Source organism: Cricetulus griseus, chromosome 6, assembly GCF_003668045.3.
Source record: "Cricetulus griseus strain 17A/GY chromosome 6, alternate assembly CriGri-PICRH-1.0, whole genome shotgun sequence".
Taxonomy (NCBI): domain Eukaryota; kingdom Metazoa; phylum Chordata; class Mammalia; order Rodentia; family Cricetidae; genus Cricetulus; species Cricetulus griseus.
Window position 1 is genome coordinate 34,923,214 of NC_048599.1, and position 72,089 is coordinate 34,995,302.

The 72,089-nt window shown below is 45.2% G+C and overlaps 1 protein-coding gene across 2 annotated transcripts; it reads right to left on the reverse strand.

Annotated features, from left to right (window-relative positions):
* Window positions 1–28,231: 28,231 nt before the first annotated feature.
* Banf2 (BANF family member 2) lies at window positions 28,232–43,935 on the reverse strand. Of its 2 annotated transcripts, XM_027420973.2 has the most exons (3): window positions 43,918–43,935; window positions 37,579–37,707; window positions 28,232–28,416 (listed from the first exon to the last, which is right to left on the reverse strand). In XM_027420973.2, exons 1-3 carry the CDS (start codon window positions 43,933–43,935, stop codon window positions 28,270–28,272), a joined length of 294 nt encoding a protein of 97 aa, XP_027276774.1. In that variant the 3' UTR covers window positions 28,232–28,269. The 2 variants fall into 2 exon arrangements, 1 of the variants encoding a protein (XP_027276774.1); XR_003486423.2 differs by lacking the exons at window positions 37,579–37,707; window positions 43,918–43,935 and adding an exon at window positions 31,142–31,448 and having other exon boundaries at window positions 28,286–28,416.
* Between the last annotated feature and the right edge of the window lie 28,154 nt (window positions 43,936–72,089).

The window sequence follows — 72,089 nt, forward strand, 5'->3', positions numbered from 1 at the left end:
CTTCTATAACAGGGTAGGGAGAAGGGAAAAGCAGAGGCAGGGCTGTGTGGCTTTCAATGGTACACCAGGCGGGGCTTTATGTGGAGTCACTCATCCACGAACATGGTGGCACCCCTCGAGTACAGGCATTTGGGCAGCCTAGGGTTATGAGTTTGCCATGATATATTTAGAAGGAGCCCTTGAGTGGTGCCCGGAGCCAGAGCGTAAATAGCTGCTTACACGGTCATTTAAATTGAACACAGAAAGCGGCTGTAATTGCAGAGCTCAGGAAATGCTGTACTTGAGAGCCATTCTGAAATGACATGCTATGTGACCCAATATTTTTCCAGAATGCAGAGGCTTCTTTGATCTCTGAGGCAAACCGCTCTTGCACAATGACTGGTTCACAGCAGCTCTCCAGACAGACGTGCCAATCGTGGAGTGGTGGGGGCAGGACAACCTGAGCTGAGCACCCCAAGCTTGGAGTCCTGCCTGAGTTCTTCCAGAGACAGACATGAATAGAGTTCATGTAGATCTCTTGGAAGGTGATTTCTGTAGGTACTGGGGGTGGGGAGGGAAGACAAGGAAGCCTATGTTGATAGGTAGTGTCGTAAACAGAATCCTTCAGAACTGCCCACCAAGGAACATTGACTCCACCAATATCCACCCATCAGGAGGCTCCTTGGGAGGGAGCTATGGTGGAGCCTGCAGCCTGCCTTTCTTGGCATTTTAAAGGGAAGATGCTGATTTGGCTCTGTGGGAATTTGATGGAACCTCTTGACTTAGTCAGTGCTATGTTGCTGTGAAGAGACACCACGGTCACGGCAACTCTTACAAAGGAAAGCATTTAATTGGGGCTGATGTACAGTTTCAGAGGTTTAGTCTATTATCACCATGGTGGGGAGCATGGTGGCACACAGGCAGACATGGTGCTAGAGAGGTAGCTGGGAGTTCTACATCTGGATCCCCAGGCAGAAGGAAGAGAAAGCCACTGGACCTGGCTTGGGCTTCTGGAACCTCAAAGCCCATCCGGAGTGCCACACTTTCTCCAACAAGGCCACAGCTCCTAATCCTTCTCAAGTGGTGACTAAGTAACAAATATATGAGCTTATGGGGGCCATTCTTATTCAGACCACCACACCTCCTGACTGGTACACTCTGGCAAATGATCCCTAAATCTCTACATGCTGCAAGAGCCAAACAAGATAAGATGAACAACTGGACGCAGCTATGGACTTACAGCTTGCCTATGTTGGGAGGCATACAAACCCCACTGTCCTGCCATCAAGGGCTGCCTCTTATGTATTCAGGTTGGGAGACCCTTGGACCCAAGGTGGAATGAAGAACTAGAAATCTCCAAGTGCCTGCAGGTTTGCATATGGTTCCTAAGACATCCTGTAGTTTGAACCCTTCCCCTAATAAATGAACTTGAGCTGCAGCTGATGGCCCCTGACTTAACAGTGGTTCTCCTTGATGATTTTCAGCTTAATGATGGCAGTAAAAACTATACTTTGGGTCTGTATATTTTCTAGGTGAGTGATGTGGTATGATTCTCTCTGGCAATGCTGTCAGAGACAGAGAGACTCACAGTCACAAGGGAACACCACCAATAACTCCAGTGTGTTGGTGGCAGATCCAGGATGTTCAGTAGGTTAGGCCAAATGCTGCATTTGCTTCTTACAGCTTGTAATGGGTTTGTTGGGGATATGACTTTACTGTAGAGTGAAGCATTTGGAACTTGAGTGATAGAAGCAAAATCAGAGCATTCTTTGAATGGGACTCAAATATTTTCGTTCTTGCTGAGGACAATAACAGGATTGGTTGGTAGAAGAAATAACGGGATGGTGGTTGCTAACAGGCTGTGACAGAGGTTGTATTAGCCAACTTTGACACTCTTACCTCTATCCCCAAGATGCCAATGTCCATCTCCAAGAAACCTTACCTCCACCTCACCTCAAGCAAGATGCCTCCCTTCCACCCACCACCTGCCTCCCTCCACCCCCAAGATGTCTCGCTTCCCTGCTTTCCTCGGGAGAAGTGGTCCCCCAAATGTTGTTGCCATTGCACTGTCTCAGCTTCTGCCTTAATTAAGATTCCACTGGGCTAGAGAGAGCTGACAACTGAGACATCTTCAGTTGCTTATACCTTGGTTTAAATGAATTTTATAGATGAAAAGAATATCACTTAAAAAAAAACAAGACATTTACAGGTGAAATGATTGATGATTGGGATCGTTAGAGTGCAGAGGTAATAAGATTGGCCATGGATTGCTAATAATAGAATTTGGTCAGGGTGATCATATCCTATTTGTACAGATGCTTGACTTTCTGAGTAATGAAAACTTTGGGAAAACCTTAAAAGTTACAGATTTTGTTAATGAATGGATTTAAAAGAAATGGGAACGCTGAAAGAAACAGTACCAACAACCATGGACTAAATCTTCCAAAGTTGCCCTCCCCCAGTGCTGAGAATCAGTCTAGGCTTCATATCAGCCATAGGCAAGCACTCTGCTGCTGGCTGAGCTGAATCGTCCACCCAACTTTTCCCTTTTTAAGTTGATTTATTTCAGGTATTTGTTACAATAGCAGAAAATGGAGCCATGCAAATATTGTCACGTGACTTAGCTACTCTAGTGGAGGAAGTGAGACGCTTTGAGGGCTACCCCTCCCTGAGAGGCACTGAGGACCTGCTGGACCTGCCACAGCTTCCCAATCATTGGGTAAGTTGGCTGCATTTTGCCTAGTAGATATGGAAAGATATGTGCTTTCTATTATTGCAGAGTATGACAATTTCTCAAGAGCAGGATGTGTAGGGTGATAGGCACCTGAGTCAAGAATCAGTAGGATGCCAGAGGCCACTTCAGACTCTAGCCTGTGCCTGTTATGGCAGCCACCATCACCACAAAGCAGATATGTGCTGTGGGATAATCCTTCTGCATGCTGTGAATATGTTTTACTTTCATTGGTTAATAAAGAAGCTGCTTTGGCCTATTGAAAGGCAGAAGAAGGCTAGGCAGGAAAGCCAAACTGAAATTACAGAAAGGAAGAAGGGCAGAGTCAGAGGGACAGAGATTTGAACAGCTGCCAGGGAAGCAAAGCCCTCAATACAATTATTGTTTGCTCTGTTTTTTGCTGTTACTGACAGTGGGTTTTGTAAGAAATAATTATTATGGTCCATTTTCAATATGAAGTACATTCAGAGTTCATCAGAGTTATAAAGGCACCAGGCCCTCTCTCTCCCCTAACTGGCGGCTCCTGCATGTCTTAGGACTTCCAGAGTTCAAAAGCTATTCTTGGTCTGCTGAATGACTGAGTCTAGGACTGGGGAGGGGACTGAAGTCTCAAGCCCCAAATTGCTCATTGGATGAGGTTTTATGTCCTAAGTCAATGGGATAGAGAGTTTGAGAAGGATGTGAGCCCTGGCCTTTATAGAGGAGAGGCCAGGAATTTCTCTTTTTGTGATTTTTAAGTCACTGTCTTGTGCCACACCACAGTCAGCCACTTTTGCTTTGGTTCTGTTCTGTGCGGGGCTGGGGTGGGGGTTAGGGGAGGTTTTTCTGCAGAGTTGTATATTAAAAGCTGCTTCATTTTTACCAGACTCTTGGATTTGTTATTATTTTATTTCTAGTGATCATGAGTAGCAACCCTGAGAACCTTCCTGAATGTGTCTTCTGGACCATAACGGTTCCTTTCTCTGAAGCTAAGCCCAGGAGGCAGCTTCAGGGTTTGGGGTGAAGGCTGTTGCTTGCTGCTCTGAGAACTCGCAAGTAGCTTGTTTTCTTTAGGGGAGAGATTTTGCTATCCTAAGGTTTTCTGCTCCTTCTCTTTTGAGGTGCAATGTAAACAGCTGTTCCAGGAAACACATTTTTATTTCAAAGGAAACCATTCCCTCCCATGACCTCCAACAAAAAGCCTGGATCCTGTGGGACCACATTCCTTCTTCCCTGTTCTGAGAGCCATCTGATGCTCTCAGAGTCACCAACACCTACCCTGGTGCTGGAGGGCAGACAGATTCCATGACCCCGGGGCCGAGTGCAGGGTGGAGTCTCAGGTCCTGCTGGGCTCTTGTTTATGTCCCAGTGTCTGTTTATCAGGAGCATTGAGAATGTCAGGGCAGCCACCCAGACCTGCTGCACACACATGGGTGACAGAGACAGAGGGATGGGGGTCACATCCCTCTGGGGATGGTATAATGGGGAGGGCAGGAGAGGAACAAGGACAAGAAACAATGGCTGACAGAAGCACAAACCAGACAGAGGCAAGGCAAGGTGGGGAGACTGGAGAGGGACCTACAATGAGCAAGGTGGAAGGAATGGAGCCTTGGGGCACCAAAGTGAGACCACACAGTTCTGAGGAAAAACCTCTGTCTTCAAATAGATTACAGTTGTGTTTCTGTTTCTATTAAATTGTTGTGAGAGGTGACTTCAATTTGAAAGTCTCACAGGACTCAATTCAAATGGCTCCAGAGAAATTAGATAAGGAGGCCATACCACCCAGAGAGAGCAGAGGCCTTTTCTCAAGGTGTCAAGGTCTCACCCAGGGATGAATGGGAGCAGTGGTTCTCAACCTTCCTGATGCTGCGACCCTTTAATACAGCTCCTCACACTGTGGTGACCCCCAACCATAAAATTATTTTTGTTGCTACTTCATAACTGTGATTTTGCCACTATTATGAATTGTAATGCAAATCTCTTTTCTTCCTGATGGTCTCAGGCAACCCCTGTGGAAAAGTTGTTTGACCCCAAAGGGATTGATACCCACAGGTTAAGAACACTGAACTAAAACCTCTCTACTTGCTCTGTGGTCTCTAAGTCCCAGCCAGGGGCAGAGGGAAATATTTGGATGGCTCTTCCCCAGGACAAAGACAAAGGTGACAGGTTTCCTTGCAGCCCCCAGCCCAGCCCCTGCTACAGGCACCTGCCCTGGATCTGCAGCAGCACCCAGTCCCCTGCTGCTAATAGGGTCTCGTTCAAAACAGTGCACATCCCCAAACATCAGGCTTCCAGAGAGCAACTGAGGCTGGCCACTGGTGAGGAGGGGTCTGGAGAAGCCAGGCAAGGCAAGACAGGCCAATAGCATATTTGCTATAGGTGCCAAGAACCTAAAATCAAGGATATCACACTTGGACCTCACTTCTGAGGACCCAGAAATTGAACCCAGGTCTGTGTATGCATAGAAATCGGGTGTTCTACCACTGAGCTAATATTTTACAAATAAACATGAATATAGAAGTTTCATAATAGACAAAATTCTAAGGCTTAAATGTAGATGGGATCCAATATTATGCTGGCCCAACCTTGCCTCCCTTTGTACACTTCTATCCTTGACCTGGTTCCAACTAATCCTATAAGAGAGTAGCTTGCAGGCTATGACTTGTAAACTTAGTTTCTACAAAACTTGGGTAAGGCTGACCATTGTCTTTCATGAACTTATGGGCTTTCTGGGTCTTGCTTAGATGTAACCAGAGGCAGGGACTCTGAGTGTCTTAGACATTATATCAACAGTCAGGAAAACAGAAGACAATGAGGCACGTGTCTAAGGGTGGCTGATTGCAGGGGCAAGAGAAAGGCAATATAACAGACAGCCTACCGAAGCATATATTCCTTCTTGCACTGTCGTGATTGTAATGTGTTTCCCCAAACTTGAAAACTTAATCCCCCAAATCATGTTATACGTTAAAGGTATCTGGATGTAGGACCTTTGAGAGTCAATTAGGAACTTTTAGATCTTTTGGGGGCGGGGTTTCAAGACAGGGTTTTTCTGTGGCTTTGGAGGCTGTCCTGGAACTAGCTCTTGTAGAGGAGGCTGGTCTCGAACTCACAGAGATCCATCTGCCTCTGCCTCTAGAGTGCTGGGGTTAAAGGCACACACCACCACCACCCCAGGGAGTCAATTAGGGTTAGAGGTCATGAGGGTGGGGGCTCCATGGTAGCATTAGTGACTTTATAAGAGGATAGGAGAGACCAGAGTTCTTATACTGTGATATTAGCCATAGTATGGTGCAGTAGAAAGACAACCCCTCTCTGGCTCCCAAGTGGATGTGGGTGTCTTGTTCTTTGATTTTCCAGCCTTCAAATAGATTACTCTTTATAATATGCCTACTTTCAAGTATACTTTTGTATAGAAAAGTAAACAGACTAAGATGTGATCAAATGTTGTGCCTAGGAATTAACTGTCCATTGGAAACTACATATCCCAGTACTCTTTGCATACTGGCAAGGAATATGACTCTGACAATGGAATATGAATAGAAATGAAGTGGTTAAGAAAGACTATGTCTTCTTCATTTTCTTCTCCATCTTTTTGACTTAATGCAAAGGACTCAGGCAGGGACAGATGAGGCTATGGGACTAAAAGAGATTTTTAGATTTCTGAATTAACATAGAAGGCATGTGTATTCATGTGTAATGTGAGCTTGCCTGTATGTGTGTGGGCATGTGTGTACACTAGTAGTAAGCCTGAGCTATTGGCCAAGCATTTTCAATTAATATTAAGACTGAGTTGTTAATTGGGACCTGAAGATCAGGACAAGAAACATCTGCCAACAAAATAAGTTTTATGTGTCCATGATGTCCTCATGGAAACCCTCAAGGTCACCACTGAACTTAAGAAGAGAGGCCATCATCGGCTAGGTCTTCATAGCTTGTTCCTTTCCACTACCTTGATGTTGATGAACTGCCTAAAATGGTGCCTTGGAACTAGGCCACAATTCAGCAAATCATTGCCTTGTCTCAAGACTTGATATACCAAGTGCCAGACCCACTCTTTCTGTGTGACTCTGGATCTTTTGACCACATCTGCTACATTGTGGACATTGCGCAGAGACAGAGTTGAGAGTCATAAAGGGAGTAGTGACAGTGCTGGTCACAGAGGCCAGCTGCTTGAGACCCAGGCTTGCTCCTCTCCTCCTCACACTAATTTGTGGTATCTCATAAATGTTCTCTTTCAACTACTTGCTTGCCTTTCTGGTCCAGGCAAGTGCTAACTGGATTTTTGTCCTATGCACACCTAGAATTCCAGTTACTACTAAGTATTTATGTGCATCACAGTGGAGTCAGCATTTTGTGACTTTGAGAGGGCCTGTGGGAAAGGATGTCCTGGGAAGATCTTGAAGAGATGGGGTTCTATAAGCTGTGTTAAGAGCCTCTGCTCACCCATTGGAAAGGGGAGATAGTGACAGTTTTGACTGTCAACTTGACTGGATTATGAAGTTCACAGGGCAGTGTAGCACACACATGGGTATGTCTGTGATGGTGTTTCCCATCTGGAAGATGTGGAGGGCTCTGACTTAATTGATGCTTGAATCCCTTGATGGATTTATAATGCCATGGCAATATTGAGGGTGGTGAGAGACAGGAGGCAGGAGAGAGTTGAGTAGGTCTCTGGAGCAGTGTCTTCTTTGGGCTATATCTCTCCCCTCCTGTGTTCTTTTTCTGATTTCTTGTCACCATCTCTGCCTCCATGCCCCGCTCGCTAGCATGAACTGGCACCTCTAAAATCATGAACCCAAATTAATCTTTCTCTTCCCTTAAATTGTTTGTGTCAGGTGTTTTCATCACAACAAACAAGCAAACACAAAGATTATGACAGGAATTAAGAGACAAAACAAATGAATCCCATCTCCAGCCACCTTTAAAGACACCACAGAATCTGCCTGTCCTCTGCTGTCTTTCTGGCCATCCTCACTGATGGACCACAATCATCTCCTGAACCCTGCAGCAGTGATACTTGACCTGGCACCTTGTTGGTAGACGTGGCTCCTGCGAATGTGAAGGCTTGCAGGGAAACAGCGAAGGAATTACCCGGATAGTTTCGTTTTCCAAAAGAAGAAGCCCAGAAATGAACAGACTTAACCAAAGAGGGTCTACAGATGGCAAAGAAGCACATGAGAAGATGCTCACTGGCTCCAACCACTGGGGAAATGCAAATAAAAGCTATGATGAGAGATCATCACATACCTATCAGGGTTGCTGAAATGGAATGCCAGGGATGCTGGAAAGAAGCTGGATCGCTCACTGTGGCTATTGGGACATATGGTGGCACAGCTACTCAAAAACGGCATGGAAGTTTCTTTTAAAAACTGAACTATCATGAACTGGAGATTGCATTCCTACACACTTACCCTAGAGCAGTGGTTCTCAGCCTTCCGAATGCTGTGGCCCTTTAATACAACTCCTCGCTGTGGTGACCACCAGCCATAAAATTATTTTGTTGCTACTTTGTAACTGTAATTTTACTACTATTATAAATTATAATGTAAATATTTGATGTGCAGGATATCGGATATGCTTCCTCTGAAAAAGGGTCAGTCAACCCCTCAAGGAGTCTCAACCCACAGGTTGAAAACTGCTTCCCTTAAAGAAATGGTAACAGATTCAGGCAGAAGCTGTAGTCAAATATTTACCGTAGCTTTGGTGTCATGGCTGTAAGTCTCCATAAGTGCAGGTGGTCTTCAATGTGTGACCTCCATGCTGAGGGGTGGAGGGATGAACGATAGTTACAGGCAACTTGAATGAGTCCCTAGGAAACTAAGCCATAAGAACATCAAGCTCCCAAATGTTGAGTACTGTATGATCACGATTAATGTCTCTCCTCCTTTTCATCATCTTCTTCAAAACGTATTTTTTATTGTTTCTTAATAAACTTGAATTTTATTTATTATTATGTATAAATATGACATGTATTTTTGGTGATGTGGATGCGTGTGTCTGCATGTGGACATGTGCATATGAGTACAGATGCCCACAGAATCCAGAGGTGCTGGATGCCCTGGAGCTAAAGGCTGGAGCTGAACTCACAGGTGGTTGTGAGCCACCTGACCTAGGTGCTGGGAACTGAACTCTGGTCCTTTGGAAGGACAGTAGATGACTTAACCACTGAGCCATGGAATTAGAGGTGATTGTGAGCTGCCCCACTTGGATGCTGGAAGAGCAGCACGTGCCCTTACTCACCAGACCGTCTCGAACAGAGTTTTGAGATGAGTAGGTAGCCGGAGTCAAGGAAAGAGTGGGCTTGGGAGGGAGGGAGGTATAGTTATCCAATTTCAACTAAGGCCCCTGTTGTTTGTAAATGCTGAATGTGCACTGTGCTAGTAGTGAGAGAGATACTTTCATGAAGTTAGCAAGATGTTGTCATTAGGGGAAACTGAGAAAAAGGGTTAGGGATATCTTGCATGAATTCTTTTTTAAGTGCACATGATTCTACAGTTATACCAAAATGATAACTTTGACCAAAACCAAAGAAAAATCAACTTTCCCCAAAGCATTAGTGAGGCAGAGCAGGCAAAAGCAGGAGTGGGATCTGTCCACGGCAGTGGTTGCATTGTTGTCACTGTTCCTTTCTGTGGCTTTTAGCCTGGAAGCAGCTCCAAGGCAGTGCTGGGGAGGCTGGCTAGAACTGCAACAGCAGGCCACCCTCAGCTGCTTTTCTGGCTTGAAGAACCAGAAAATGGAGTTAGGTTTATTGTCACCAATGCAGAGTGAGGAGAATATAATAAAGGCAAGGCCCAGAGAGATGTGTGAGAGATATTCAGCTCAGCTCTGACCCTGAACAATGCATATTGAGGGGAACTAACTCCCTACAACCCATCCTGGGGCACTATTTAAAATTATCAGCACAAGGAAAACCTAGGTGTTCTTTTCAACTCTCACCCCTGCTTTGTACACCTAGTGAGTTCACAACAACTGTCAACCCCACCTCCCAGCAGCTTGCCCTTTCCACAAAACCCTGCTAGGCCCCTGTCGTGGACCCAAGTTACCATCAAAGGCTCCTCACTGGTAACCTTGCTTCTACCCCGACTTGTTCCTTACACGGTAACTGGAGAGACATTACTTTCCTTGTCACTCACCTCCTTGGCATAGCCTGCCTGACCTGCCTGCCTGCCTCTTGCCCGTCACCACTCCATTCTGCATGTAGAATGCCCTCTCCATCCAGCTGCCCTCTGCTCCTTCAGCACCCTTACCTCTTTTGTACAGACCCATCCACCTGTTGCTTACAGTTCAGCTTTCAGCTCAAATATCACCTTCTCGGATAGCTTTTCGAAAGCATTGAGTAATTCCTTGAGTAGGAAAGACACAGTGTCATCCACCCCCCCCCCCCCCCCCGCCACACACACACCTTACTTGTTTCTCTTGATAGTGCTGGGAAGAGCACTGAATTCACAGTTGGTTCTTATCCCATCTACCTATTACACACAGGGGCCTTTCTCCACCCAGAGATAGACAACACCCATTGTATTTAGCCCACAGATACCAATGGTATAGAAGGGCTATGTTGCTGTCTTACTTAGGAATCTGTGATATATCAGAAGACTGGACTGGCTGGGGGCGGCTCAAAGGGCTGGAGCTGAATCAGATGTTGCTGAGGGATCCACTTCTAAGAGCATTCCTCATTCCAAGGTCTGGGGCCTGAGCTGGCAAAGTTGGAAGGCTAGGCTTAGCCGGGGATGTTACCTGAGCCTACTATCTCCTAGCCTGGCCACCTCTGGGTCACCAGAATATCTCCGAGATTCTGGCCTTGTGTGTCCACGAAGCCTTTGTCACAAAGGTTGGTAGCCATGGTTGTGGAAGAATGGGAAAGAATTTATCTATCACTGAGGTTGGAAATGCAGCACTGACAAAGCTTTGGGTTCCATTCCTGTCCTAAAAGAAAAGAAGTCAGCAACAATTCTCAACGAAAGTTTGTTGCAAAAATGAATGACTCTATATATCTGTGTTAGGGCATCTGGAGGCATTTTGTCTCAAATAGCAGCTCCTAAGGGAATCCCTGGATATATAAGACCTCAAAGTATTTTCTCTTCATATAGTAGGGGGCCTTCCCATTGTCTTCCCTGCTTCTTGAACTTTGGCCTGTAGGAACAAGCAAATGGATGAGGACATGAGTCACTCACTGTGTTGAACTTTCTACCCCATCCCCACCCCAGTCTCTGTCCTAGGCCTCCGTGACAGCTGGACAAGAAAAGCTATGAAGAATATGGCAGCTTCTAAGTTACCCATGTTGGTATGGCACAGGCCAGGGTCAGGGCACAGCATTGGTCTATGGCTCCTAGCAATTGGGTCACAGTGGTTATCAGTGGACACATGTATGTCACCTGGAGCTCTGTGCATGAAGTGGGAAGCTGAAAGATAATGATCCTGCCTACGCCCTCACCTCCCAGGTGAGTTTAAAACCCTCCTATGACCGTAAAGGAGCTTGCAATCAGGTGAAGTGTGAACACACCCTGTGAATACCTGTAAGCCTGAGTGGATGTTAAAAGAAAGAGAGACTATGCTCTCAGACTGGAGGAAGGTGTGGACACACAATCCCACACACTGTTAAATACTCGTGATAGGTGCCTAGAGAGATGGCTCAGTGGATAAGACATTTAACCTTGCAATCGTGAGGACCAGGGGTGAGAGAACTGAAACCTATCTAAAAGCTGGACATGTGTGCTGGTGGCAGACTGTGATCTCAAAACTTGGACAGGGACAGAGGACCCCTGGAGCAAGCTGGCTACTAGCTAGGCTAGTCCCAGTTGGCAGACTCTTGGTTCAGAGGAAGATCATGCCTGATCTGAGATAAAGTGGAGTTGGACTGAAGAAGACACCTGACATCAACTTTGGGTTTTCATGCGCGCGCGCGCACACACACACACACACACACAAACACACACACACACAAATACACACACACAAGCAATGCATTAATACCATACACACACAAATACTCATGACATATGTGGCACTGTACCAAAGGTCAAGAGGACCTTGAGTTAAGAACCTATCAAGATTCTTGTGTGAGATTGCCATGGCCATGGAAATCCCTGGCTGTGGTTCCTGCCTTTTACAATCTTTTTTAAAATTAATTTATTTTTATCTTATGTGCATAGGTGTTTTCCCTGCATGTTTATCTGTGTGAGGTCTCATATCTTGGGTGCTGGGAATTGAACCCAGGTCCTCTGGAAGAGCAGCTAGTGCTCTTAACTGCTGAGCCATCTCTCTCCAGCCCCAACCTTTTTTAATCTTTAGGATTTTTTTGACCACAGTGTTGTGACTGGTAGAGTGTCACTGAAGCCTTCTCCAGGACCACTAAGTCATATTGTTCTGTGTACTGACCTCCACTTGCCCACAGCTAATCTGCCCACACCCTTACTGGTTTTTTTTTTCTCCTCTTCTTTCAGTCATCCCCTTTCTGGATTCCTAGATTCATCTCTAAAAAAATAATAACAATAAACAAATATAAAACAAAAACAAAAAACCCACTGGAACCCACAAGCCAGATAAGGGTCTGGTTTGAGAGGAGATCACACTGTAGCAACGAGAAGCAGCTCGTGTCATGTAACACAGAGTGAGAGGACTGTGGTCAGCTGGGCACAGGCATGCCTGAAAAGGTAGCAGCTGGCACTCAGCTTCCAGCTGCTGGTTGCCATGGTGCCCTCTCCTTCATTTTTTTTTCAAGAATTGCTAGAGAGCTAGGTTTTCACAAGATGTCTCCAAACTTTTGAGTGCTGTAACAAATGAAGAAGAAGGAGGGAGATGAGGGGAGGGAGGGGGAGAAGGAGGAGGCTGTACAGGTCACAGAAGTATGTCAGAGGCTGTAATCTGACAGACTGCAAATTAGAGGCTCACAGTGAGCTAAAGCCAGTGGAGGGCAGAGGGAACCATCTGCAGGTGTGACCTCTGAGTGGCACTTTGTGAAGGTGATTGCCAGGAGAGGGAGAAGGGTATAACAGAAAGGATCAACCACAGGGGACAAGAAACGGTGGTCAGGCTGTGGAGAGTAAAGACAGAGCCTTGAGCTTTGGGGTTGGGGTGTAGCAAGGTGGATGGTGACATCAGATCTCTTGTCCCTGGCAAGCAGACCCCTCCAACCCTTACTCCAAACCTTATAGCATGGCTTCCCTGATTTCTGGGTTCTGGGGAACCCCTTCCTGTCTTCAGATTCCCATTACAACCCTAATATTAGTGTCTGTTTCATGCCTTATACACCAAGAGTTTTAAAATGAAGACATTTTAAATGAAATGTCTGAGTGTAAGTGAAAACTGGGGTATGTGTCACTATGCTTCTCCCAGAATGTGTGAATCTAAAAGGACTAGCCCACCAAGAATCATTGAAGACACAGACATCCAAGAGTTTAGACATAGCTGTTGAGAGGCCAGCCGTGTTCTGAGTCTGTCTGGTTATCTAGTAAAGCTGACCACATATGTGTCTTATCAACCAGTAATCCTGTTCCAAGTACACCCATGGGAAACAGGTGTACCAAGATACACAAAAGAATGTTTTGACTAGAGAGCCCTAGTAATGGCCAATAAGTAAGTTAGTCTGTTCCTAAAGTGGAATACTGCACAGCCACAACAAAGAAAGAACTGTTGCTACTGCAGTAACATCTTGTCTCACAGATAAACCATGGAAAGAAGCCAGACACAGGAGAGCATAGCATATGAAATTCAAGAGTAGCCTAGCCAGTCTCAGCTGCCAGAAGTTAGCAGAGCAGAGGTGTAGGGTGTAGATTGTTTGAGAGGGGTCTATGGAGAATCTGGGTGGCCAGGGATATTCTGTTGATCTGAGCAGTGCTTACCTGGTGTGCCACCCCTGAGTGGCTACACAGGGAGGGTTTGTTTCCAGAAACTCAAAACTGTTAGCTGATGATTCCAGTGCTTTCTGTGTGAACATTATGAGTGAATGGAGTTTTAGAAAGACCACACTGCATAGCTCAGCCACTACAAATGCATCTTCAGGAAAGAATCAAGGAACAATTTGGGATTCTTGCAGCCATTCCCCCCCAAAGAATATTCCAGAATGTTCCAGTCGGAAGTCAGGGATCTGGGTCTCTGAGGCCAGTCTCTGTGGGCACTAGGTTTATAGGTCTTATGGGAAGTCTGGCTGTGCAGTGGCCTGCTCACTTCTAGGAAGAGTGTGGAGCGAGTTTGTGATTCAGATGAGCGCTAAGTTTGTCTCCTTTGGTGCAGGTTTGACCCTGAGACCATTAATTGTGGGACTTTGTTCACTGACTTGTAATTTTAAAAACAAGACTATATTGGGTTTGGGAATTTCATTCCTTAGCTGCAGTAGAAAGCCCAGGAGCTTGGCAGGAAGTGTGGTACAATGGGGAGGCCACACAGGGACTCCCTGCATGGCCCTGGAAGGGTCAGGGAAGGGATTTCCCTGCTTCTGGTGGGACCTGCCTTTCCGGTCCCCAGGCCTGTATTTGCCACACACACTGTCTCAAAGCTACTGCTTTCCAAGGACTGTGGGTGGCAGCCCTTGTCTGGCAAGAGGAGCCAGAACCTGGGAGGTCCTGGGGAGGCGGGGGCAGGGGGGGGTGCCCTGGTGGGCTTTGCTCCCTGGGATCCCCGGAAGCATTTGCACTCTTTCCAGAAACAGACTTTTGTTCTCCTGGGTCACAAGCTGCCTTATCTGACAGGGTCAGCCTATTCCAGCAGGACAAACAACTCCAAAGGAAGCTGTCTCCCAGTGGACTTCGGAGCTGAGTCAAGAAAAAAAGAGCTAATGGGGGTGGGGATGGGGGAGTTGGTAGAAGACAGAGCCTCTCACTATGGGCGTGGGTGGCAGGGTGGGCCCCGATTTTGTAAGAGTAGCATTTAGCGCCCGCAGTGGATCCAATTTCACTTATTTCCTGTGTGCCTACTCATGCCAGGCATAGGGCCAGGCTCTAACGATTAATTGTGGTGGGCCAGAATAACAAAATAAGTTAAGTAAATGGTGTGGTTGATTAGAAGGTGATAAATGCTAAGGAGAAAAAAGTAACTGCAGCTGCCGAGGGTGGAGATAATAAGGCTGGAGGTGCAGTTTTTTTCTAATGGCCATGGCAGAGGTGAGTGAGTAGGGCAGAGACTGGAAAGGGGTGTTCAGGGCACAGGGAACAGCCTGTGAGGATGACCAATAGAGGGTCTGGTGTGTTGGGGATAAGGAGGGCCGTTCTGGGTTGGAGCAGGAATGGTCAACCAACCAGAAGAGGTGAGGAGAAAGGACCCATCACAGGCAGTGCCAGGCCTTCTCTCCATCTAATAAATTAGGCTTTACTGTGGCTTGAGGACATCAGGTCTGAACTTTGTGAAAAGCTTTAAATTTCAGTCTCAAGTCTGTTTCTGGGCATCTTCCTAAAGGAAGAACAGGGCAGGCTACTGAAATAAATGTGAGTAGCTGCTTATCCAATGTTTTGCTTATAATACTCCCCACCCCCCAAAAGCTATCAGAAAGCACTGAGTGTGTGAGTCAAACATGGAGGCTTCGAGTCAACATGGTGCACACACAGTTGGCTGTCCGTGTCCACGGGTTCTTCGTGTGTAGGTTCACAGACTGCAGATCAGAAGCACTGTCTTCCAGACTGCATCCTGATAGGACATGGGCACTGCTCCTCTGCTCACATTCTCCTTTACAGGGCCGACTGGGGACACAGTGCCGCCTTGATGGCTCTGTGTCCATTCTGTGTTGTCTGGGGAGGATCTGGCATGCAGAGGAAGGGTGTATGGGTATGTGCAAATACTAAAACATTTCACACAGGGCCACGAGTGCTTGGGCTGCATCCGTAGAGAGATCCTAGAACTGATTCTCCTTGGAAACCAAGACACAAATGTTTACAACTGTTAAAATGTTTTCATTTCTTCTGTTGTGCCCAAATTCTGAAGCCCAAAAATCACCAAGAGGGCCATTTCGATGCAAAAGCAATGAGTCTTTTATTGCAGTTGTTTAACGACCTAACCCCATTAGCTCGGGCCTTTCATCCTTCTACCAGAGTGGATGGGTGGAGAAAGACCCCGAGACAACAGGGACCTTATAGGGTAGCATAAGGGGAGAGTCTAGGGGTACGCACAGTCTCAGGATCAGTGCGCCTCCAGGCTTGGACGACCTGCCCTGTGTTGATTGGTCAACTGGTTGTTATGGCTCATAGGCCCTCCCAGGGTTGTTGCTATGCTCTGCATGTCACTGCTGTGCACTTGTCCGCAAAGCACACCCAAAGCCATAAAGCATAGCCCCACTAGCTAACTTCTGATTGGTTCCTTGCCATGAGGCGGGCATCTGACCTCCTAGTGACGAGGACAGGAGGGGCAAAGTGAGGCAAGCACGTGTTAGCCTGTCATGGCTGCCAAAACGGTGGGGCTGGTCCCTTCACTTCTACCTGGTGCATGCCAGGCAAGGTCTCTACTACTGAGCTGTATAATTAACCCCTTTTTCATTTTTTAAAAAAATTTCTTTTACATTTGTTTATTTATTTGTATGCTGGTGTACCATGGTGTGCTTGGGAAGTTGGGGACAGCTTGTGGGCAGTTAGTTGGTTCTCTATTTTCATCACGTGGGTTTTGAGGATCAAACTCGGGTTGTTAGGTTTGGTGGCAAGTGACCTTACCAGTAATCTGTCTGCTTTTTATTTTTGAGACAGGGTCTCTCTCCATTTACCAGGATGGCCTTGAATGACCTCTATATCCCAAACTGGCCTTGACCTCGTGATTCTCCTGCCTCAGCCTCCCTAGAAGCTGGGATCACAGGCCTGTACCAGGCTTCATTTGCTACCTTTCAAAGACGTAATGATGAAAGGAAATTGCTTAAAATATGTAAATATTTAAGACAAGATGATGCTTGCTTACTATAATCTCAACTTGTTTTGTAAAATGTGCATACTCACATGCTCCAACATAGATATTCTTGGAAACATGATGCTTAGCAGAAGGGGCCAGAAGGCAAAGGCCACATAGCACATGGTTCCATGCATATGAAGTATCTAGAACAGACAAATCTACAGAGATGGAAAGCAGATGAATGGTTTGGTGGTGGTGTGGGGGACAGGCTGTGGGGAGGGAGTGACTGTCAACAGCCTTGTTCCTGGGTGATTAGAACATTCTGAAATCAGTTTTCAGTGAAGCCTGTGTGACTCTGATATGCTAAAGCACAAAGCTGGGCACCTTCATGTGTTGAGTTTAATGTTGTATGAATTTTATTCTAATAAAACTGTCCTTGAGGGGCTAGAGAGATGGCTCAGCAGTTAAGAGCACTGACCAATCTTCCAGAAGACCTGGGTTCAATTCCCAGCACCCACATGGTGGCTCACAACTGTCTGTAACTCTAGTTCTAGGGGACCCGACACCCTCACATAGATGTACATGCAGGCAAAACACCAGTGAACATAAAGTAAAAATAAATAAATATTAAAACTGTCCTTGAAAGTGCATGTTAAAGCTGGCAAGTTGGCTCAGCACATAAGGGCACTTGTTGCCAAGCCTGGCAATTAGAGTTCAATACCAACCCTCACATGGTAGAAGGAGACAACCAATTCCTACAAGTTGTCTTCTGACCTCCACACACGTGCTATGGCATGCTTGTGTGATGCCCTCCAATAAATAAATAAAATTTAATTTTTTAAAAATACATTTGGAAAATGTGTGGAAAGGAACTATTTGATGACAGGAACATTTTAAGTTATTGATTTCTAGAGTGCTCTACTTTCCATTTTCTACAATGAGAATGCTGTTTTTTGTTTTTTTTTCCTTATGCCCACATGCATGCTTCCAGAATGTCATAAATTATGGTGAATACATAAAAGACCAAAGGGGCAATTATTACATGAAACAAAACCTTCTGGTGGATGTTCTGTAGAGGCTGTCAGTCCATTATTATAGGGCAGATAAATTTTGTCCTGGCCTGGAGTACACTGGCACATCATGGCAAGTGCATGGTGGAGCTAAACTGTCACTTTGAAACCAGGAACCAAAAAAGTGGAAGGGACCAGGATCTTACAATCCCCTTTGTAATCACACTCCCAGTAACCTGAGGTTCTTCTCTTGGGGCTCTACCACCTCCAAACAGTGCTGCTTTGGGGTCAAGGCTTTGACACATGGAACTGTGCAGGACACTCAAGATCCAGAGAACAGCAGGATACTTGCTGCAGTTGTTCACACTCCCTTTCCCCTTGGGGATGGGTGGGGCCCCGTCATTAGTCCCGCAAATGATTTGTGGTGGGACACTTCTGAGCCAGGGCATTTAATCACCATTGCAAACCTCCAGAGCTTTCTTCCAGCTGTACCATCTGTGAATACTCAGTTGGGGGCTGCTATGTCAGCTCCATCCTAGCCTGAGAACAAAGTAACAGGCAGTATGGCCATGCAGTAGGACTAAGGTACAAAGTTTTGCTGCTTTAAGACACTGGGTTTTTGGGGTTGTTGTGCAAACTTTTCCTAGAAGACATACACACTGTCCCCCACAGAAGGCATCAACAACAGACCAAAGTAACGGGGGGGGGGGTACAGGAGAGAATGGCTGGACTCTCCCCACCTCAGACAAGGCCTTGTTGCAGGTCTCTGCTGGTAATCCAGAATCCCTGATTAAGACAGCTGTTACTGGGGAATGAAGCGTTTTTCAATGGAAGTCTGTGGTGGTGGTTGTTATCACAACAAACCTAGCCTATACTGACTAACTCAGGCAAACAGATCCGAGGAGATGCACTATATTAGTTGGCACCTGTCATACCTCCTTCTCTTCAGGGAACAAAAAAAAAAAAATCAAGAAATAAGCACACATCTCGTTGCTGTAGGGCACAGCATCTCCTTTGGTATTTAAAATGCCTTTATGTCTATTTTTGGAGCTGTCTTCAAAACAGAGCCAGGAGACAGCCCAGAAAACAAATGCAGACATCTGAAATGACTTGTCCATGGTCCTGGCCCTGCTTAGTGGCATTATGTGCCACTTCCCTGATTGGTGGTAGAGGCCTTCAATCTGGTCAACGCCGATCCAGGCACTAGGCCAGGCCCCGAAGCACAGCAGCCTAGCTCCTTCAGTGAGAGCTGTCCTTAAAATAAGACAAACCTGGCAGACAGGGAAACAGATGTGGAGCCACAAAGAGTGATGGAAATGGGAGAGAAGGAAATGACTCTGAAGAGGCCACCACCCTCTTCTGTTCTCCAAAATGGCATTGGCCTTGGGAAAGGAGAAGAACTAGAGGCTGGGGAGTGAAAAAGAGCTCTGCAGCCCAGAGAAGGCAAGAGGAACCTCATTTCCACTCAGAAAGTCAGAAATGATGGGTGGCAGCAGTCACTCAAGGCTCCTCAGGGCAGCTGGTCTAAGGGCCCTGTTCATCACAGTCCAGGAACTCAAAGGCTTTGTGTCCCCAAGCTGGGTATGCCTTGTTTTCTTTTTTCTGAGTTACACAGTAATGCTGCAAAAGTACCCAGATGTTGTAGAGTTTGATATAGTACAGAAAGGAAATGTACCTTTTAATCCCCTGAAATAACAATTGACAGTTGTCTCTTTCCCCATTTTCTGTGCATGTATCTGCCATAAGCTAGCCAGAGTACACTAGACCCATCTATAATCTGTCTGTCCACCCATCTGTTCGTCTGTCCATCCATCCATCCATCCATCCATCCATCCATCCATCATCTGTCATCTATCATCTGTCTGTCATCCATCTATCATCTGTCTGTCTGTCTGTCTATCTTCTTTATTATTTGCGCTAATGAATTTCTCTAGCGCCTGTCCACCCGTTGTCCTCCACAGTCAGCTGGCACTGCCTTCACTTCTCTGTCTCATTTCCATAGGACTGAGAAAGCAGGAATGATCACATGAGAAGTCCTCCAGTCCCAGAACAACAACCTGCGCTGTCTTCTCTCCCCTGGTCTGCTATGGCTGTCCTCCAGTTTCCAGGCCAGTGTCTCCTGCTGGTGCCTGGAATCACACTAGCTGCCTTCTCAAGGATGTGGTCCCAGAGTCACACACACTTCTCTCACGTCACCAGAGTTTTCTTGGATTCGTAGAGTGTTGCCCACACAGCTGCTTCCCTGGGCTCTTAGAGCTCACCCTTGGAGTCCATCTACTCTTCTGGCTGCTCTGCCTTCTCAGTAGACCCTGGCCCTCTTGCCCTTTAGTCCACCTAGGAGCTCAACCCTAAGCATGGATCCAAAATCATCTATTTCATTGGTCTGCTTCTCCATCCTGCTCCCCAACCTATAACCTTTCCCAGGGTCACTAACATCTCCTGCTAACTGATCTTTCTCACCTTGTCCTACAGACTGCCAACACCACAGAGTGGTTCTTCTAAGACACATCAAATCATGTGACACTTAGTAGATTTCTGTCCCAACCTGAGTGAAAGCCAAGTCCCATCAATGAACAACCAGGTCCTTTACAGTCTATTTCTAGTTTTCCTCCCTGCCTTGCTCAACCCTTCCCTTGGGCTCATCAGCTACACTCTTACCCCAGGGGCTTTGCACAGGTTCTTCCTTCTGTTATAGTGTTTCCCCCAGTTAAATGGTACTTTCAGCCTTGTTAGCACACCATAGACATCTTCATCCATTCAAATTTCTGTCTGTTCCCATGAGTGCCACCCTAGTGTCCCTGAAAGCATCTCTAGGTCACCAAATAAGTCCCTACACAAAGAGGGTTTTGCTGGCAGCAGGCATAGCTTTGGCATTAGGAAGACCTGGAGTGAATTGGCTGGATTGTGTTTTTGCCCCTGTCATGGCACACTCTGACCCTACCATTTTCCTCTCCCTTTCCTTTTCCTTCCACATCCTCAGCTTATTCAATTGGGAACCCCCTTTTAATGCCAAGCTCAAATATCAATTTCTTTGAGTGACAAGACACAGTACATCATAATATTTTGGCCGTCAGGGCCACTGTGAAAAGAGCTTTGACCAGGTCTCAGGAGTCTCCCTCTTCCTAGCACATGAATAGACACATTCATAGCATTTTGCACCCACCGAGCTAGGCCAAAGGGAGGTCTCACAAAGATAATGTAATTTGTGGCAAGGGATGGATTCTGTTTCAACATTAAGCCCCATTGTGTTCATAACACACCTGAGTCAGAAGCTTCAGGTGCCACCATGTCCCCACTCCTTGGCAGTGGCTAGCCACTGGGTTTCTTTGCCTTTCCAGTGAGGTACATTTCCCCAGTGAGCAGCTAAGGTTCTGGGGTCAGCCACCACCAGTGACTGGTGATTGTGTGTAGATAGACATCCTAGGGTGGGGTCATGTTACCTGCTGGCTGCCGGAATTGCCCCTCAGGGAAGCTTTCCCTGCCTACTCTGATAAGTAGTGGCAAGATCACTTTATTGGCCTCTTTCTCTTCTGGTTATGTTCTTGCTCTAATCTTCATTTCTGGGGTAGCCCCATATTTATGCCTCCCATAGGACTCTTGCCTTAGGATTACTTCTGGGGTGAGGGCTCAAATGAAGCCCTTGTTGCTTATCCCCTTGTTGCTATACAGCTCCAGGAAGTCAGAAACCCTGACCTTAGTTAGCACTTAGCCATGCTTTGAACCTTAGATACTTGATAAATTATGATCAAAATCACTAAGTCCTGGCCAAACCCACCTTCCAGGTCCAGAGGAGGGTTAGAGCTCTCCATCTTGAAGATTTCTTACCACAGCTTCAGATGTTGGTCAAAGCTCTCAGACAACACCCTTCCCAAACCATGGACTAACCACTCCATTGGCTGGGTAAGGACCACTTCTGATGTGTCCTTTGAAACACCTTTGGGGACAGGGAGCTAATGTGACTCCACAAAGTCACAGTTAAAATCTGAATATATTTGATGCTCAACTGCTGTCATTTCTTCCCACACATTAAAGAGTGCAGGACCTAAGGGTCATGTGCTGTCCAGGGCTCAGAAGCTGAAGGAGACGTGGCCTGGATCAAATAAACTGCTCCTGGGCTCTCTACTAGCACACAGCTGTTCATTCTTTCCTGAGGGCCACAAGAAGAGCAAGCCCACAGGAAACCAGAGCTCCAAGGAGAACAGAGACAGTAGTGCTTTTTATTTCATTCTTACTGCACCATGTTATTTACATATGCTATTTGCATTGGTCCGATGTGTGAGACAGCAATATTAACATTACTGTCTTGCCCTTGATTTATGGAGAAGAAACCTGAGGCTCAGTGGAGTTGAGCAGCTTTCCTAGATGAGGTGGTGGTCAGCAGAGGCAGAACTCACAGCCATATCCTACTAACTCTGAAAACAATATTCTTTCACCTGCCCTGGGCTCTTCAGGTAAAGGTGTGCTTGGACTTTGGCAGGGTAGAGTCAGTCACTCTGGACTAGAAGGAAGGTATCAGTTGAGTGTTGCTGCAGAGTGAGAGAACTGCCCCAAACACCAGCCACTGTAAATTGCAAGCCTTGATTCTTGTAACTACATCTGTGAGTCAGTGGAGGGTTTACTGGTCCACACAGGGCTACATGGGCAGCTGATGAAGCCTGGCTGGACTATGGTCCTTGCTTAGGTAAGTTAGGGTAAGCTCAAACCCACCTGAGATTCATTCTGGAGCCCAGGACAAAGAAGCCGTGCATATTTAAGGTAGTAGCAGTCCTTTGGGTGTTTGTAGGGGCACAAAAGAGTAGATAGCAATGTGAGAGAATCCTCAGGATGGATGTGTTGTCATGGCAGCTGCATATCATTGGCCAAGGCAAGTTACATAGTCAAGTGACTAAGTCAACAAGACAGGAATCACTTTCTGCTTCTAGAGGGAGGGATTACAAGATTACCTGACAGGCAGGCTTCTAATGGAGATGAAGACTGGACAATTTTACTGAAGAATGAAGTCCATTAATTTCGTCTACAAAGATAAGAAAATCAGTACAAGATAATGAGTGATGAAGGAAACTTCTTGCCTTGAGTAAGGTTTGAGGAACAGTGTTCACTCTGATATCTTACAAATCATGTTACATAGGGAAGAGCTGCTCTTGCCTTCACTGTATGGAATCCTTCTGTTGAGGCCCTCTAGTTTTGATGATCTCATAACTTGTAGGTTTCTCATCTCCCCTACCACCCCTGGATGATTCTAGACATTGTTGGTCCAAGGGATGAATTTCAAAAGTGTTGGGGGAAGCTGAAATAGATTGAGACAAAACTATCCTTTCTTTTCCTTTGAAGCCAATCAGCTCCTGGGTTCCAAAATGAGTTACTTCCAAATACATGACTGTCATTGGAGAATTACTCCAAGGATGGGTTGTGAAGAGGGAGCATGGGCAGACTGGGTGGTCAGGACCTAAGCTCTCAGAAGGCAGAGCTGTTTAACTCCTGATTTCTCCATGAGGAAAAAAAAAAAAAGGAAGAGGAGTTGGAGTGGGCAGGTTCTTGTTGAGATATCCCAACATGTTATAATGTCAGAAAGTACCTCAGTGAGGCATTCTGGGAAAAATGTAAAGAGCTTAATTGATGATAATGGTCTTGATGAGTGTGGTCTTTAAGCTTTCCCATTTCTTATGGATTCAGAAAAGACCTACCCCCTTTAGAGGTGGGGGGGCATCTGGCTTGCTTTCAACTATAAGAGAAGAGTACATGTAGGACGTACAACTTTCGGGGAGAGACTTTACCCTGGCTCCTTCCTGTTGTGATTATCATAGACGTGTGTGTAGAGACGGGCTCTCTCCATCCATCTAAGTCACAGAGTGATGACAGGGGCAGCTCTCCTGATGTCATGTAACAGACATGTAACATGAGAGAGAAGGCAACCTTAGTTGGCCAAGTCACTTTTGAGGGGGTTAAAGCAGTACAGCCCTGCCTATGTTACTGATAGGGGACAACTCAGAGGAACATCGAAAAATCTGGGATAGCAAAGCCATGACCTTGAAAATTCTGGCACTAACAAAAATTGTTTAAGTGCTGAAATATACATCAGAGATTATACTTATGGGAAGAATGTAAACATTATAAAACTTAAAGAAATTAGAAGTATCAATAAAATGTGAATTGAGGAAGAAATTAAATATAGTTTTTTATGTTTATAGTGGGAATTCGCATCATCTATCATTAAAAACTGTCATTTGAACCCAATGATAGGGTTTCTTTTTCATGTTACACTTTGAAATTTTTAACCTTTATGTTTATGTGTATGAGTGTTTTGTTTGCATGTAAATATGTGCACCACATACACACCTGGTGCCTAAAGTGGCCGAGAGCACACTGGATCCCCTGGAACTGGGATTGTTGATGGTTGTGGGTCCTAGGAATCGAACATGGTCCTCTGGAAGAGAAGTCAGTGCTCTTAACTGCTGAGTCATCTCTCTGGCCCTACACTTTGAATTTTTAACCAAGAAAATAAATTTTCTTTTCTTCTTTCTTTCTTTCTTTCTTTCTTTCTTTCTTTCTCTTTCTTTCTTCCTTCCTTCCTTCCTTCCTTTTTTTTTTTTTTATTAGAATTTTCTTGCTGGGCCTCAAACCAAGGTCTTATGCATGCTAGACAAAGTACTTCACCATTGAACTCCATCCTCATGCCTGTAAATCCTTGATTTAGAAATGTATCACTATGTCTAATGATGAAAGAAATTCAGCAAAATTCAGTAGTTTTTTAGTTCTACTTTTCTTGTTAAAATAAAACTAGATGCCAACACTCTTGTCGTAGGGTGGCTTCTAGAAGCCAACTTAGGCATTAGATTTGAGTATTTCGGGTGGCACAGGGAGGAAGGCAGTATGATGGCTAGTTTTGTCAATTTGACAGAAGCTGGAATCACAGCAAGAGGGGCTGCTGGGAACACCTGTAGGGGATTTTCTTGTGTTCATTGAGATTCGAAGACCTGTCCACTGCTCGTGGCTCCCTTCCCTGACTGGGATCCTAGACTATTTAAGTAGAGAAAGGAAGCTGCATGCATCCATTGCTCTCCTTGACTGTGGATGCAATGGAACCAGCTCAAGTTGCTGCGGCAAACCTTCCAGACAGACTGTAGCCTGGACCTGTGAGCCAAACAAACCCTTTCTCTCTAAGTTGCATTTGCCAAGATACTGTATCACAACAACAGAGGAAAGAACACTGAGATGGGAGGGGTCCCAGGAGTCACTCTCTGGCAGGAGTATAAAGTAGTGAAAGACCCGCTCGGAATGCCCCTGAGCCCCCTGCCCCGAAGCTGCCGGGGCCTCCCAAGCCTTCACCCCGGCAGGGCTCGCGCCCCCGGCCCGCCCCGCCTGGCACCTCGCCTCGGGGCTGGGGCCGAGCAACGAGCACCAGGTGGGCCGGCACGAGAGCGAACACCAAGTGAGCCGGCCTAGCCCCCGCCCGATGAGAAACACTCCGTCCCAAGGTCTCCGCCCCCAAGGTCGTCCATCAGGACGCGGAGGGGGGGAATTGAGTCTGTTGTACCAGACACCAGACCTTGAGAATATGCTGATCTGGAATGGCTCTGTGTCTCATTTGAACCATCCAATAGAAATGATTCTGTATTTCGCCTCATTTGAAAGACTCTGTGTTTCACCTCATTTGAATAACTCTGTACTTCGCCTCATTTGAATAACCCTGCATAGCGCCTCATTTACATTGACCAATGGGAATAGCTCTGTATGATGCCTCATTAGAATTATCCAATAGAATCCCTGCTTCTAGCTTGCGCCTTTTTCCCTATATAAGGACCCCTCTCCCTTGGCTCAGGGCGCTTAGCCACACAGAAGCTAAGTCGCCCGGGTACCCGTATCTCCAATAAAGCCTCTTGCGGTTTTGCATCCAAGTTCGTGGTCTCACTGATTCCTGGGTGCGGGTCTCCCTCTACGAAAGTACCTCTTCGGGGGTCTTTCAGTAGGAGAAGGGTATAGATACAGGACATTAAGGAGAAAATGATCACTTTGGATAAGTGGGCTTTAAACCTACTGGGGTGCCTGTTTTAGGACTGCCCTTGTCCAGATGGCAAGGATACTGTTTTTCCACCGACTTCACCCATCCATGCCCCCGTCCCGCCCCAGTTATTGACTGCATGGTTCCTTCTCCTTCCTCTGTAGGCTACTCCTGGTCCTGTAGCCAGAGAGACATCATACGTCCTAAGAGAAACTGTTGAACTTTAGTGGGAGGGTGAATGCCTTCAAGGAAAGGCATCAACAACACCAAGTAAAACCTTTTGGAGTTTAAAAAGCTTGCATAGTATATTAGCATCAGCTGAATTATGCTAAATTTAAAAAGTCAACCTCAAAAGGCTACATACCGTGTTATTCTATTCATATGAATTTCTAGAAAAGCAAAAAAATTGACAGAAAGTCATCTTGTAGTTGCCAGGAGCTGGGAGTGGGGGATGGGATGGCTATGGTGAGTGAGGCAGTACTGTACTAAAAGACAAGTTTCACTGTGTGGAGCTGTACCTAAAAATCCCAACATCAATAGCCTTAAAAACATGTCTGCATTATTTGCTGTTTCAAGGAAGAGGGATTGTTCCAGGGAAATTTAATAACTTCCTTCTAAAAACCAGACTATGAAATCAAGCAGAAGAGATGTGGCCTGAGTCAGAGATTAGGTCACAGGAAGCAGTGTGGTATTCTCTGTCTCTGTGTTCGCTCTCTCTCTTCACATGCTCTACCATGAGCAGCCCCGAGGAAGTCCCAGAGCCATGCGAAGGAGCCTCCTTAGAAATGGATCCTCCACCTTTGTCCTAGAGGAAGAGACAAAACCAGCCAGCTGAGTTACCTTCAGAGTCCTATCCCTTAGGACCTTGTACATAGGTGAAGAAGTCCTAATCCAAAATACTTAAAGCAGAGGTCTTTCCAATTTTAGTGTTTGGATTTAAGACTATTTGCATATTCCTAATTCAAAACCCCTAAATCTGAAACGTTCTAGAATGCTTCCAAGTTTGAAGCATTTCAGAGTTTTAAAATTGGTATTGTTATATTGCTGTGTGTAAAGCATGTGTACCACAGTGAACATGCCAGGTCAACCTTTGGGAATTGTTTGCCTCCTTCTACCTTTATGAGGGCTCTGGGAACTAAAAGGTTTCTAGACTTACAGCACGGTTGTCATCCTCCCCACCCCACTCAAGATTCTGAATTCCAGGTTACTCCATCTGTAGTAGAATTTTGTTTGTTTGTTTTAAGCTTTTGTGTATTGGGGTAATTTGCTATATATAGCAATAGGTAACTAAGACACTGACTAGAACTTTAATGCTCATTTTAAAAACTATGCATGGTGTCACATTAGTTTTGGAGAGATCAGTTTGGCATTATATCATCTAAAGTGAGAGATGGAGGTTTCTGGGTATGTTTCAAGGTGAATTTGGGTTTTCTTGTTTAATTATATTCAGAGACCCTTAAGATACTCATGCATACTAAGGAAAAGATAGACATGGTGGCTCATGCCTATAATCACAACTTAGAAATTTGAGGCCAGCTGAGGCTGCATAGTGAGTTCCAAGCCAGCCTGAATTACAGAGGGAGATTCTTGTCTCAAAAATTAAAAATCAGTCACATGTGGTTGATGGGGAATGTTCTGCATATGTATTTCTCATATTGGTTACTGAATAAAACACTCATTGGCTGATTGGCCAGACAGGTAGTGACATAGCTGGGCAGAATCAGTATACAAGCAGGGACAAACAGGAAATTACTCTCTTCTCTGCAGAGATGCTGAATGGTCACCATGTAGCAGGCAAAGGAGCTGCAGGTCTGTCATTCCCCAGTAAGCCAAGACCACCCAGAAATATATGCATTAATAGAAATGGGTAAAAAATTAAGGCAGAGCTAGCTAGTAAGAAGCTCAAGCCATCAGTCACAGCTTATAATTCATATAGTGCCCATGTGTTTCTTTAGGGCCCAAGGGCTGCGGGACCTGCCAGGCCATAAAACTGTTTACAATTGGTTTGAATACAAATGGCCCCCATAGTTTATGGGGAGTATCACTATTAGGAGCTGTGGCTTTATTGGAGAAAATGTGTCAATGGAGGCAGGCTTTGAGGTCTCATATGCTCAAGCCATGCCCAGTGTGACATTCACTTCCTGCTGCCTGCTGATCTAGATGTAGAACTCTCAGTACAGTGAGCCGTGGTGAGCCATGATGATAATGGACTCAACCTCTGAAGCTGTAAGCCAGTCCCAATTAAGCGTTTTCCTTTATAAAAGTTCCAGTGGTCATAAGTGTTTTTTCACAGCAATAGAAACCCTAACCATGACACCACACAGACAAGAGGCCCCAAGTTTGAATCCCTAGCACCCACAGCAGATAAAACCTGGTATGGTGGTACTCCTCTAAAGACAGGAGGAGTCCTGATACTTGATAGCCAGCTAGTCTTGCCAAATTAGTGAGCTCTAAGCTCAGTGAGAGAAACTTGTCTAAAAATATAAGGTGGAAAACAATAGATGAAGACAGCTGCCCCAACTTCTGGTACCAACCAACACTTCCCCCAAAGGGTACACTTGTACACATCATACACATATATTGGCTGGCGTGCGTGCGCGCGCGCGCGCGCGCGCGCACACACACACACACACACACACACACACACACACACACACACACGCACGCACAATAAACTCATACACAAATGAGAATACAATTAGAAACATAAGCAATAACTTGGAGCCTGGGTGTAGGTGGTGATTGTATCATTTATCCGGGCCAGGTGTTTACAGGAAGCAGGCACACCACTCCTTCAGGCAAGTGGAGCTCTGGCGGGCTTCGTGCTCTGTGGCACCGCAACAGCAGATGATCCACCTCTGGAACTCTGCTTCATTCTTGTGCATCAGAAGGAACTGTCCCAGCAGGATGTAGGCCTGGGAAGAGGAACAGGTGGGAGGAAGACGAGGTTATCAGAATCTCACTCAGGTGTGCCTGTCCTCCTCCCACCTTCAGTACTCAGTTGAACCAAAGGTTGGGGTGGGAGGGGCCAGTCCTCAGGTCAACTCCTGACAAGCCCTGGAGAAAGGTGAGGTCAAGTTAATCACATGTGTCTCTCAGGCCTGCTCTAGGGACTGTCATCCTGCAGTGACGACTAGGCCTTGTCCTCAAACTTGAAAAAGTTCTCTGGGCTTTTGTAGAAGCGAAGTTTCTGACTCAGCGTCTAAATCCAGGGTGGGGTCCAAGGATGCCCATTTCTAATTGGCTCCCAGATGAGGCTCCCAGATGAGGATGGGCCAATGTCAGTGTTTTGAGGACCTAGTGGGTAGGTGGCTGGCAAACCTCTGAACTCCTTTTAGGCTTGTCATTTAATCTTTTCTTTGGTGGTGGTGGTTGTGGTGGTGGGTATATATGCACACACTGTGGACTAAATCTAGTAGCTTGCATGTGCTAGGCAAGTAATCTACCACAGATCTGTATCTTCAGTCCAAGAATTCCTTCTTCAAAATACATACAGAGCCAAGCTAGAGTGTGACTCCCTAGCCCACTGCTTTCTCAATGGCTGGAATATAGAGCACCTCAACCTCAGCACCACTAGCATACTGGATGATTCTGCGTTATGAGGACTGCCCTGTGCATTGCAGGACGTTTAGTAGCATCTATGCTATCCCCTGGATGCCAGTAGCACCTTCCCTAGTTCCCAAGACAGAAGCAATCATAAGGATTCCCAGATATTGCCAAGAAATCTTTCTTGCTTGAGAACTACTGCAGGTGTGGCTGGCCAGTGAAGGCCATGGTATCATCCATTTGGTTTTGCTAACTACCTGTGTGATCTTAGTAACTCAGTGGCTAGGAGAACCCGAGACACAGCACTGCCCTGCCCTACCCTCCCCTGCCCTGCCTTGCCCTGCCCACGTGTGTCAAATGGGATGGCAAGGGAAGACACAAATACTGAGGACAGTCATCCCCAAGGGAACAGCACAGACAGTATAAATCATCCTTAACCTTGACCCTCTTTTTCAAGCCTCAAACTGGAGCTGTATCACTGGATTCTCTCTCTCTCTATCTCTCTCTGAATGAGCTTTTCTGCTTCACAGACTGAGCAACAAGCTACCAATTTCCCTGTCTCTCCAGTCTGTGAACAGCCAAGGTGGAGCTCTAATTCTGCAAAATTAAATAATGAACAAATCTCCTCTAATAATTATATATATTCTCCTGGTCCTGTTTCTCTGGAAACTCCTGATAATATAATTTCCTGAGAATATCTGTGAATAAAAAAAACACATGAACAAAGTATAATGACACAGATGTATGAAAATGCCACCACAGAAGCCAGTACTTTGTATGCCAACTCTAAAACTTAATTTAAAAAATTAGAGACTGGGGAAAGGGCTCAGTGAGTAAGAATATTTTCTGTGTAACAAGAGGACTTGAGTTCAAGTCCCGAGAACCCCCATAAGAAGCTGGCTGTGGTCAAGCATGTACCTCTAACCCTAGCATTGTGGGCTCAGAGATTGCTGGGGCTTCATGACCCAGATTCAGTGAAGACCCTGTTTCAAGAAAGTGAGAGAGACAACGGTAGAGCAGGGTAGTTGACATTCTACTCCAGCATGTCCACCCATATGCATGTAACACACATAACACACACACACACCAAAACAAAAAAGAAAAATGTAAAACACGTAGAAGGCACCCTGATTCCTGGTTCTCTAGTAATTTTGCAGTCATGAATTTTCTGCCTTCTTGCCCCCCACAGCTCTTACATCTTCACCAGACTGTTATTAGCAAGGACCAAGACAGTAGAACCATGCATGGAGATAGCCACTCCACGGCAGAGGCCAGATTTCAGGTCACAGTATATATCCATCTCTGGGGCCTGGCTTGAGGACTCTCTCTCTAGCGTGGAAGGAAGGGGACCCAACTTCCATCCACACCTTCAAGCTCTGGGCCCTTCTCAGGAAAACCTGCTGTTGGCTGTGTGTTGACTTTCCATTACATAAAACAAAGCAAATTTCATCTAAAGCTGAATCCTAGTCACAAAAGGTACTCGAGCATTAGAGTTTGTAGTTTTATCTTCTTTCTTTGTCGCAGAGCTGGGATAAATCCAGGGCTTTGCACACAGTAGGCAAGTACTCTACTACCGCCTTAGGGATTAATTTTAGATATTGTCATTGTTGAAAAGAGAAAGGAGCTATGCACTTGCAGTAATTTTAAGGAACAACTTTATTTAAAAACAGAGAAAACCCAGTGTCTTAGCACAATCTCATTTTTTAATCAGCACCCTCCCATTTCCACTGGTGGGTTTTGCTGAGATGGTTTTTAAATCAGTATTTTGAAGCACTGGCCTTCACTAAGTTTTCACTGAGGGCTGTGCTGTGGTTGTGGAAGTCTCTAGGTGAGAACAACAGGGTACCCTTAAAGAAGAAACATCAGTGAGATTTGTAACAACCCGCTATTAGACTCAGCTGCTTAGCTTTGCAGTAGAGTTCTCTCCAAGGCACAAGGTCCTTGATGTGGTCCTCAGCACCAGGAGGAAGAATGACAAATAGCAAATGAAAGTTTTGTGCCCGTTGGCAGGCCACCCTATTAAACTAACCCATTTGATTCTCATGGATGCCCTGACCACCCTATTCTTTAGATAGTGTCCCAAACAAGGGATACCTGAGAGGTTGAGGCTCCCTCCTCCTCTGCCCACCGTGCTCTTCCATATTCCAGCCATCTGGAGACATAGTCTAGTCTGGAGACAAGGCACCCTCTGCTTCTGAGGCTGGTTACAGCCTCAGCTGGTGTGGTAATCAGAGCCTCTGCAGGCTGCAGGGCTCAGCAGCCAGGAAGCCCAGGAATGCGTGGCAGGCGGGACCCAGGCAAGCTTTCCAGGAACGTGGCAGGCGGGAGAAGGGTCTCTGAGCCAAGCTGCAATCTGAGCCTCCATCCTTCTGGGCTTTCCCTGGAGTCCCATGCTGGCATCTTCCAGAGAGCACAGAGACCGACTGCCTTTTCGTTCTATTCTCGAGGGCTTCACATTGCTCCCCAGGGAAGGGGGAAGTCCAGTCCGTGGCACTTGTCATGGCCCTGTTCAATGCCTTTTTGCTGTCCCCACTACCTCCAGAAAATGAACCTCTAACTAGAAACCCTGAGACAAGTGGGGTAGTATAGAATTACAGACACCCCAGGCAAGTGTCTACCTTCTACCACCTTGGCCAGTGGCCATGCCACAGCCTGGGACGAACATTTCTTCCTGCAGTAACAGATGGTGGCTAAAGGGCAGACTTGCTCTCAACTCCAAGTCTGTACAGGGAAACTCTGCCAGGGTCTTCCCCCAAGCTGCGTGAACTGGTCTCTTATGACTAGTGTCCCTGTTAAACGGCAGCTATTTGAATCTGCACAGAGGCTGATCCATGTAGTTGCCTGGGACCCTGCATGCAGACCATCCATAGACTTCTTTTAATGCTATGATATCTTATTTACACATGATCTCAGCCCAAAGGCTGGGAAGTGATAAGCCTTAATACATTTAAACAAAAGGTCTCATCTTGTCATTCTGCATTGGGCCCTGAAAACTAGGTAGCTGGCCTTAATCTGCACTCATTAAAATGTTGTACCTTCATCATGGCACCTGGCCTTGTCAGACTGAGATGAGCTTTCGTGGCGTCTCTTATTATCAAACTTCTAGCACATTCCCCTGCCCTCGATCAGCACTTCCCAGGCCCCAGGACAGAGTGTACCTCCCATTGTTGTAAGACACTGCTGTGATTATATGATTTTTCTGGTTTCCTTTCAACAAACATGCATGCTTCAGTCTTCAGTAGACATGTCCAGGGGTGGCCTTGCAAACCCAGTGTTTTTCAGTCACTCCAGGCTTAAAGCACCAAGTCTTCGGTGTGAGTGCTCAGTCTACAGCAGGTTCTGGCCCTCCTTTCTCTTCTCTATGCCCCTGAGATATGCTCATATTGCTACCTTATTCATTTATTTTAAAAATTCAGCTTTCACTGGATCCCTTGTGTTTTATCTCACCACACTATGCAGAGTAACCTCCAAATTCAAGTGGCTGGTTTCTTGCAAGGTTCATATGTCATATGGTAGGGTCCAGTGCCAGCAGAGAACAGGAGAAACCAGGTTTCTCAGCAGTTCAGCATTGAGAACCTGGGAACATAAGGAAGGAGGCAACTGGTAGTCCTGGGGCTTCCAGGTCCTGAGCTCAGCCTTCTGACCTCTCCAAGTTACAATAGAGTGATTTTGGGGTGAGACTGGCCATTTCAAGGACCTTAAGTTGGAAGAGGGTGTGTCCATAGATGTTCATGCTCACAGTCTATGTGTGGGTAGCAGTGAGTAGGGAGACAGAGCTCCAGCCTGTCCATGGCATGTCTAACACCACGTACATGATAGATTTTTCCACTCATATTATCCCTTTCTACCCAGCAGCTCTCCTGCCACTGTTAATTTTTGACCAGTGCTGTCCAGGAGAAATAATAAGTCAGCCACGTAAGTAATTTTAATGTTCTAGAGGCCACAGAAGGAATAAAGCTGAAGAAAAAAGATGAAATGCATTCCAATAATGTACTTTATTTTCTTCCATATTTTCAAATTATTATTTCAGTATGCAATCAATAAAAAATGTTAAGAGATGTTTCACATTCCTTTTTGGGGGAAGGTTTCAGCATCAAAGAGCATGTTTGATATTTTTAGCCCATCTCCATGCAGACAAGGGCTTAGCAGACACAGGGCCAGTGGTGACCATTTTGCATTTAGGTCCTCAGGCCAGAGTTGATTGCCCCAGTGAACAGCAGGTGTTGAGCAACCAGAAAGACCAGTCACATTTTTTGGCCTCTGAGCCCCTGAAGATGTGAGTCAATAGTTGATGTTTTCTTCTTTAAAAAACCCCAAACATACACACACTATACACACACACACACACACACACACACACACACACACACACACACCATATGTGAGAGAAAGGAGGGAGAGAGAGAGAGAAAGGAGAAAGAGAGAGTGAGCGAGCAAACAAGTGTAGAAGGCACGCGCGCGCGCGCGCGTGTGTGTGTGTGTGTGTGTGTGTGTGTGTGTGTGTGTGTGTGTGTGTGGGCACCTATGTGCCATAGCACACAGGTGTAGAGGTCAAAGGACAACCTCAGGTGTCAACCATTGCCTTCCAGTTTGCAACAGTCTTGTTTGCCACTGTGTAATACAGGAGTCTCCCGTTTCTGCCTCCCAGCTTACTGTATGCATGTATTAGAGACATTCACTATCACACCAGGCTTTATGTGAGCTCAGGGGATCATACTCAGGCATGGCAAATAATTTACTCCTTCAGCCATCTCCCTAGCCCATGTTTTCTTTTTGAAGTCAGGCTTCACTATGTTGCCCAGGCTGGTTTTGAATTTATTGGCTGAAATAACTGTCTTGTCTCAATCTCCCGGGTCATTGAGACTGCAGGCACACACTCCTGCACCCTGTGAATCATAGTATTAAGAATCATGGTTTAACCATGAGGGGTAGACCAGTAGTCTGTCTGCTTTAGTCAAGGCTCTGGGAGTAGAGGAGGGGACACTCATTCCCCTTCTAAAATGCCAGCCATTTGCTGGAGAGATGGAAGCTCAGCACAGGCAGGAGAGAAGGTGCTAGAAGGACTGGTGAGAGTTAGGGAAAATATCTGCTCAATTCAGGCCACACCTCTAGAGAGGTGATAGATGGGTGGGGGCCTCCTTGCTGACTAATTAATGACTTCTTGTTCCCTGTGTATTCAGCTTTCTGGTGACTCTGGAGAGAGCTGGTGGCCTAGTAAAGAGCCCCGGGTAAGCAGGTGTGAGGGCAGCCCATGAAGCTGCCTTCCACAAGGTATTTAGCAAGGGCACTGAAGGAGCTAAGAGAGCCAGTGCCCCTGGGAAAATGCTGAGAATGTTTTGCAAACAAGTATGCCCCCCCCCCAGGCAATGTTTACTCAGGGCAAAGATGAGAACTCAGCCTGGGGAGAGAAGAAAATGATGGTTGCACCTCAATGGAGGCTGGTAAAGACAGAACAGGACAGGATGAGGCCCTGAAAGACCCCTCCTTGTAGGTTCCCTGTGGGCAGAAAATAAGTACCTCACGGGCTGCATTTTCATTAACTAGCCCTGAGATCCCTGACTTATGTAGTCTTCTTATCCTAGATGCTGTCATTCTGGCTGTGCCCACAGAGCCATCAGCATCCTGATGCATTTGTTCATCTTGTAGGAGACACACCCGGACATCTTCCTGGGTAACTCTTATGGGCCCAGTCAGGGTCTGTCTGATGGGTCCCAGGAGCTGATGTGGAATATAACTACCAAATCTTTTTTTTTTAACTACCAAATCCTAACCTAAGCCCCTTCCTGCTGGGTGTGTGAGTCTTCTTGTGTTGTTTATGACAGTACAGCCTATGGCCATTCTCATTCCCCCTGGGGACCTCAGAGAGGCAACTCCCCGAAGACTTTGCTCTGCATTTTTCTTTTACCTGATTTTATTACTTTGTATTGTGTTGTATCCTGTTGGAGAAGGAACCCAGGTTCTCTCAGGTGATGGACAGCAAGAGCACCCAGTCATACCTGCCATGCCTCCATTTGCTCTGATCTCCAAAGGTAGAGAAACTCAAAACAAAGGACAACAATTACCAGTCCCCAGTGTCAGGAGTCAGTAGCTCTGGGAATGCTACAGGCCTTGATTGGAATGCTGGACACTGTGCTGGCTAGTTGGTCATGAGCATAAAGAGAGAGAGAGCTCTTGTCTGTGGACCAAGATGTCCATAGGTACTCCTTATTGTCCTGAATGTGCAGGTCAGAGTCAGAAACCTGAAAAATGTCCGTTTATTCATTCATTCTGTCATCTCTACCACATCTGTCTCTCTACCTATAATCCTTACTTAGAACAGAGTTGAGCTGGAGAAGGCAAAACGACAGGGCCACAAAACAAAGCAGAAGTTGGCCTGCAAAGAGGATGCTGAATTTCAGGGCACAGGGAATGGCTGGAGAGTTGGGCCACTCTTTGTTTTGTGTAATGGCCACCCAGCATGCATTTGTAGAAGCTCACAGAACTGCTGTGTGTAGTGGCATATGTCTATAACATACAGGAAAATGAGGTAGAAGAATAACAAATTTGAAGCTAGCCTAAGCTACACAGCGATGCTAAGGCCAGCCTGAATCCCACAGTAAGGTCCTATCTCCAGACAAAAGTCATAGAACTATGTGATAAAGTCACATATTGGACAAAGTCACTGTACACAATTACACCTCTATAAGAGTATTTTTAAAATTGTGAGCATAAAGGAACAACACAATTATGGAAACACAGTAGATAGCAGAACCATGGGGACCTTTGGGGATGGAGTTCACTTTGGCTGAGAGCAGGTCTCAGAGGCCATCTGGGAGCTGGGAGGTGTCCAGTCCCAGGACCTAGGTGGTAGGTATATGGGCATATCTATCTATGTAAAATGCACTGTGTTCAACACTTCATACTGTGTGTACTATACACAGTAGAGGAATGTGTTGCTTTATCTTCATTCTCAACATTTCTGGATTTAGAAATCCCCTAGGAGACACACCTCTAAGCTTGTCTGTGAAGTTGTTTTAAGAGAGAATTAATGGAATGCAGGATGGCCCACCTGAATGTGGGTTGCACCATCCTATAGACGGAGTAAAAGAGGGCAAAGGAGGAAGCCAGATGAGTGTGTAGGCATTCTCCTTCCCCTGCTTCCTAGCTGTGTCATGGACCATGCCTTCCCCACTATAATGACTATGTGACTTTGAACTATGAGCCAAAACAAACTTTCCTTCCTTAAGTTGCTTTGTGTTAGGTATTTGGTCACAACCAGGAGAAAAATAACCAATTCAAAAAATGAAAATAATAATAATTTCCTTAAATAAAAATATATTTAATTAAAAAATTCTCCCATAGTCAGATTTGCCTGCTTCACTTAGCTGCTTGGGAATGGTCCCTTTATCAAGGAAGAAAGCATCAAGTCCCCTCAACCATGTAGCTCCACTCTGACAGTACCACGAACTGCTATCACTTGGCTGAGTTAGGGGGTGAGATTTATAACATGTAATAACAGGTACAGTGTAGCATGTCAGTCAGAAATCGTGGGCCCAGATGTTAGGATTTGGGCACAGAACAATATATATACATGCAACAGTTCCTGACCTCCAAATGTTGATTTGATAACTTGATCACTAATGGCATTGCCCTTGGAAGGGAACAATATAGTTCTCATGGGACCCTGATTGGTTCTTAAGAGAGCAATTTGTATAAAAGGGCATGAATGGGACCTTGGGGACATATCTTGTGGCTTAGCAAATGTAAGCCCCTAAATTAAATCCAATGCCCCAAAACAAATGAATAAACAAAAGAGCAGAATGGTCCCTTTCCACCCTCTGGCTCTCTATTTCACCCTGTGATCTCTTCACACCAGCTCCTACCCATGATACCATCCTACCATGCTGTGATGTGGCTGGGAGGGTCCTCACCAGCGGCCAAACACATAATGTCACTCAATAGTGAACTTTTAACCTCCAAAACTATGAGCTAAGTAGAAATCCTTTCTCTATTAAGTCCCCAGAGTTGAGTATTTTGTTATAGCAATGGAAAGTAAACTAAGCCATTCCAATTCCACTCACTACCCCTGAGGCCATCCTTAGGCTAGGAATGGATCTTAGAATGACTCTTATCTCCTCACCCAGGTGGACCTCCCAGGCTGCTGGCTCTCAACCTGCCATTGTCATGCTGGTGCCCTGACAGAGACAAGAAACCATGGCCCTTTCCTGGAGGCGGAGAGTACACCCAATTCATCAGTCCTGACAGTTCTGTTCCAGACTTCAGCAGCAGGCCTGTCTCTATCAAGTCCTGAGAGTTTGAGTCCCAAGTGAACCTTGTCAGCATTTGTTGCTCTGCACAGAAACAATTCTATTTGTCATCATCTACAAGCATTTGGGGGCTCCTAAGCAAGGGAGGTCAGTGGCAGTGAAGTCCCTGTCATGTGGCACCTTTTTCCTCTGATGGCCACTCACTGGGGCATGTGGCAGGGGCTGCCATCTGGCTAGAGGAAGACAGGTTAGAAAGAGGAGTTAGAAAAGAAAAAAACAGCGCACCTTGTTGAAACCTTTGGTGACCAAATTGATGGCAAGCTCACGGCTGACTCCATCCACCCAGGCCACATCCTTCTCCCCAATGGGTTCAGAGAGGAAGGCTCTCAACCTAGGAGACATGTGGTCCATCTCCTGCAGCAGATATGGGGAAGATAAAGGGTTAGGAGATGTCTGATTGCTCAAACTACACTGGACATCGGGGAGGTCCCTCCATCCAAAGTATGGAGGGTAACAGATGACAGACTGGAGTCTGTCATCAGCATCTCCTGGGGACTTTTAAATGCCAGGTGTGCTGTCCTGTGACAGAGGTGTTTCCATTCCTACCAGGATGGAGGAGAAGTGTGCTGATGGCTGTGGATGAGTAGATCAGTCCAACCCCATGACAACTGAAGGCGAGTTAAATGTTAAGAATTCCAAGCTCCTTTCCATCTCTTTCACACAACACACAAAAAGAAATGATTGTTGGGCTGGTAAGGTGACTCTGGGTAAAGGCACTGGCTACCAGCCTGACAGCCCCCAGTCATTGTTTTACATGCCAGTCTCCTCTGGAAATACCCCCACAGACACTAGTTCTAGACACCTTTTTTTTTTAATGCTTTACCTTTATTTTTTCATATATTTTATTTTATGTACATTGGTGTTTTTGCCATGGGTGTCAGGGCCCCTGAAACTGGAGTTACAGGCAGGTGTGAACTGCCATGTGGGTGCTGGTAATTGAACTCAGGTTCTCTGGTAGAACAGTCCGTGCTCTTAACCCCTGAGCCATCTCTCCAGCCCCTTCTAGATACCTTTTAATCCAGTCAAATTAACACAAATGGCAGAGCATCTTGCCTAGCATTTGAAACAGCCTGGGTTTAATCCTCAAAACTAAGGAATTTGGGGAATATGCATTGTCTTATAGCATTGGTTCTATCAGCAAAAGGTCTATATCCCAACATAACCAGTTTTTTGCTAAGCAAAGATCACCACCTTCCTTGCTGCACTGGTTTGAACATCTTTTCTCAGCTGACCCCACATTTAAGGCTTGCTCATTGCAGCATCCTTTTCTTGATGTTTTCAGTTTCAGTTTGTGATTTGAGGGATAAAGAAATGCAGTTTAAAATGGCTGACACAAGATTTAACTAACACATGATATCAAAAAGTCCAAACGTTGTCAGATACGTTTGGATCAACATAGCTCTATTGACTCAGCCTTCCCTTGTTCTTAGCTTAAATTCTTCTCGGTTGCACCAGGGCCTGCCACTCCCTCTCCAAAAGGAAAACAGGATCATTTTTCTCAACAAAGCCTTAACAAATGTCGTCTCTAGTCCATATTGCCATATACAAGGCCCTACAACAGAAGTTCTGGCCTGATATGTGCTTCCTCCAAGATTGCAAAGCTCAGGTGCTGCCTGGGTGGGGGTGCTGGGTCAAAAACTAGGGTGTTTAGCATGTTTCTAGGGATAATTACCCAGCATCAGAATAGAGCATGACAATATCTATCACATAAATCCTCAGTAGATCATGAGGACTCAAGGGCTGCCATTGCCTCCCCATGGCCTTCTCTTCCCTACCGCAGCCCATCCTTGGTGCTTAGGGTACCATGACTGACACATGGTAGATACTTGACAACATAAATGTGTCATCAGATGCATCGAGCCTCTCCATTCCCGTCTCCACCCTCCTGACCTTTCTGCGAAGCAGATCTCCTCTTGTATTCCTTCTTGTCTTCGTTTTGAAACACCTTGAGTTAAAACTAATCTTTGAGAAAAGATGGATCCGAAGGCTCTGATTTTTAGAGAGCTCTGTGTGTCAGCAGACCCTAGGAAGGAGAGAAGACAGGAGAGGCTGTGGAGGGTCCTCTGACACGGCTACTCAGCTCTGTAGGTGCATGATAACGCTAACCATGATAGGGATGGCTCTAACCACTCTTTTTATCTACGTGTTGTTTCCTAATACACAAGACTGCTTAGGGCCAGCATTAGCAGATGAACTCCTTAGCACCCATGGGTCTATAAGGTGATGGTTGGAATTAGTGGTCTGCTGGGGCACATGCCAGGCTCAGGATTTCTGAATGAGGAATAGCCTGGAAGTCCCATGGGGCCATGCTAATGTTGCTGAGGGAAAATTCCACCTACTATCCACCTTAGCCATCTGTTAAGATAAACCTCACCTTCTAGACTTCAGAACAAATGGAAACTACAACAATGTTATCAATGTGCCAGCCCCATCAAAGCCCCGAACAATTTGCTGTTTGTTTTTCCCACAGCTGAAACCACTCAGCTCCTTGAAATACCTCCAAACACCTCCAAGGGAGATGGCATGCATGTCTCTCTTCTGAAGGCCCCCAGCAGGGATCACTGTGAAAGGTCTTAGTGTTCGTTAGGATGACTTCAGTGGCTCTCACTCAGGGGTGAATTGGCTCCATGGGAGTAATTATTGGTTGTCAAAATGGGAGGCCAGGCTACTGGCATCTAATGGGCAAGTCCACAGATAGTAGAAAACTTGCTCAGGACACATAGACGAAGAAGCGATGGTAGGTAAGAGGAAGGCTTGGGTAGACTGTAGGATAATGGCAGGATAGCTTTGAGGGGTACCGAGAGAAAGCAGGGGCTGTTTGGAAAGAGGAGACTCCAGTGGCTAGGGGCTAGGGGTTTAATTCAGAGTCTTTAAGGTATCTCCAGTCAATACTCATATAGGCACTTTCCCTTTATAAGTATGGGACCTGACCTTGAGGAGAGGAAGAGAGAAAAGGAGAGAGAGAGAGAGAGAGAGAGAGAGAGAGAGAGAGAGAGAGAGAGAGAGAGGTCCCAGGTTCAGGTGTTCTACAGGCTGCCATACACATTTTGTAACTGAATGAAGACGTAGATAGAGGGTCATTACTGGTTCAGACAAGTACGAGATTCTCATATTACATGATGTAAAAGAGTACAAAGGAAAGAAAACTGGGTGGGACCATGCTAAAAGTGCATATTGTTCTACTACAAAGTATCTACTAGAAGCTGTTAAGGACTTGAGACACTGTAGGAAAGGTAATTCGTTTGTTTTTCTGAAGTTCTCTTGGACTGGGAGAATAGTTCTAAGACATTTGTCCGTATTGCTTTAATGACTTTTATGTTATTACCAGGGGACAATAAATATTGTGAGATTGTTCTATTATTACTAATAATGATAATTGCTTGGTCCTAAACCACTACACACAGATGATGGGATGTAATCAACCCAATCACCATGAAAGTGGTTGTTTGGAAGTTCCTCAAAAAGTAAAAACAGAATTACCACATGACCCAGATATGCCTATCCCTCCTAGACATATACCTGAAGGAATCTAAGTCAGCATGCCACAGAGACATCCATATACTTCTGCTTACCCTAGCCCTATCCACAACAGCCACAATATAGGACCAGCTTGGATGCCCATCAACAGATAAATACATAAAGAAAATGTGGTATGTATACACAATGGAGTTTCATTCAGTCATGTCATTTGCTGTGGGAAAATAGATACAAACTGGGAATCATCCTGTTAAACAAAATAAGCCAGATGCAGACAAATACTGCATGCTTTTTCCCATATGCAGAATCAGATTTAAAAAAAAAATCAGAGGAGGGACTATTTGAGAAAAAGAAAGGAACAGCAGGAGGGGGAGGAGGTGTCAGAGAGAATGTGATCAAAATATGTTATATGCATGTGTGAAAATGTCATAATGAAACACTGCTTTGTACATATTTAAAAAAAACACATTTACTTTTAAAAAGGAAGTATGCAGTCTTAAATGTCAATAGTGGTGAGGTTAGAGATCCTGGGCTATAAATAATAGAAAATATGGATTCAAACCCTCTTAGACAGTAGACTCACTTCCAATCTCACATAACCAGAAAAGCTTCTCATGCCAGAGATCTGGGATTTTGTCAATTGGTGTCTCAATAGTCTCATCAGGACCAGATTATCTGTCTTCTGGGTTCCAAGATGCTGACAGAATTTTCTCTGATCCCTTCTCCCCAAAGGAAGGTGACTCCATTTCTCCTTGGGTGTTCCTAAAGGGACATTACCTTCCCTTAGTTTCAAGGCCTCAGACAACATGGCCACCCACCCCCTGTCACTGGCCTGGAGGAGATCATCTCAGGGTGGTGACTCAGCCTCCCTGAAGTTCAGCCAATGTCAGTTTTTGACAGGGGAGGGTGGAAGAAAAGAACAGGTGCTGGAGAGTCAAATGGCAGCATCTTCTAATAGTCCAGCATAGACAAGGCTTCTTTCAAAGTGCAAGGACTACCTGGAGCCTTGTTGAAAACGCCATAGGCCTGGGGCAAACCCTTGAGTCTGTGTTTGCAATAGGCTCCATGGAGGGGCCAGGATTGCTGGTCCACAAGTAACACGTTGAGCAAATCACCAAATGATATTATGTATTCCTTTTATGTTATTCATTAAATAAAACTGGCCATCTTGGCCCAGTGAGATGGTCCAAAGGGGGTAAAGGCAGTTACCACCAAGCCTGATGACCTGAGTACCTTCTACATAGTAGGAAGAGAGAAATGACTCTCAAAAATTATCCTCTGGCCTCCACATGTGTTTTCATGACATGTATGACCCAATCCCAATGACGATAATAAAAGTGTTTTTAAATTTGTCCTTTAACCCTCTTTACAAGTGTAATCCAGAAATGGTGAGTGTTTTCACATTGATGTGCAACCCATTTCTGGGCCTCTTCATTTTACAAATGGAGCCTCCATATCCATAAACAATGACTTCCCCATCCTCTCTTGCCCACACCCTGTCCTTCAATTATTTACTTTCTGTTCCCATGGATTGGTTGATCTAGACACCTTATCTACATGGAATCTCACAGCATTGTTTTCTGAAAGTTTATTTAGCATAATGTCTTCAGGGTTCACATATATACTGTGGCTTGTACTAGAATGGCCATCATTTTTAAGGATGGATAATATTCAGTTATATGCAGCAGACCACACTTCCCCTGGATGCTTGGATCACTCCTGACCTCTGGCCTGTGGGAGGATTGCTGGCATGAACACGGGAGCATAAGTGTGTCTGTGAAGTCCTGATTCCAGTTCTTTGGGATATGTATCCAGAAGCAGAAATGCTGTATTCCATGGTGATCCTATTTAGATTTTTTAAAAATCAATCATCATAATTTTGCATTTGGCTGTACATTATACTCATGTGAAGATTTATACAAGTGACTTTTGTTTGACTTCCCCACAAGGGAAGACCCTCTTGTTACAGGTGTTCTCTTAGTGGCTGCATTCTGAACCACAAAGGGAGGACTGCTTGGGGAGGACACACTGGCAAGGAATGACCTCAGTCAATTCTGCTTTGAGACACTCAGCAAGTCCTCTGCTTAAATAAAGAATAAAGGAGTCAGTGGTTGCTTCTCCAGGTTTCCATTTATTTATCTTGGGATTTGGCTGGGCCTCCAAATCTTTCAAACCCCCCTTCATGAAAGCTGAGTGTGGAAGAAGGCACCTTTAGTCCTAGCACTGAGGAGACAAAACAAGGTAGATGCCTGTGAGTTTGGACTACATAGAAAGTTCTAGGACAGCCAGGACAACATAGTAAGACCCTGTTGCAAGCAAATACTTCCTTCCTCAAACAACCAACCAAACAGCACCACCACCACCACCACCACCACAACACCTCCCTTATAGCATGTCTGAGATTTGAAAACTACTACTTCCTTATTTTTCTTAGAAAGTTCTGGGCTACTTTGCTAGAATGATGAGCTTCAGCTGGGTGGGATTTTGTGTATGACTGGTATGTCTGTGTCACCTATGACACACTCAGTCCAGCTCCAAGGCAGTATTACCCCCAAACTACCCGGCACATCAGATCCTCATTAGCCACCAGTAAGAAGATTCTCCCACCCCGCCATGGCTTTGAACTCAGAGACCTTCAGAGCAGGCAGGTCCTGAGAATCACCTGCCCCCTTTCTTCCTTCCTTCCTTCCTTCCTTTCTTTCTTTCTTTCTTTCTTTCTTTCTTTCTTTCTTTCTTTCTTTGAAATTCAAAAATATTTCAAAGGAAAATTTATCTGGAATGTATTTATGTAGTGCAATCAAAGCAGAATTACTCCAGGATTTTGGGAATGAGGTAAGATCACCGAGACCTGGGAGAATCTCCCTGGCCTCCAGTGCTCCCCATAACCATGTCTGATCTAACCTAAATCATTCTGCCTACTGGGAAACCAAGGTTCAAGAACTGAGTCTGAGTTCATGTCCCGGAGACCTTGCATCTGTTGAGGAGCCTGACTTTCTGCGCCCCCTCCCCCTGCCCCCCATGGAGTATCCCTCTCTGGGGACATGCAGTAGTCCCTGGACTGCTCCAGTTGGGCACAAGATTGAGTACTCGGCTACCAGATACCATCAGAGCAGCTGCAAATGCCTCAGCATGATCCTGCCAGGGAAAGACCCCCTCTTACAGGTGCTCTCTCAGTGGCTGCATTCTGAACCACAAAGGACTGCTCAGGGAGGACACACTGGCAAGGAATGACCTCAATCAATTCTGGTTTGATGCACTCAGCAAGTCCCCTGCTTAAATAAAGAATAAAGGAGGCAGTGGGATTTAATCACAGTTCCCAAAGGAACTACCTCCCCTCGCAAGCTCCACACCATTTAAAGGTCATTTTCAAAGGCTACATAATAGGTTTTAAAGAAGTATACCCCCACATAAAGAGGGGTGAGATGGAGGGACTTCAGGAATGCCATGCAAATGCCTATCTAGAGTTTGGGGTGCAAGCCCCAGTTGGGGCTTATTAGCAGGTGTGTCTACCCCTTTGCTAGGAGGGCCACATGTACTGGGGACAGCTATCAGTGTGACTCAGTACCAATTGTAAACTTACTTAGAGCAATATAAGCTCTTCTTTTCTATTTTTTTTTTGCAAGGGGCAAGAGTGGGGGACTTGATTGTGTGCTCTTTGAGCACAAACTTCATAAATTACAACATGTATCACAAAGATCAAAAGGTTGGACCTGATGTAATAGAAATTCAAAATGGAACATCTCCCAGGAACTGAAAATGAAGTTTATATTCTCTGAGAATTGTATCAGATGACATTGAACTGCCACCCATTAGAACAATCTTTTTCTTCAAATGTGAATTGGAAAAGAACAGTATCTCACAGTACTTTATACAACCTATGATTTTAAGTGCATGTAATTAAATTATGAAACTAAGCAGCATATACAAAACCATCTTGTCTGTGTCCCTAAAAGTTTTTATATCCAAATGGCTAAAAATTATCCTCAAAAGGACTTACTTTCCAAAAGAGTGAGAGATTATCTTATTTTCATGTTTGTTGCTAGGCCCCCATGGTAATGCCTAGATCAGGGGACTGAGATATTAAAACTTAAACTTCCCATTTGGCCTTGTGAGAGGGCAAGAGGAGTTACAAGAAATATTATGGGGAGTGGGTCCTGAAAGCATTAGGAATGCCACCAGTAGCTCAGTGACAGTGACAGAGATGCTTGACCGGTATTGCATGTAGTCCTGGGTTCAATTCCCCCCATTCCAAAAAAGAAAGAAAGAATGCTATTATAAGTATTTTGTCCTATTAAATACTGTGGAGGGCTGGAGAGTTGGCTCAGTGTTTAAAATTACTTGTTAGTCTTTGCAGAGGACCTGGGTTCAATTCCTAGCACTGACATGGCAGCTGACAACTATCTGTAGCTCTTATCCCAGGAGATCTGGTGCCTTCTTCTGACCTCCACAAGCACCAGGCATGAATGCAAGCAAAACACTCATATAATAAACCTAAAATAAAATAACATATCTAAAAAACTTTCAATGCTGTGCACTGTTGAGGCTGGGCTATCAACAAACACTCCATCACGATGAGAAGGGAGTGCTTAAGATCCTGCCCTCCCTGAAGAGCCACAGACAAAGTCATGGTTGCTGGGAGAGGGGGAGTCATGTTCCTCAGCGGTGTAGTCACTAGTATGTTGCCCTTACCGAAGTAAACAATTCCCCTACCATGCTCACGGAAGCAATGCTAATAAAATGCAATGTGGGGCTGTGGGGTGGGGTAGGGTGGCAGGAGAAGAAGAAATGACAGGCATTTGTGGGGAAGAATAAGGAGTTTGGTGGGAATGAGTAGAGCAGTGGGGAATAAAAAGAGTTAATGGGGGAATGCGATCAAAATACTTTTGTTTATACGCATGAAATGGCGAAGGAATGATGTAAAAATACTGCACAGAGTATATGGAGGATTTCTTATGGAATTTAATGCCAAGAAAAAAGTGTACCTTTCTAAATAGGTGTATTCCAGTTCTATGATAAAAAGAATTTGCAAGTGCTCTGTTTTCTTTTTCATTTAGGCCACTAGGAATATAAGTCTAATGACCAGATAATAAAGGTAGCCCAGGTTAGCACCCCCTCACCACAGTGTTCTAATTGCTTTCTTTTTGTTCAATGACTTCATTTTCTATATATTTTTTTTTAAATTTAAAGTTGAAAATCATGTATTCAGAGCACTCATACTCACCTCTCCTCCTTTCCTTTTCCTTCCTGCCTCCCCCTTCTGTTTCTTGAGACAGGACCTTCCTTGCTAAGTTGCCTGGGCTGACATCAGACTCTCCATCCTCCTGCGTTACTTAGTCTCTGAGTGCTGGGGTCAAAACCATGCATCGCCATGCCCAGCTACATCTTTCTTGAACTCAGTGTTACCATACAGTGGGCCTCAAAGATTCAAGGTCTGTCCATCCCAGCTACTTTGAAGGCTGTGGCAAGGGGACAACAAATTCAAGCAACTTGATAACGTTTTTATCTCAAAATAAAAAGGGGCTGGGAATATAGTTAAGTGTTAGAGTCCTTGCCTAGCTTACATGATGTTCTGAGTTTCTCTCCAGAAAAGAGAAGAGAGAGAGAGAGAGAGAGAGAGAGAGAGAGAGAGAGAGAGAGAGAGGAGAGAGAGAACTCAAAGATGTGATGAATATGAAACCCTCCTAAGGCAAGCACATCAGGGACATCCAGTATCCAGCCTATAAGCACAGAACAGTGCAGGGTTTATAGCCCCAGAGAAGAAAAGCACGAGAATGAGAGTCACAGGTTGTCTCTTCCATTGGTTTGCATTATGGCAACAATGGATAGACTGTACTGATGCAATTGATCTGGATGGGACGAGCACACTCCCACACCCACTGCACTGGAGTCTGAGGGGATGCTGTCTATCAGTCACTGCTGCTTCCTGGAGCTCTCTGCCCTTATCTCCACTCTTCAATCTATGGCTTCTTCCTTCAAGTAGCCAGTCTCTCGCAGAGAAAGGATAAAATGAAGGGAGGTATTTTCCTTTCCTTTCATTGCTTCGATGAAATACTCTCACCTACAGTCACTTGGGGAGGAAAGGGCTCCTTTGGCTACCATGCCCAGGTCACAGTACATCACTGAAGGAAGTTAGGGTAGAAACTTAAGCAAGAATTCAAAGAAGACACCACAGAGGGATGCTGCATTCTGGCTTGTTTGCTGCTAGCTTTCTTAGGCAGCCCAGGATCATCTTGTCTAGAAAAATGGTTCCTCACATGGCTAGCTGGGACCTTTTAGTCAGTTAAAAGCAAGTCCATAAAAATAGCAATAGTCAATAAAAATAAGCAAGACAATTCCACACGTACATGTCCTCAGAACAACCTGATAAAGCCAGCTACTCACCTGAGCCTCCTTTCAGATGATACTAGGCTGTGCCATGTTCACATAAAGCTAGGGAGGACAGGCTATATACAGTTTTCTTGATGCTGGAGTCTGACTCTGAGGAGTTCAGAGTCACAGGAGGCATGGCAAGGTTGCCCTCATACAACGAAAGGGACCACCATGATCATGGCCTTGTTGAGCTTCCAAAGGGCTGTATTTTGTACAGTCAGCTCAGGAACCATCTCAAAGGTACAAATTTCTCACCTTAATGTCCTGAGGCTGGTTATTCAGATCCTTCCTTTCTCTGTGAGGATTTCTTGGCTGGAGGATGTGAGCTTGCCAACGACCAGTGGAGACGCCACATTACAAGGGAAGCAGCCCTGAGAGGAGGAAAAGGACAGACTCCTAGTACTCACTGGCATGCCAGGTTTAGTCATGCCTGAAGGCATCTATTCTTGGACTTCTCAGTTATCTTAGGAAAAGTTCAAAGTGTTGCCCACTTTATTTTAGTTGGGACGGCATTATTTATAACAAAGGACCCTAAATAATAGACCTTCAAAGTTCACTTAATAGCTCACTCATTCAAGAGAGACCTGGGATGGGCATCACCAGGCCTTGGGAGCAGAGGAAGTCATTGTCAATGACCATTGATGTTCATCTTTCAAAAACAGAGGTCATATTTGGGGTCCCTCCCTTTAGTTCCTATTCTACAGTGGAAAACAAGATCTTTTATGTCTCTGCTATTTTCTGGCTTGCATGTGATCCTTCTACTATGTAAATCTTTCTCTGCACATGATGACCAATTAAATTCAACTATCCCCATGGGTTCAGTAAACATCATCCATACCCAAGAACTTTCTTTGAACTTGTAGGACAGGATCTCCAAGCGTAGGCTTCTCCCTAGGTCCATAATAGCACACAGTGATCTAGGGGTGAGGATGACATCACCAAGGGCAAAGAAGGGCTCCAATCTTTGGGAAACTGAAAAGGGTATTGGAGTGAAGGTCATGAACTTCAGACTCTGCTGCACAGTATCTGAAGGTGACTGCTAACTCCCGTTGGAATGGCCCAGCGGAAGTAGGATTCCTGAGTTTGGTTCAAGTTCTGCCCACAGCCAGTTCACTAAGTGTGAGCCAGTCATCTGTGCTTCATCAAACCAGAATGCTAGGCGTATTGGAAGTCTGCACGCTGGATCCTTGCCACGGTGTGCCTCTGTTCATTTACAGTCTTCAGATGGCACACAGCTCAAACAGGCTCTGTCCTACCAGTTTCAAATCCAAATAGCTCTGAAAACCAGAGTGTTTTCCCCCCCTTTTTTCTCTTTTCATTTTTTGGCAAGGAGTACTTACTTAGGAGCCAAACCTGGCCTGAATGGACATGAGGCTATTTATAGTCCTTATTATCCCATTTGGTGTGAGTATTTATACATTTCATCACAAGAATATTAATGGGTTTGTTTACAGGGTGCTGGGCCAGACTCCACTGGGAATGTCTGGGAGACACAGGATAGTCATCATATTATATTGCTTTCCTAATATTAAAAATGTCTGAACTCCTCAAAACTTCCACCCACCTCTCCAATGTTGAATAAGGTTCTATGAATCTATACTAAGGTCAGTGTTTAGCCAAGACACCTAGGACAAATGAATAGTTCCCAAAGCTTGTTCACATCCCATATCAACCCATGACTGTATCAGTCTCTCAACACTCTTTATCAGAATATCAGGTTGTGCATTTATGTACCAGATCAGGTCATTTTAGTCAACAATGGACATTATGTATGAAAAAAGCCCAGTTGTAAGATTACAATGGAACTGAAACTCCCTATGGCCTAGAGATATCATAGTCATCCTATCGCTTGGCACAGTGCTTACAGCATAAACCAACATATTGATGACTGTTGGCACCTGGGTGGAGAGATAGCTCAGTTGGTAAAGTGTATGCCATGTGTGCATAAAGACTGGGTTTTGATCCCCAGCACCTATGTAAAAAGGTCAGGTGTGATGACACATGCTTATGACATTAGCCCTGGGAAGGCTGTAACAAGAAGTTCACTGGAGCTTGCTGGCCACTCACTATAGCCAATCAGTGAGCTCCAGGTTCTGTGAGAGACCCTGTGTAGCAGATGTTTTTCTTACTGTTGTGATAAAATACTTGAAAAGAAACAACCTTGAAAAGAAGGGTTAGTGTTGGCTCATGGTTCAAGAGCAAAGTCTGTCATAGTGACAGGGGCTTGAGGCAGCTGGTCACACTATCAGGAGGGGAGAGACAGAGAGAAGAGAGACAGAGAGAGAGAGAGAGACAGAGAGACAGAGAGAGAGAGAGAGAGACAGACAGAGCTAGAGAGAGACAGAGCGAGAGCGAGAGAGAGAGGGAGGGAGAGAGAGAGAGAGAGAAAGAGAGAGAGAGAGATGCCTCTGCTTAGCTCCAATTTTCCTTTCTATTCAGTCTGAGACCCCAGCCCATGGAGTCATGTTACCTTTATTTAGGGTGGGTCTTCCCACTTCAGTTGACTTAATCTAGAAAAATCTCTTGTGGGTATACCTAGAGGCTTGTTTCTCTGGTGAGTATAAATCTCATCAATTTGGCAGTATAGATTAATCATCACATTCGGTCTCAAAATTAAAGTGGAAAGCCAAAAAGATGGCTCAGTGGCAAAGATCCTGATTACATGAGCTTGGCAACCTGGATTTGATTCCCAGGACCCACATAAAGATAGAATGAGAGAACCAACCAACCCCAAAAGCTGTCCTCTGATCTCTACAGGCATGCCATCACACACACACACACACACACACACACACACACACACACACACACACACACACACACACACACAAGAATGCATGCATTACTCATACCCAAAGCTCAGCATGTGCAATTATCAGTTATGTGCAGTGCATAGGATTTGATAATGATAGTAAGTCCCTGTGTTGCTGTCCTATGTATTTATGATATTGTATTTTTTATCATTATTTTTGCTTACAAAAGTTTAATGTGAAACATTATGCCATGTGCTCTAGCTTAAGTATGGTTTGAGGGTCTCCCCGGGGACTGTAATGATTTGCTAGCTCCCTTCTCAGGATGTGGCCTAGTGGGTCACTGGTCTGTGCTCTCAGAACTAGTTCTCATGGTACTCCTTAGTAGTTCTCTTGGAAGTCTTGCTATGAAAGTGTGAGTTTGGCTTCATGAACTTCTTTCTTCTTGGATTGCCATGTGATACTCCTCCCGGTGCCCCCCACTGTGTGCCGTGCACAATGGCATCACACCAAGCCAAGTACACTGTGGTTTTTGGACTTCCAGTTTCCAAATCTGTGAGCGTCATAAAGCCCTGTCTTCTACCAACTTAGCTGCCTCAGACATTTTGTTGCAGTAATTCAAAGGTTCACATCTAACCTGACAGCCTTATGGGTCATTCTCCTGAGGGCAGCAGAAGGCCATGGCATGTGACTGACCGAGACCTTTTAGGTGTGTCTAAGTATGCTCTCTCATGTTCACATAGCCATGGCTCACCTGTTTCTAAGCACACCTCCCTAGCCTTAAGCAACATATGTCTGTAATTTTTCAGCTTCTGTGAAATCCTACCTAGCCTACAGTGCCTTTATTCTAGCTGTGACTGGTCCCAGTCATATTTTTCCTTCCTGAAAATATTCTCTTCCTTTTGGGGCCCCATTCTCTGCAAAAGACTGAGAGCAGATTTAATGAAAGTCACGTGGAGAACAGATGAGGGTGGAGATATAGTTCAGTCGTAGAGTGATTGTCTAACATCCAGTGTCATAAACGGTGGCTTGTGACTCGATATGAGATCACATAACTTGACGTAGCGGTCATGAAAAATGTGGCAATGAGCGGAAACCAAACATGTAATGAACCCGAGGTGTTTCTGCCAGTGTGCGCTTGTGTTGCATCACAGGTTTCCTCGCAGCCTTGGTACTACACACACAGCACACACGGTGTAAGTGCACACACCAACACACACCTGACACCAACAAACACTGCCTGAAACAACTAGGCTCAGGCTTGGGACTCCTGTGAGCTGTGGATTCCAATCCTCCTCCTGTGCGCATAAAAACTTTTCTGCTTTTATGTTTAATTGTGGAAAACAAAGCCTTAGTATGTTTCTAGTCCTTCCTGAGCATGTAAGTATCACATTAGTGCATCTTTGGATTGTACTGAAAGAGAATATTTTTTCATTAGAAATTTTTAATTTAATTTAAATTCTTTTGTTTTTGATGTGTGTGTGTGTGTGTGTGTGTGTGTGTGTGTGTGTGTGTGTGTGTATGTGTGTGTGTCCCTTTAGTGTTGCTCATATATACATGTGTTTAGAGTGGTCCACTTGGGAATAGATAACCTATCAGTGGCTTGTCCCTAGAGAAAACTGATTCTCCTTCTCTTAGCAGCCATTGAGTGCTTGGATGCAACTCTTCATCTAGAGCTCGGCCCTTGTAAGGTTTCCCCCATCCACATCGGCATATCAGCTGGTATTGCACAGGCCTTGTTAAGATGGCCATATTGTTGAGATGTCATGTGTAGATCTTCCCCATCATACATAGACGACACTATCTCACCGCAGATGTCCTGGTCCTCTAGCTCTTACAAACTTTCTTCCCTCTTGCCCTCAATTTCCCCAGTTTTCAGGTTTAGGGTTGGGTTGTAGATGTGGCAGTTGTGGATCTCTGTACTAGTTAGTCTCCATCAACTACAAAAAGGAGCTTCTGCAATGAGGGATGAGAGCTACAATTATCTGGGGAGAAGGATAAGTAGAATACAGCTAGAAATAATATTGGTTTAGAAAATGGCAGTAGTGGGTTCTCCTCTGGGGCCTATGACCTCTCCAGTTATGGATAGTTGGCTGGGTTTACAGTAGCATGCATGAATTCCCTCCTACTGAAAGAGCCTTAAGTTCAATTAGACAACTGTTGGTTACCCTAAGATATAAGTGCCACTTTTGCACTATTGGGGCTGTCTTGCCTGGCTGGTCATTGTTGTTGTTCATAGGCTTTACAGCTTTTCTCTCTTGGCAGCTTACACAGCATCTTCTGACACTATGAGAGCCAGTCATTATGGAGGAGACCACTTAGGTCAGTTCCAGCTGGATTTCTCCAAGACCTGTGTCCAAAGTGTGTAATGTCTTCAGTAATAGGATCTTACTTTCAAGTTCTGGAAGGCAACCAAAGACAATGGCAATAATCTATACTGTTTGGAAGGGGGTTATTGTACCACCCTGTCCAATAACTCCAAGTGGTACTGGGGTTTTTGGTAGGTAGTCTATGGTTCTTGGGGGAAGCATTAGCATCCCATGTGATGCAACTCCATATGGGAGTATTTTTTTTTTTAAGACTTGTTGTTTGAGTTGCTGACTTAACTTTCATACACATAAAAAAATGGTCAATAAATTGTAGTTTAGGATTAGGACTGAATTTCCAACAGTTTCTGAAATGGTCTTAAGCATACTTCTACCATTTTGCACTATGCATTTATGTGAAGTGGCAGTCTTAGCATTGGTAATTATAAAATCAAAATATGGGTCAACTTTGAAAAATGTTGAAGATGTTCTACATCCTGCAGAGTCAAATTCGACTAAGACTTGATTCATTCTTTTTCATCTTAGGGTTTGTATGTGTGTGCATAATCATGATTTGCATGCATGTGTGTGTGTACATGTATGCTTTTGTGTGGGTATCTTTGTGAGTACACCATGGCACACATGTGGAGGTCAGAGGTCAGCCTAAAATGTCGATCTCCACCTTCTACCTTGAAACAAGGTTTCTTGTTTTGCCAGGCTCTCCAGCCTATCTTGCCACAAGAGTGATGGCATTACAAATGCCTGTTACTAGGAGGGGTATATAGGAGTGTATGGAGAAAGGAAAATGATGTCAATATATTATAATCTCAAAACTAAAATTTTAAAAAAATGTGTCAGTGAAAAAAAATGCATGTTACTGTGAGCAGCTTTTACATGGGTTCTGGGGATCTGAACTCAGGTCCTCATGCTTGCAGGAGAAGGTTTTTGCCCACTAAGCCATCACTCCTGCCAAGACTTTATGTAAAAATAAATGAGCACACCCACCTTATTTGTATGCAAATTTGCTTTTGTCTTTAATTGTAAAATTATGTGGATACCAAGGAATTGTTTTGAGACGAATTTATGATTCACTTTCAGTGAATGTTTGGTTTGTGTACTTATTTTACATATATATGTAGGGTCACATTAAAATTTCATAAGCAGAAAGGGGTAAGGGGTGGAATGAGTTTAATCTCTCCCTAGCATCCTCAAGACCCTGGGTTTTGTTCCTTGATAGCAAACCAAACCAACAACAGTATTATTCTATTGTCTGTCACATGGCGTCTATATCTGTACACATGCATACTTTAATCTGATGTTCACATTTTTAACTTCAATTTAATTCTACTTTCTGTCTCCATGCTTGCCTACTCTAAAAATATAAAATATATGGTATTTGGATTTTTGTGTTTATTTCATTTAGTATAATGTTGTTAACATTCATCCACACCATCATATATGACGGTATTCCTTTCCTTTTTGAGTCTGATTACTATTTCTCCATATGGATACACAATAATACAACAGTTCCTTGGCTCAAGACATCCTCCACCTCCATGGTGTTGCAACCTACAGATATTCAAGTCTCTTCTATCCATGTAGTATTTGCATTTGCACATGACCAATGTACAGCTTCCTGCATGCTTAGTTTAAGCAACTTATGGTACCTAAGAAATATATAAATATAGGCTCAGTACAATGTTGTTTAGGGAGCAATGGCAGCAAAGATATCGGTACATGTTTAGTACAGATGCAGTTTTTCTGAGGACTATTTCCTGAAGAATGGGGACTGAGGAAGCAGGTAATGGGGCAGGGGCTTGGCTTTCTCTCTCTGTCACAAACCAGGAAGTAGCAAGCATGAAGTTCTCAAAGGTCTGGGTCTGGATGTCTGATGAGTTTGGGAACTACACATGGAGTTAGGGGTTGCCTCCAAGGGCTTATTGGGCAATGACCAGAACAGAGCCATTTTGCAAGGGTTTTGGAAGGTAGTGCAGCAGAAACAGTGCCTAGGTAAGGAGTCTGCAAAGTTGCCTTTGGCGTTTTGCAGCGAACAGCCCACATGTCCAGGACAGGACATAGTGAGTGAGCTGATAAGTAACCTGAAGCCTGGTGTTCAGATGAAAAGGACTCCTGGGGGAGAAACAAACCACCAATGGTAAGTGACCAGGCCACAAGCAGCAGCTGTGACTATATCAAGATATCTCTACAGACTGGACAGAGCCAGACACCACAAGCCAGAACAGTGACAGTGCCATAAGGGTCAGGTCGTCATCTTGCAGACGCCACAGGTATTCAGAATCTCTACATTGCCACCAGAGAGCTAGCACCTGTTACCATCAATGCATTGACAGCCATAGTACTGTAGGACCCCCAAGGGCAGCAAAGCTGTCTCCGAGGACATCAAATCTCCCAGCGGACTGGATAGAGGCAGAATGCATATTCACATGCAAGGACATAGGAACTTGGGGACAATGGTAAGTGCTTCTGGGGCTGTGCCCAGGTCCCCTGCCCAGCCAGCAAACCATCTGAGGCTGCAGGTTCACAGCAAACCTCTCTGCTGTGGGAGGAGCGTTGCCTAGGAGACAAAGTCATTACACCTTGAGTAACCTAGAAGGTTCAGAGGCCCAGTCCCCTGTCTTTGTGGTCTGTAGACAGATACAGAAGCACAATGGCCCATTCTCCCATTGTTAGGATTGTGTTCTGGAGTTCACACAGGGCCAGGCAGGAGTTGACTATACCTGAAATTAGACTACCAGTTCCTCTCCTGTCCGTTCTCTGACCTCAGTGAGTCTGAGTGAAATCCTGACGCCCCCTCCCCCCTCTCCCCCCCCCCGCTCTGCTTCTAGGAAAGCCACCCAAGATGTGAAAGTTTCAAGGCATAGGCTGTCTCTCCTTGTACCCCACAGGGTGGAGATGTCTTAGAAAAAGCACAAGTGGCCAGAAGAGAGTGACTATCCCCTGGAGCTGGATGTCCAGGTAATGGTAAATTGCCCCAAGTATGTGCTAGGAACCAAACTCGGGTCCTCTGCAAAAGCAGCAAGTGCTCTTAACTGCCAAGTCATTCCTCCAGCCCCATAACAGGGCATCTTGTGTTTTTAAAATGCATTTTTAATTAAAATATAATGATATCGCTCTAAGCCTCCATGTCCTCTCCATGTCCCTGTCATTAGGCACCTTCATGTCTCCACACTCCTACCCCTACTTCATAAGCTCTCCATGTCCCCTCCATCAGGCCCCTCCATGCATCCACACTACTCCTACAATCAGTTCGATGACCTCTCATTTCTTTGATTATTGTAGTTTTGCTTCTCTTGCAACCCTCCCACACAGCTGGACTCTCAGAAGCCACTAGAGCTGCCTCCATTTCTGACTCAAGGCAGCAGAGCTGCGGACGTGAGAAAGGTCCCTCTGGGATTTTGCTCCTGGCTTGACCTTGAGTCTTCTTCCTCCCTATTCTTCTTCCTCTTCACAGACCAAGGAAGCCTGAAGTCCGAATCTTCTGGGGACTCTGGATGACGGTTCACAGCTAGATTCTGTGGAGGCAGAGCAAGGTGTGTCCCAAGTCGCCTGGGAGGCAAACACTGCTCAGCTGTCAGTAAGTCCCTGCTCATCTGGAAAGGAGGCCCAATGCCAGCTGGGCTCACTCCGGAAATAGAAACAGAGTAAAGACTGTGGGCTAGTGAGAGACGTGAAACCAAGTTGCACTGGCAAGTTCTAGGACTTACATGGATTGAGCAATTCAGGCATGCCTGCCTTTTCCCAGCCTAGGCCATGATTGATTGATTGATTGATTTAGAGAAACTGAGGCCCAGAGCAGCAAAGAGGGTGTCCTGTTCAGTAAAAGAGGTGGACTATAATAAGTTCAGGGCTAGGGGATCCCCTGAGCAAAATCTGTCCTCCAAGGCAGGGACTCAGAACCATGGCAACCTTAGCAGATGCTACTTTAGCCCTGATTCTCATCCTTCAGAATTCAAGAGTTTCCACAAAAACCAATGCTTGTGGCCCTTTGTCCTGTGTCTGGGATTATTATTCAGCCAGGGAGGGATGTCAGCGGATAATACACTCCCATCCTCTCAGGTGGGACAATTCCCATCTCCCAAATGTCCCCAGGGGGCACACTGCTCAGGAAAATAGCCTGCTTTGTAACTACCTTCTCCATCCTGTCTCACTTTCCTACTCTATTGTGGGACATAGATCCCATCCCAGTTAACTTCTCAACTTAGGAAAATGTGCTTGGGATGACTAGCTCACTGGACATCACAGTCAGTTCCTACCAAATGTGCATCACATCATCACTAAGTTGGAAGCCATCCAGCCAAACCAATAGAAGTTGGGAACTGCCTGTGCTTGCACTTAGGTTAGAGTCTCAATGGCCCGGAAGTCTAAGAAAACAACCTGCTAATGCCTCTGCAGGTTGCACGCAAACACCTATCCAAGCAGGAAGGGATTCCTGGGTCACCAAAGCAGAAAACAAAGACCCTCCTGAAATCAGTATCAGGAGGCTGATTGGGTCTGGCTTCAGAAGGGGAGCCAGCATGAGAGCTCTCTTTTAAATTCAAATGGAATGACACACATTAAAGGATTTCCCAAAGCCTGGTATCACATTCGTTGATGGCATTATCCTTGGAGCTCTTTTGCAAACGTTAGGAAGCAGTGAAGTCATTTCTGGACATGTGCAGGGTTCATAGTCATCTAATAGGCAAGATGACCTCAGAAGCTGTCGAAGGTTCAAAACCAGCCTGAGTAACTTAGTCAGACCATGTCTCAAAATGAAGCAAAAAAAAAAAAAAAAAAAAAAAAACCTTCAAAGGAAGCTGGGGATGTATTTCAGTGATAAAATGCTTGCCTAACATATATAAAACCCTGGATTTAGTTCCTAGGACTGGATGTTTTTTTAATGTTACGAGAAGCTTGCCTATCTATGTGTTGATACAGAACTTGAGAGAAAGTGAACCTTCCTTTCCTAGCCTGGCCAGAGAATATTCTGCCCTTTCCAAGAGTCAATCTCACTCCACTCTCACTAGATTGTCAGGAGATATAGAACTGGAAGAAGTCTTAGTCCCATGAGGTGTGGATTCTGGCCGAACACTCCATCTAAAGGTCACCCTTTCTCTGAAAAGCTGGCCTCACATGACCAGAGTTGGGGAGGTTTTTGACAAGAAGTCCAAAATTTAAAATTTAGGTTTTTATACACAAGCTTCCATTTTGTTTGTTTGTTCATTTGTTTACTTGAGACAAAGTCTTGCTCTGTAGCCCAGGCTGGCTTCAAACTCCCCCAAGTTCCCCTCTCTCAGCCTTCAGGTACCACCATGCCTGGCTCCGTTTTTTGGAGGGTAAGGGGTGTTTATTTTGCTTTGCCTTGAGATACAGTCTTATGTAGCCTAGGCTGACCTCATTTAAACTTCCTATGTAGCTAGGGATGAACTTGAGTTCATCTACCCCTATTTCCAAAGTGCTAGAATTATAGTATGTGTTATCTCACAGAACAATATTTTTTCCCCAGACAAAATCTTGTTCTATAGCCACAACGTGACCTTGAGCTGGCCTCATACTGACAATGACCCTTCTTCTTCAGTAGTCTGAGTGCCAGAATTAGAGATATGTGCCACCATGTCTACCTCAAGTTGCTAAATTTTAAGTGTTGGGGAAAAAATTCACATGCTTGTTACATAGACCCAACAAAACAAATCTATACCACCAGTTTTCCTTGTTATCACAGACTTTGTTTCCAGAAGAATAATGCCATTTGTACTTATGAATACAATTTGACAGCATACAATCAGATACTGTAGGTTAAGAGTCCTTCCAAGAAAACCCCATCTCTTAGGGTTTGGGTCTGGTGGTTTCCTCTTCAACTTTGAATGATGCTACTTCTGCTATTTCTGCCCTTCCTCATGAAGCTGTCTGCAAACAGGTGGCTGTGACTCTCACCTCTACCTCCATGTTCTCCTCAATAAGATGGCTCATCTCAGTGGGCATGCCCTGACAATGGCTGAATTTCCAGACCTGCAAACCTGGCTTACTATGTCTTGTTCAGATTCCAGCTCTTTCAATCCTGTGAGCGCTGGTATTATCTGGATGTTTTTTCAAGTCCCCAGGGGGGCAAGTGTGCACACCTTACAGCACTCAGGTCTGATTCTTCTCTGTGATGACTTTGGGTAGAGTCACTTGGGAGTGACTGAGGACACACATACGGTACCTGTGCTCCTGAAGAGGGAGGAACTGAGAGAGCTCTTTGCATGTCTCTGCACCTCTAGGCATCACATATGCACACTGACTGCTGCTTGCTTCACTCTGAGAACGATGTGAGACAGGGGAGTCACACCAAGTCATAGACAGACACGTGACAACCCTGGTTTGCTACTCACTGGCTGGATACCTTGAACTTGACACACATGCCTGCATTCTGGCCACCATTGAAGAAGTCCTTATTCTAGAATAGACTGTTGCTGTTTCAGAATCAGCTTATAACACTCCCATCATGAGTACATTCAAGCCAGCCCGAAAGGTAAGGGAATAGAGCCAAAGAGTTTAATAACATACTTAAGGTCATATACGTGACCAGGAGAAGTCACAGTTTCATTTCTGTGTGTTCAGAAAATTACCTGTGAGTTGAGCCAACCAAACAATGGCTGTTTTTCTCTTCCCTGTGTGGTCTATATCAAGCTTATGCCAGGTCACTGAATAGCCCATAGGAAGGGCCCATGCCCAGAAGGGTCTTGAGGCATCATTGCAAAGCTGTGGATATCAGCGCACCACACACTGATGTCCAGGCTCTCTAGTAGAAGACAGGGAGTGCTGTGCTCTGGAAGCATTAACACCCACTGCTCTCCTGCCAGGCATATTCTGCAGTTCATGGCACTGACTTGAAGCTTTGGCTGAGCACGAGCTTGTTTAACTTCACAATGACGTCATCTTGATGGTTGAGTGGTTGTGTTTTCATAAGACCAGACCCCATGGAGCCTTCTACACTTTTCACCCACTTCCTCTGGCTTGCAGCAGTAGGGGGCGGGTTCTAGGCTAGGCTGAAGTTCTCCAAGTGCCCACAGGGCCCTACATTGGAGCTTGTGAGCAGTTCTACAAGGAAAGGTGTGAGAAAGAACAGCAGGCACCCTCCACATGGAAGAAACACATGGGGAAGGGTGGGATGGGAGAGAGTGTTTCCTGAGAGTACAACCAGATACTTCTACACGGTGTGAGGCATGCCCCCATCACAGCTCATGGGAACAATCCCAGATATAACTAACCACGTGACTTGGCCAAGTCACTTGTCCTCTTTTCCTTGGCCTTGGTTTCTTGATTTATAAGATGGATAGCATACAGAACTATTCTAACATATTCTGAGTTCCATCCACGCTCCTGGCAGGTCCCTGGGAAGTATCTTCCCCACTTTTAGTCGTCCATAGACATTCTCTAGCCCACCTCCTCTGATAGCAGGGTGTAATAAGACTTTTTCATTCCAATGATCTCTGTCCATCCCTAGAGGAAGGAATGCTGAGGAGAGAAGCCTTGGGGGATCTGGACAGATCCTTTACTGGGTTCCTTGCCCTGCCCATTAGTGTTGAGTTGTACCCTTTTCCTCAATCACCTCTGCACATGGTTGTGCATGCTTCAATTGTGCCTGTGCAGCAATAGCTCCAGAAAAATGCAAAACCAAAAGGATACATGGATAGGCTTCAGGAGGATTCCAGGCAGCTCAGCAATGGGGATTCGGGGGTGGGGGGCAGAGTTTTATTGAGGGACAAAGGCTGGACATCCCTCGCCTGCCCCAGCAACCTTTTCTCAGTGTCCCCTGCAACGCTCTGCAGAACAAGTAGGATACTTGTTCTCCTGAGCTTTGAGAGCCTCTTGGGTCTGAGCTCTAATGGGATAGCACTCCTCTCGGTAAGCCACATCAACAGTGCCTAGGATTAGACCCCCAGTTTTTATCCTGTGCTTCGGCATTGATGGCTGTCATAAGAAACCCTCCCACTTTTGGCAGATCATAGGTGTCTTTCTATGCTGGTTGTGTTGTGAAAGCAGGGGAAAACCAGGCAGTTTGCTAAGACAGTAGAGTTAGATTAATAATTCTTCAATTGCCTCCTATCTTCCCTCAACCCTTGAGGATCCAAGGCTATTGCTGCTTATCTAAGGCTCTGATATGTCCAGTAGAACAAAAGGACTGCTGATTTGGTCTCATTCATCACCACCTAGACTTCTATAACGACCTTTTAAGGAACACCAATTAATGTCCCTTGAACCAGTACACTTTGGGTGGAGTATGCCTTGGCTAATTTTTAGCTTTCTTCTCATCCTAGAGTTTAATTTAAAACCTCTCTGAGGCTGCCCTATGGTTTTGGAGGTCTGGTTTGCTGTGGGCTCTCTGGAGCTTACAATGACCCTGCCCACCCTCTGATGTCTCAGCCAACAGCTCTCCTGGCTAACTGGGGGATTTTTATGTTTGATTTTCAGTAACTCTCCTTCCTTTCCATTGACAAAAGGGGATCCTTTTCTGATTTTATCTTCTGTAGCTTGGAAGGGACTAACCCTACTACCATTTGGGTTCAGGGACTCATAGTGATCCAGACTAGACACAAGACAGCATTTGCTCCTTCCCCTAGTAACTGCTATACATGATGTGTGGCTCCAGCTGGCCCAACTAGAGAACCTGAAACTTCTGTTGCAAAGTCAGGAAGAGGAAGTGTACCCTTTTCCTGCTGGGGTTGCTTAGTGCCCAGGAGCAGGGGATTTCTTCTCTTCGGTAGATCCTGTCAGAGAGATCCTTGTGGGAAAATGAACTGAGGGTGTTTAACTGGTAGCTTCTTGGTATCAATACTTGAGGGTCTATATATAGCCAGTCCCAAAGGTCTATTATGCTCCAATCAACACTCTCACTGCTACAGCACTGAGGATTGAATCCAGAGCCTCACACATGCTAGGCAAGCACTGTATCACTGAACTATTTCCCTACTCTTTTTGGTTTTTATTTTGAGTCGGAATCTAAGTTGCCCAGGTTGACCTCTAACTATGCGTATAATCCTTTCAGGCCCTGAATTTCTGATCTTCCTGTCTGTTGCCTTCTTCTGGACTCTGTGGGTACCAGGCACACATGTGGCACACATATGTACATGCAGACAAAATACTTATAAAATTTTAAGCGTTTTAAAAGGGCTGAAATATCGTACATCAAACCATCATATGTCAGAGACTGTGTGCAGTTTGAATTTGGTTTCTAATCCTGTAACTGTGAAAACCTTAACCGCCAGTTTTACAAGGGGGGGGGACTCATGATGAGAACCAAATGTTAAAGAAAAGAAGGAACGTATGGCAGTGTTTGGGACATAGGATTGTGTTTTTAACATTCCCTGAGAAGATGTGGACAAAGATGTATTTACCTTAGACTGGGAACCAACAAAAGACCGGAGAAGCCATTCCACCAAAGACCAGCTTGGTGACCCAATGGGTTAAACTTGCAAGGGCATGGGCAACTTAAAGGATGTTACACTATTGAACTCTGTCTACCACCACTCCCCCCTCAGCAAGTATAACTCCTTAATCATCATCTTAGAGGGGCAGAGGAAGGTCCCATTCCTGAAGCATCTCCCCAGTCTCATGCACAGCCTTATGAACTGTTCATAGCCCTGCTTGTGAGCTGCCTTTCCCGAGTCTTGTGAGTTATTCTTCCCCTCCAAGAAGAAATGTTAGTGGGCTTAATTCTGTGAGGGTCCTGTGATGATAATTGTAGCTGTTAAATTTGAAGTGTCAGTGGCCACATCATGCCTGGAGGACAGAATTCCACACAAGGTAGTCTGCTCCATGATATTGTGTGGGTACCTGTGCAGGTAACAAAGGGTTGAACACATGGAACTTAGCAGAGGAAAGTAACGCTTACTTCAAGAAAGGAGGTCCACTGGTGGGACCGGGAACAAATCTAAGTGTAAATCAGCCTTGATGGGCTGAGATATAAGAGCACCTACGGACATACAATCATGGTTAAGAATGAAACTTTAGGCTCCACCCATACCTAGAAGATCTGGATTTAAGCAGCCCCCAAAGGTTGGAGGACAAAGGAGACTCTACCTATCTGTGGCAACCATGGTTGTCTGCAAAGGTGCTGTTGTGGATTCTTTCCTCCTATATATTTCCTGCCCACCCAAGCAAAGAAGAACTTCCTCTTCCTTTTCATCTAGGTTTGCTTCATAGCTTGGCTGCAGCAATGTATGTGGTGAGAACTGACTGGCATCTTTTATGTGCTCACTTAGAAACTGTCACATAAAAAGTGAGGTTCTCGAGATAATCATGATGTAAGGAAACCTCAGGTACCTGCATGGGTGATGTTACATGTGAGTGAGGTCTTCACAGGTCACCTGGTTCAACTTTTGCTCAGAGATGAATGCAGCTGAGTAAGTGACCCTCACTGAGGTCACACCAAGACATCAAGTGATCCCCACTGATGTCAATGCCAAGTTTCTGAGCCATAGAATTGGAAGAAATTAGTAACCTTTGCCGTACCGAGCTACTCTGCTGGGGTTATCCAGCAAGCATAACGAAGTCCTGACTGTGTCTCTTCACTACACTGCCTGCCACATGTCCATTTGGCTTAGATAAGATGCTGGTTGAGCACTTGCCCTGTCAGGCACTGTTCCGGGCATGAGGTGGCGGGTGAGAAGACAGCACCCACTCTCTGGAGGAAATGAAACTCTCCAGGTATGCCAATAAATGAGACAAAACAGAGATGATGATTTCAGAAAGATGAGGAATGGTTTGTAGTGGGGATGGGACAATGTTAGATAAACTTCCTTCTAAGGAGAGACCTGATTGATCTAAAACCCTCATAGTGAATGGTGGCAAAGAAAAGAGAGACTGTGAGATGATCTTAAAAAACAGCAGTACCAGCAGGGGAAAAGACACATGAAAACCCAGAGTGTATACACAGCCTGGGGAGTGGATGCAGCTAAGAGAGAGATGGAAAAGGAGGGGCTGCGGCCAGAGATGACATCACAGAAGTGGGCGGGAATTAGAGCTATGTCCAGCTCATTAATTAGCTGCAGCCAAGAATGGCAATGTGATCTAACTTAAAATTTGAAATGCAGTTCTTTAGCCCTACTAGCCACATTTTAAAGGCTCCATGGCCTCACAGGAGCTAGCAGCTGCCCTACTAGTTGGCACAAGAACTGACCCATTTGATGGAAGTTCTATTGACCATACTGGCTATAGGACGCATCAGACATAAACTCAGATTTGGGCTCAAGAGGTCAGATCGTGTGCTATGGGGCTTGGTCCTTCATGGATTTCCTGGAGACTCCATTTTCCTTGAGTTAAATGAGGCTCTTTGTGCTCAACAATGGGGAACACTTAAGTCTACCAAGAGTCAAATGCACAAACAGTGGTCCTGCAAGCCACACGCGCAACTGGCTGGAGCTCTCCTCTGGATTAGTGGCACCAGAGGTCTGTTCACAGACTCCTCTGCAGCCTCGTTTCAGCTACCAATTTGGGGCTCCCTGATGTGAAAAAAAGTCCAGGGCATGGCTACTATTTCAGGGCAACACACAGAAGGGAAATTGCCACAATTAGACAAGGCTCATTGTCGTTAGTATATTTTCTTCCCCAGCACAGAACATCTGTTGGTATGGAAATATTGGCTCTGCCTTGTCCCATCAGAAGGAAACGTCCAGGCACCGAAACCGTCTGTGGGGAGCCGATACCATCTGGGACAAAGCCTACAAGGGGCATAAACTATGGAATCAGGCAAGACAAGGGAAACTTGTCTAGAGGGAGGATGAAGGAAGCTCAGCACGGCACTGCACCCCTGTGATCTCAGTCCTAGGGAGTAGAGGCATGGGGAGCACTACATAGTCTGGACTACATAAGACCCTGACTCAAAACAAAACAAAACAAAGACAGATGAGATTAGGAAATGCTATTTGGGCAGGTCAGAAGGTAACTGCAATTGGAGATGCAGTGTCTCCTTGCTGTTTCCAAGACCTGAATGCTTGTGACAAGTACTTTAGCTTTGGGCCAGCTCTATAACAAACATATATCTGTGAAATGGGGACACTGGTACTATTGACTCCAAAGCCAGCCTTAGTCACAATTTTTTTGTGTGTTTTGAGACAAGGCTACATGGCCCAGGCTGGCCTGGAATTCTATGTAGCTGAGGTTGACACTGAACTCCTGATCCTCTAGCCTCTATCTCTTGAGGGCCGGGCTCATAGGTGTGCTCCACTATGCCTGATGCCATAATCTAATTAATAGTATTTTGTAATAAAAATGGAAGAGCATGGGTGTTGTCTAGTGCCTAGGCCTAGTTTCTTCATTCATGTATTAATCCTGGATTGGTCCTGTGGCTGTGGAAACCTGGGTAGCTAGCTCATGCTGCTATTACCACTTGGGGCCAGCAGGTAGGTACAATTGATCTTGAGTTTTCCTTCTGGTTATCCCAAACTAACACAGATTCCACCACTGTCATGAAAGGCCTGACTTGTCTGGGCTCACACAAGCAAGCTATGGGATTCAGAATTCTGTTGTGTGGGATCTAGAAATGGTCTTTATGATCTTTTAGTCTAATGCCCTGCTTATGTTGAGAATCCCCATCCCCAGCCATGCTGACAGAAGGCCAGGCTTGCCTAGGTCTTCTCACTTCTATTTCCAGAGCAATCTTGTTGGGGGCAGTTAGTATGGAACACATATACATTTCAGGTTACATTCCCCCCTTAAGTGCATATCCAGCACAGGATACAGTCCTCAGCTTGTTGGCTCATCAGTGAGGAGTGTGAGAATATCCTACTTCGCAGATCGGTGCTAGGGATGAAGAGCAGTAATGGAAGTGAATAGCCTAGCATGTACTAGGCACCATGCTTGCCCCCACCTTCCTCTCCACCCATCACAAGCCTCTCTAGCTTGGTTGCACAAAGCTACCTGCGGGGAGGAGTGTGTCCAGCCAATAGCTGCTTGTGACCTTGGTGAGGGATGGGAAATGTACTCCAGAGGACTTGCCATCTGCAAACCTAGCCTCTGCCACAAGGATCTACTAAGAGCGTGGTGGCCTTTACCTAGGAAACGGGTGCTGGTTTGAGCCCTACCTCCTCCAGGTGGTTAGCCTGCAGGAAAAGGCTCAGAAGGAGGTAGGTATAACACAGCTGCCAACATTCCCAAGATGAATTTGGGCTCATTCGTGCATAATCCTGGCTACCAGTTTGGCGCATACAGTCCTAATGTGACAAGGGGACCCCAAAGCATTAAGCTTGCAGCTGTTGGGTGTGTCCTGGTCCTGGTGGCTAGGAACAAGGTATCAGTACTCACCAGTTATACCTGGTCAGGTAGTAGCAGGCAGCAGTGGCTTGCCACTGTAGATCTGTAACTGCAGGTGAGCTCAACATGGACAGTTGTCAGCCCTTGGGATAAACCAGTCCCAAGACCCTGAATGGGTCACATTGTGATGTCACATTACTGAGGTAGCCTTGCTGTGGCTTCTTGATGTCAGGGGACAGGGTGTGACAGGAGGGCCTGAGAATTATTGAGAATATAAGCCTGTAGGAGCTGGTATGACACCACGTCTGCCATTTGCTGCTCCAATTCCTGCCCATGCTTATCCTGGGCCAACTCAACTAAACCAACCCCATCTTTGTTAAGGTTGTCCCCACAAATTGACTGTTGTGTACACCCAATTTGTCACACTTCTGTGATTCATTAAAATGCTAGGGAAGCTTTTTTTTTCTTTTTACTGTTACCCTCTCCACTCCTGCTGCCACTCCCTTCCCCCATACTGCAATATCTCGGACGTTCCCCTTTCCTGTCCATCGAGTGTGGCCTCAAGACAAGCAAAATATTTAAACATTAGCTTAGGAAATAAATTTGTATCCACCCCAAACCCATGGAATCCAGCACAGATGTCCTTTAGGTCACCTTCTACTGTGGTACCTGGCTCTGTTCCAAGGGTGGTAATCAACAATTAGGAATACTTTATAATTAGAAGGACTAAAGGCAAAGAGTTCTTTAAAGGGAATGAAAGGAAACATTTCCTGAGATTTCAGCCCTCCTTTTCTGCTGGTGCTTAGGGATTCTATCATGGAGAGCATTCAAAATGGGTTTACCAACTGACATGGGTACAAGTGTTTGTTGCCAACCTCAATAACCTGAGTTCGATTCCAAGAACCCACATGATGAAGGAGAGAACAGGTTCCTGCAAGTTGTCCTCTGACCTCCACATGTGCTCCATCCTCACAAATATATATATTTAAAATGCTTCATTTTGGAAACCGTTGAGTTATTCTCAAGTTTAGAATCTGAACAGTGGGTCTCCAGTGCAGATTCCACACAAGGCATCTCGATTCTGTAGGTCTGGGGCGGAACTCACAGATGTATTTCTCTGTCTAGTGGGCAGACAAAGCTGGTACTGTGGGTCTAGGAACTACAATGCACTTTGAGGGTAAGTGAGGAGTGCTGATTCCCTAGGTTTGATCTTAAAATACTCTAGCCAATTGATGCCAGGGTTTTGAGGTTTCTGGAGAAAAACAGGAGCTGTGCCTTTGAGACCAAAGCTAGCAGAGCCTGTACTTTGTTGAAGATCTGTTCATTGGCCAGCCTGAGCCCTGATGGGGGCCTCCACGCTGGTGTCAAGGGCCCTGACCACAGCCTCTTGGCTGTTCAGCAAGAAGGCAGCTTGACTTCTAGTTGCCATCCTATATCTCTGCTCCAGGGCCTCCTACAGCAGCCCATCCTGCCTACAGCAGGCAGTGAGCATTGTCACGAACTGTCAGTCATTCTAGTTGAACGCCCTCTACCAGTGGTGAACACTTAATGGAAATGACAGAGGACCACATAGGACTGAACCCTTGGTACCCACATCAGGAGTAGCTTCATAACTCGTTTCTTGCTTTCCTCCTCTGTCTCTGCTCTGCCAGTTCTGCCAGGTATCCCCCTAAGAATAAGCCCCAGACTGCTGCTCCCTGAGTCTTCACCTCGGGAAATCAACCCAAGACAAGAATAAGAAATGCTATATGTCCTTGCGAGGATCACATTTGTTTATTATTTATTTATTTATTTGGGTCTCTGTCCTTGAACTTATTGTGTAGCAGAGGATGACCTTGAACTCCTGATCCTCCTGGTTCTACCTCCTGGGAGTGTTGTGATTATAGGTATGTACCACCACACCTGGTTCAGACCCTACCTCGGTCAGGATTTTGTAAGTGTTGAGGAATGGAACCCAGAGTTTTACACATGTTAGACAAATGCTATTCTGAGCTACATCCCCAGCCCCAAGAAGAGCACAATTAGGAAGGGAAACAGGGCTGTCCTAGAATGATGTGGATGGTCTGGGAACAGCAGGCAAGAGTGAGGTCCCTGGGCAGATGGAAGCATTCTGTTGGTTGCTCTCTGGAGTTCACTTTGAGGTAACACACAGTGGGTATGCTGGGTGGGTGGGGACTCTGGAGGGCTTTGTCCCTTAAGAACTCAGACCCGCCAAAGGTGACCAGCAGTAGCACTTCCAGAACTCCTGCATATGAAGTATCTGGTTGGAGGAAATGGGGTTTCAGGCATACACATTTATGTTGGGTTGTGTATGGATTTGGGGGATGATGATAATGAGAGAGGACACCGTGAGAGGAGCTGTTGCGGGAGGGCACTGAAGTCCCCTGCAAAGGCAGTGGGGGAATTGGATCCATTCTATTATGATGCACACGGAAGGCTGGACAAACTCTTGTGCAGGGTACCCAGGAGAGCATCCTAATTCTGTCCCCCAGCACAGGCCCTCTCAACCACCCTCCAAGCTTCTAACACTCCTCAAACATTTGAGCAAGAGCTTTGCCACAGATGCTGAGCCCCACCTCCACATTCTTCTTTCAAGTGGGGAAAGCGAGCACAGGGAAGTGTGTAGAATCCTGTGGGCAGCATGAGAAGCCTCCACACATGGGAGAAAGGCCTTTGGACCAGGTTCCACTTGGCTCAAGACAGCATGACACCTGTGGAACCAGGGCACTATCAGGACTATCGTCAACCCTTTACCCATAGCCAGGGGTCAAAAGGAAATAGGCAGAAGTATATAGGGCCATATGCCTGTAACCTATGCACTCAGGAAACTGAGGCAGGAGGATGCTAGGTTCAAGACCAGTCTGAGAAACACCATGAAGAGAGAGAGAGAAAGAGAGAGAGAGAGAGAGAGAGAGAGAGAGAGAGAGAGAGAGAGAAAGAAGTAATAAGAAAAGGTGAAGCGTTATTTCTTTTTCTTTTGTGGTGTGGCAAACAGCTCCAAGACCTTATGTGTGTTAGGTACAAAGTCTATCCTAGCTGGGCATTGGTGGCACATGCCTTTAATTCCAGCACTCAGGAGGCAGAGGCAGGCGGATCTCTGTGAGTTCGAGGCCAGCTTGGTCTCCAGGGCGAGTGCCAGGATGGGCTTCAAAGCTACACAGAGAAACCCTGTCTCAAACAAAACAAAAAACAAAAACAAAAACAAAAACAAAAAGCAAAGTCTATCCCTGAGCTACATTCCAGCCCGCAAAAATGCTTACGGCAGATCATTTCATGCCTATGATTAATTTAGAGAAAATAACTCCAAATATGGAAAATATACACATATTACATATTTGGATACATAAATCTAAAACATAGAGGGAAATTTATGACTAAAATGTTAACATTAGTGCTATTTAGAATTGTGAGAAATTGGAAATAATTTAAATTTTAATAGAAGGGTAATTAAGTAAATTGCAAAGAATTCTTTTGTTAGACTATTAGGAGTCATTAATATAGTGATTATGAAGACTGTGGGTAACAGAAGAACACGAAGTATGAATTTAAATAGCAGAGAGTACAAACAATTATAATTATGAAAACACTTGCCTATAAAAATTGTCACCATCCAGTTGCAAAGAGGGAGGAGTGATGAGCAAAGGGGTCAAGACCAGGCTCGAGAAACCCACAGAAGCAGCTGACCTGAACAAGGGGGAGCTCATGGACTCCTGACTGATAGCTGGGAAACCAGCATAGGACTGATCCAGATCCCCTGAAAAGTGTGGGTGTCAGTTAGGAGGCCTAAGCAATCTATGGGGTCTCTGGTAGTGGATCAGTATTTATCCCTAGTATAGGAATGGACTTTGAGAGCCCATTCCACATAGAGGGATATTCTCTCAGCCTAGACATACGAGGGAGGGCCTAGACCCTGCTCCAAATTATATGACAGACTTTGTAGATCTCCCATGGAAGGCCTCACCCTCCCTGGGGAGCAGAAAGGGGATAGAACAGGGGGTCGGTGGTGGGGCAGGGGAGGAAGGGAGGGAAACTGGGAGGGAACTGGGATTGACATGTAAAACAAGCTTGCTTCTAATTTAAATAAAAAAAAGAAGGAAAAAAATGGTCACCATTATTAGGGAAGTGCATATTAAAGCCGACACATCCTTATCAGGATGGGTGAAACCAAAAGAGCAGCCATACTAAGGGCTGATAAGTATGCTGGTCAACCACAATTTTTATTTAATGGAAAACAGTACAACCACTTTGGAAAATTGGTGACTTCCTTTAAAGTTGAATGTACACACCTATTCTATGGCCCAGCACTCCTCTTGGGCATTTCCCAAAGATAAAGGCATTTCCCATAAGACAAGAAAGACTTGTAGAGAATGCTCATAGCATCTTCATACACTATGGCCCCAACCCAGAAACAATCTAGATGTCCATTAATAGGGACAAGATAAAGCAATTCCAGTGGACTTTTCTTTGGAACATAAGTCAACAACAAAACTGAAGAGATTATTGACACTTACAGGATCATATGATAAACATCAAAAACATCCTGCTGAGCAATAGAGACCAGAGAGAAAATAACACACATGTGATTCCACGAACACACACACAAGTCCAGAACTCACACATGATTCCATGAACACAAATTCTCAGAACAGGCAAAATTGGCTTGAGGCCACAGAAGTGAACTCAGTGGTCACCTGGAATAGGGGGCTAGCCTGGAATAGGGGGCTAGCCTGGAATAGGGGGCTAGCCTGGAATAGGGGGCTAGCCTGGAATAGGGGGTAGGGGGATAGGGATGAAGGATATAAGGCAAGCTTATGGGACGAAGGGATATTTTAGATCTATTTCTGGTAACAACTGAAGTACACTTACACAAATTCATAGGTTTTGTACTTTTTTTTTTAGGAGGGACACTGGGTATTGAACCCAGGGCCTGTCCCTTGCCAGACAACTACTACCAGCTGAGCACATCTACAGCCTGATTTGAATTTTCAAGATGCATGAAGTTTGTGTCAGTGAAATGACTCAGTAGCTAAAAGCAACCTCTTGTCTCTGAACCTGGTAACCTCAGTTCCATCCTTAGAAGCCAGGTGGCAGAAGGAGAGAACTAAGCATCCCCTATTGTCCTCTGACTGTCACTTGTACATTATGGTACATGTGTGTGTACACATCCACAAAGTTTTTTTAAAGGTACTACAAAAAGTTTAGTACATGAGTTTAAAGTCTATAATTGATACCCCAAGGTAAACATATATGGATAATGTGTGTGCTTGTGGTATATGCAATGATGTGTAGTGCATATGTGCATACATGTTGCTTGTCTACAGGACAATAGAAAGAAATATACCCCAAATATGATAGGGATTGTGTTTTGTGGGTAATATTTTAGGATTTTCTTTTCTTCTTTTTAGATTTACCAAGATTCTACCCGTGTAATTCTCTTTTCTTCTATAATATGATAAAATACTCCCTTTTTAAACTGCAAATTACTGAGGGCAAGCACTTATAATGGTCTATAATATATTAGATTTTTAGCATGATGAAATCTGTAGACACTTTTCTTTGCATGCCTATCCTTGCAAATCTTAAGGCAGCTTTAACCTCCAATCTCGTAGTAAACTAGCCATAGTGTCCTTGATAAAAACAAATACTTACATTATTTACTTATATTATCTACCATCTTTATATGCATTGTTTCTTTTATTTATTCAGACAGGATCTTATGTGACCCACACTAGCCTCTAACTCTATGCAGCAGAGGCTGGCTTTGAACTCCTGACCCTTCTGCCTATATCCCTCAAGTGTTGGGATTACAGCTACATTGTCTCTTTTTTTTTAAACTATAACATTTCATGCACTCCAAGGGCTAGGATAATCTCTATCATTATCATCTAATACCTACCTGCCTAACCTCTCTATGTACCAGACTGGGGACATAGCCATACAATTCTAGCCCAGAGGAAAAATTCTTATTCTTTATATTTCCACCAGCCCTTAGCATAGGGGAAAAAAACCATAAACACAAAGAAAGCAATTTTAAAGTGTCACAGAGTCACTAGGTGTGGGGGAACAGGCTGCTAACTGCACATCCTCCAAGCCTGGATACAAGCAGGCACTCATTATTGTAATGTGTATGGAGCTCTCCAGAGTTACACCCACAGTTCTCTATCAGCGTCCTTGTCCCTCGACATCCTAGCTTTGGGATCTTGGAAAAAACTCTCTCAAGCTTCTTTCTTTTTCCATCAAATGGGATTGTTGGGATTACTAAACTGAGGTAGTGTGTGTTTGAAACCCTCTATAAGTTATTAAACACACTACAGCAATAGATGGGTTATTCATATACTAAACCTAGAGCCTGGTTTTCTTTATTTTTTTTTATTTTGTTTGTGTGCATGTGTCTGTGTGTGTACGCTAACATGTGTGGGGCTGCCTTTGGAGGCCAGAAGGGGATATCAAATCCCATGGAGCTGGACTTACAGGTGGTTGTGAGCCTACAGGCGTGGGTGCTGGGAACTAAACATGGGTCCTCCAGAAGCACAGGGAGCATGCTTAACTGCCGAGCTGTCTCTCCCGCCCCTTTCTGTCTCTCTTTTACTTGCTTCTTTTACCA

Coding starts and splice junctions, on each gene's coding strand:
- Banf2 (XM_027420973.2), bottom strand. Junction 28,417..37,578: donor TCACCAAAGGTTTCAACAAG/GTGCGCTGTTTT, acceptor TCCTCTTCCCAG/GCCTACATCCTGCTGGGACA.